Source organism: Phaseolus vulgaris, chromosome 7 (genome assembly GCF_000499845.2).
Source record: "Phaseolus vulgaris cultivar G19833 chromosome 7, P. vulgaris v2.0, whole genome shotgun sequence".
NCBI classification, from domain to species: domain Eukaryota; kingdom Viridiplantae; phylum Streptophyta; class Magnoliopsida; order Fabales; family Fabaceae; genus Phaseolus; species Phaseolus vulgaris.
In genome coordinates, this window is record NC_023753.2 from 23,469,055 (window position 1) to 23,541,143 (window position 72,089).

The 72,089-nt window shown below is 33.0% G+C and overlaps 3 protein-coding genes, 1 long non-coding RNA gene and 3 pseudogenes across 8 annotated transcripts in view; 3 read left to right on the forward strand and 4 right to left on the reverse strand.

Moving 5' to 3' along the window:
• Positions 1-11,591, forward strand: part of LOC137829279 (uncharacterized) — a 16,450-nt pseudogene extending 4,859 nt beyond the window's left edge.
• A 7,682-nt stretch (positions 11,592-19,273) lies between these two features.
• On the forward strand, positions 19,274-26,868 carry LOC137829557 (probable E3 ubiquitin-protein ligase BAH1-like 1). Of its 3 annotated transcripts, XM_068636383.1 has the most exons (7): positions 19,274-19,363; positions 19,505-19,685; positions 20,030-20,274; positions 20,395-20,649; positions 25,397-25,534; positions 26,192-26,250; positions 26,553-26,868. In XM_068636383.1, exons 2-7 carry the CDS (start codon positions 19,547-19,549, stop codon positions 26,656-26,658), a joined length of 942 nt encoding a protein of 313 aa, XP_068492484.1. In that variant the 5' UTR covers positions 19,274-19,363; positions 19,505-19,546; the 3' UTR covers positions 26,659-26,868. The 3 variants fall into 3 exon arrangements, with proteins under 3 accessions (XP_068492484.1, XP_068492485.1, XP_068492483.1); XM_068636384.1 differs by lacking the exon at positions 19,274-19,363 and having other exon boundaries at positions 19,378-19,685; positions 25,397-25,550; XM_068636382.1 differs by lacking the exon at positions 19,274-19,363 and having other exon boundaries at positions 19,378-19,685.
• Positions 26,869-34,361: 7,493 nt separating this feature from the next.
• On the reverse strand, positions 34,362-39,175 carry LOC137830008 (uncharacterized; annotated as a pseudogene).
• On the forward strand, positions 38,318-40,599 carry LOC137829280 (uncharacterized; annotated as a pseudogene).
• Positions 40,600-41,596: 997 nt separating this feature from the next.
• On the reverse strand, positions 41,597-42,687 carry LOC137828679 (nucleolar protein 16). Its single transcript, XM_068635352.1, has 3 exons — positions 42,275-42,687; positions 41,998-42,119; positions 41,597-41,914 (listed from the first exon to the last, which is right to left on the reverse strand). The coding sequence occupies exons 1-3, from the start codon at positions 42,537-42,539 to the stop codon at positions 41,798-41,800; spliced, it is 504 nt and encodes a 167-aa protein (XP_068491453.1). The 5' UTR covers positions 42,540-42,687; the 3' UTR covers positions 41,597-41,797.
• Positions 42,688-50,884: 8,197 nt separating this feature from the next.
• On the reverse strand, positions 50,885-52,347 carry LOC137829757 (uncharacterized). The gene is made up of 2 exons (XR_011084079.1): positions 51,373-52,347; positions 50,885-51,257 (listed from the first exon to the last, which is right to left on the reverse strand). It is a non-coding gene; the product is annotated as an uncharacterized lncRNA (long non-coding RNA).
• Positions 52,348-66,283: 13,936 nt separating this feature from the next.
• The window catches only part of LOC137828685 (ABC transporter C family member 4-like), an 8,747-nt gene continuing 2,941 nt past the window's right edge, over positions 66,284-72,089 (reverse strand). For all 3 annotated transcript variants that reach the window (XM_068635362.1, XM_068635360.1, XM_068635361.1), the window contains exons 3-12: positions 71,816-72,089; positions 71,470-71,556; positions 70,734-71,363; positions 70,412-70,576; positions 69,853-70,147; positions 67,927-68,141; positions 67,174-67,479; positions 66,994-67,057; positions 66,656-66,895; positions 66,284-66,577 (exon numbers count right to left, since the gene is read on the reverse strand). The exon at positions 71,816-72,089 is cut by the window's right edge and continues 47 nt beyond it. In XM_068635362.1, the coding sequence (XP_068491463.1) occupies positions 66,477-66,577; positions 66,656-66,895; positions 66,994-67,057; positions 67,174-67,479; positions 67,927-68,141; positions 69,853-70,147; positions 70,412-70,576; positions 70,734-71,363; positions 71,470-71,556; positions 71,816-72,089 (2,377 nt within the window). In that variant the 3' untranslated portion in view covers positions 66,284-66,476. The remainder of the gene's footprint in view (positions 66,578-66,655; positions 66,896-66,993; positions 67,058-67,173; positions 67,480-67,926; positions 68,142-69,852; positions 70,148-70,411; positions 70,577-70,733; positions 71,364-71,469; positions 71,557-71,815) is intronic.

Consider the following 72,089-nt stretch of genomic DNA (forward strand, 5'->3'; position numbering starts at 1 on the left):
CCTTCCAGAAGCGTTACACTCTGTAGCGGGTGGAAACAATTTTGTCGTCTTCATTCTATCCGTGAAGATGACAAAATTATATTTGAATGTTATAACAAGAAGCCCTCTTCTGATATCAGGGTTCTACTACTGATGACGAGTCACTACAAAAGACTTAGTTGTTGAACCAAGTGGTGTTCAAGTTTTGAAGAATCCAAATCCTTTGAAGGATATTGAAGCCTCTGTTGTGCTTGATGTTGCTGTGCTGGTTTAGTATAGTTCTGGGGTAGTTTGGATATTGTAATCCACCCTTTGATTAAATATAAAGCATAGGCATTCTCAATCTTTGTGAAAGTAAAATGTTTTCAAAACTAAGTTAAAACAACTGATTGTTTTGTCGAAACAACCGATTGTTTATACTTAGGTGTTTTGAGAAAAAGATTGAAAACTGTTTCTAAAATGGTTGAACTGTTAAGTACCAAAACAACCGATTGTTTTTTTGGGACCATAACAGAAAAACTGTTTTATCTTTGACTGAGCTTTAAATGATTTAGCTGCTTACGCTCCAGTCATTAAATGCTTTGACCAATCTTTAAATGCAATTTAAGAGTTTGTTAAGATTTGATAACAAACTACATCTTTGAATAAAGTCAGAAAAACAGATTTGACAATTAATCTTTGACAAGTTTTTGCTAAGAGTTTTTGAGTTTTTCAAAGAGCTGAGATTGCTAAGAGTTTGTGATTGATCAAAGTGTATGGAATAGGATTCTGTCTATATTGATCAAAGAGTTTTCATATTATTTTCAACGAAAATAAAGTTGTATAAAATAATATTTAAGACTTCGAGAACTTTCAGGTAATCATTTCTTCCACACCGAGTACAAATTTCGAAGTTAAATTAAAAAGAAAAACAAATTAATAAAAACTAAAATTAGTGCAAATTCAAAATAACTTAATAACACAATTTTCGCAGTAAATCATTAACAAATGACTGAGGAAGTTTCTGGAAAAGCACATAAAGTTGGGTGTGCTAATATTAGTTCAAATTCATTTTCCGTTTATCATCTTCATTTTCTTCTACATTCATAAGCCAACTGATATCTATTTGTTGCAGTTTAGAAACAACCTTAGTTGCTCTATTCTTTGTCTCAGGCAACTTCTTTTTGTCCATTATACCAGATACCAGATAACCAGATACCAGATCTACCAGATTGTTTACTCTGTTTCTGCTTGATTCTGGGAGATACAAGTGAAACATTGTAGAACTTACACGTGTTCCAAAACTCACCACAGGTGGTTTCTGTTTTTTCATTCTCACCGAATTCTTATTCTTATATTTCTCTACTCTTACTCTTAAGCTTTAAGACATAAAAACTGTTTCTCTTCTACTTTGTGAGTTGCAAATATAGAAGTTGGTAACCATTTGCACTGTAGATTTATCCATGGAATGGAAAAGGTAATTAAAGTTTGGATCTTTTTTCATTCTGACCATAAATATTAATTAAAGGTGCATGCATTTCATAAAAAAAATGTTGTTATAATAATATTTCTCTATTCTTAAGCTTTAAGACATAAAAATGGTTTCTCTTCTACTGTGATTTCCCAATATAGAACTTGGTAAGCATACGCGCTGTAGAGGTATCCATGGAATGGAAAAGGTAATTAAAGTTTGGATCTTTTTTCATTTCGAGCATAAATATTGATTAAAGTTTCCATTTTTAAATATTTTTAGTTCACAGATTTAAGGTATATATATTTCATAAAAAAAATGGGCTTACAATAATCATTTTATTTACCATCTTTTTCATTTATATTTTTGTTCTTTGATTTCTGTTTTAGTCAAATTAGGAAATATAGAATGAGCATATCTGTTTTAGTCAAGTTTTTTTGGCGGTATACATATAGTACGTGTTCTTGCATGTTGTGTATTATTTCAGATATATCCAATGCAAAGATTCCTTTTTTTTGTTAAACATAAAAGTTGTTCTACAATGGTGCAAAAGAAAGTTAGCCAAAGTTCCCATATTTTTTGCTTATAAGGGATGTTAAATCATGTTATCTTTTTTTAAATTGACGTACTTTATATTTCTATTTTTGGACGTTGCTTCGTTCTTCTGTGGTTTAAGAGATGATTGTTTCTAGATAAATGTCGATTCAAATGTATTACTATATTTACTATTTACTATATATATATTATTATATATACAATATGATAAGTATATTCTCTGCAGGTTTTCTCTTTCAAAAGTCAACCAACAATTCATTAATGACAATGCTTAAAGTAGGACATTGTTATTTTGGACTAGAACAAGAATTTGTTTTCAGATCTTAAAAGTTAAGTTCCCCTTTTTCAAAACAACTTCTAGACATGCATTGCATGAGCTTTCTTCATTGAACATTGATACTACCTAAATTTGTAATTGTTTTAATGGTTTTTATTATTTGATTTTTTAATTACGTTACATTTCGATGTTTGTTTGTTTATTATGCAAAATAAAGAAAAATGGTGCAAGTGTTATCCCTTTTCAAAGGTAAATTTTTGGTTGAACATTTTTAAGTATTAAATACCATTATTATATAATTATATATAACTAAATATCATTATTATTATATAAAAATATTACACATTTTTATTTGTTGAATATTTTAATATTTAATTAATAAATGCATTATGTCAAAGTAATAACATATAAGGAAGTCTCGTTCTTGACCATGTACCGTAAAAATTGGCGCCAAAACAAACATCCAAAACAAAGCTAGCGTGAACAATATATTGTACACACTTACTCCTCAAAACAGTACATACTTTTATGGCTGAAAATATTTGTTCTTACTACAATACTCTTGAAAGTTCAGTCATTCAGCTTTCAATAGTTATGGAGCAACTGAAGCAAAATATTAATAGAAGAAATAGGATTGTTAGCCTTTCTCAAACAAATTCTAATGTATCAGGTGTTAAAGATGGTTGCTGCCCCTTCAAGACATGTGTTTGATGAAGACTTTTATGTACAATTCATGTGTATTTCCTTTTGCTTTAAGAATGTCTTAGGTAGTGTTTAGAGGTTGTTTAAGAGTAGGCTTTTTGCTGAGTAACTCACCTCCTAACCCCTGGCCATGTGATAAGAGCAAGCACAAAATTTCTTAAACTGTTTTTCACATGTTTTACAAAAAACACATTTACTGCATAAAAAAAAATATGTTCTTTTCTAAATAAACAGATTCTTTTTTAAACTGATGCTTTGGCTAAGTCTTGTGAAAATTAGATTTTGTGCATCAAGTATTTTGACTAAGTCTTCTACCTTTCAGAACGACTGTGTTTTAATAGTTAAACTTTTTCTGTTATCGTTTTGAAAAATAAATCTGTTCATCTGTAAATGAATGAATTCTTTTTAGTCTGGTGCAATGCTTATCTTAAACGGTTTTTAGTTTTGTCCCTGCACCAGAATGGTTGACTAAGTCTCCTCACATAACAGATTCTCTTACTGGTTTTGAAAATAAATCTGTTCATTTTATTTTCAATCTGTTCTTTTTATAACAGCTTTAACTATTTTTCAAAAATCTGTTATAAGTTGGTTTTCTATAAAAAAAAAATTGTTTATGAGTTTAAACATCGATCATACAATTGAGAAAACAAGTTTTGCATCAGAGAATTAAGGATTGACAAAGAATTAGCATTTGTTCTTGAAAGATTTCCAAAATCAAAAGTGTGCTTGTTCTTGTTTGGTTCCAAAGCTTGGTAAGAGGTGCTGCTACTGTTTAAGCGATCTGTTCTACTGGGTTAAGGCAGATTTCTGCATCCTCTATCAGGTGTATTCCTTTCACATTTCATTTCTTGTAAAAGTGTGGTTGTAAACTCTTCTTGATAGGGTTTCTTGAAGAGTGTGTATACTGAAATAGTGTTTTTCAGCAAGTGTACCAAAGTTCTTGTAGGGTTCAAGAACAGTGGTGTTTGTGGTTTTTTGAATTGTGATTTAGTGAATTTCACCTTGGTTTAGGTGAAGACCGGATGTAGCTCATTGGAGTGAACCAGTATAACTGTCTTGTGTTCATTCTCCTTTAATCTCTGATCTCGAATTACTGCATATATGTTAAACTGTCACGAAATAAATCTGTTCAATTAATAATAAATCTGTTCTTTCTGGGCATGTTTCATACTGTTCTTAATTTCTGGAAAAACTGGTTTTCTTTCTAATATCAGAGTGTGTGTGACTTGCAAATTAATCTGCATAATCTTGAGATTAACTTGGCTGATATAAACGTTTTTAAACATTAACAGTGCCAAAATAAATCTGTTCATTTTCAAATAAATTGATTTATTTTTTGTATACTGTGATAAATACTGATTCTGCGAGAAATTTTTAAAAGGTCAATTCACCCCCCCCCCCCCCCCCCCCCTCTTGAACTTTGACACTATTAAACCCAACATCAGGTATAACAACTACAACGTATATTTAGATTTTTAAGTGTCATATATACATACATCTAGATATAGATATATATTTAAAAATTAGGTTTAGAAAACAAGTTCATAGTCTATTATGATGTAAGAATGAATGAACTCTCAACACAATTTATGATAAAAATATATAAAAAATAAATGGTATGATATAGTTCTTAATAGATTTAGTGTCTGTGTATGATTTGACCTATTGTTTTACATGGGTCTTATTTTCTAGAGAATCAAAATCCAAACACAACATGCATATCTGAATCCAACAATGGTAAGCATAATATTAAGTATATTGTTTACTTCAAAGTACTGTATGTTATTTATTTATGATTTTCTTTGTAATTTCTCTTTTTTTAGTTCTCGATGTTGATAATGGAAAATATGCCAGAAGAAAAAGAAGAAATATATTATATGAACTGTACAACAAAGAAGTTAAAACAACAGTGAAACCTAATTACCTTTATATATCTATATATTTATATTTGAAATAGAATTAACATTATTTTTCAATTGATATTGAATGTGTAAAACCAATTCAAATTAATTTTCAATTGATATCAAATGTGTAAAAGAAATACATAGTAATTTGTCATTCGTTTACCTTATTTATCACTCATTCTGACTTTTTGTTGTAGGTGAAAGTACTCCTAACTCATGTCACAATTTTGGTTCTCCAGCATCACGAATTATGATAACAAATATCCCTGTTTATGAAAAGCTTACTCCCAACAATCAATTAATGCATTCAACAACCAAAGTATTGTCATCAATGGGTAACGTTAGTAATGGAGAACTGTTTCAAGGTTAGTTAAAATGTATTATAAATTATATTCATTACAATTTAGACTAATACTAAATAAAAATTTTAATTTTTATATATATTGTTTTTGGGGAATCATTTTTTTTTGTTTATATTAATCAGATGTTGCCAAATCTACAAGGGCAGAGAAGAAAAAAGTCATTTATGATCAACGAAAAAAAGGTTGATAAAAAAAGAGGTAGTAACAATGACATTTTATTTCATTTAACTCTCGCAGTATGTCATTCAATGAAATTTCTAATTATAGTACTAAAGTCAACTCTTATGCCTCATTTTTTTTGTACGTCAAACTATTGTGAACTCAAGTAACCAATTTTCGTGTCAAACTTCTCAAAATACAAGCATAAATGATTTTGTCTCTGTAACCCCGACTCCTGAATATGAATTCAAAACCATGCATTCAATTACAAAAGTATTGTCATCAATGGCTACAGTTAGTAATGAAGAATTTGGACTTACAGTGCAGGTTCATGGTTAGTTCTTAATGGATCATTCACATGGTTTGATTACAATTATAGTATTATTACAAATATACAGACAATTTTGATTTATTAATTATAGTACTAATTTATGTTTTACTATATTTTTTCTTAATTAACTGAAATAATTAAGTAGTAATAATTATCATATATATATATATATATATATATATGATTCAAACACAATGAAATGTTAAAGTTCTTCAAATCATTGTTGAAAGATTTACTTTAATGTAAAAGAATTTATAAGTTCTTATATAGTGATTGTTAATTGATTTATCTTATTGTATCACTCATTTAAACTTTTTGTCGTAGGTTAAAGTACTCTTAAATCAAGTCAGGATTTTGCTTCTCAGACATCTGGAATTACATGCTCAAATTTCCCTTTTTCTCACAACCTTACTCCTAACAATGACTCAAACATGATGCATTCTACTACCAAAGCAATGTCATTAATGTAAACAATTACTCATGGAGACATTAGCCTCACTCAACGTCCTCATGGTTAGTTTACAATCCATTATTTGTTATAGTTGATTACAATATATAGCAATAACACATTTGAATTTTATTTCTTTATTTTTTTTTGGAAACTATTTTTTTTATTTGTATTTGTGCACATTTTGGGAAAGATGCAAAAGGGTGATCAAGCTAGAGGTAGTAGAAATATAAAATGAAACATTATTCATTTTTGTACATTTATTCCTTCAATAATGACTTATAAAATAATTCATCATTCAAATGAAAATTCATTTAATGAAAGACACCATTTTTTAACCTAAATCATTGTGTTTCTCAATCAGTGACCCCTAAGAATCATTTGAACGTGATGGATACAACTTCTCAATCATTGTCATGTTTACAAACAATCTGTACTACCCCTAAATTTCAAGGTTAGTTTAGGAAACCAATGTAAATTATTTTTCGTTATTCTTTTATGGCAAGTAAATTTCAAAATCATACTGATGGTTTTACTACTTCTTAATTGCTGCTTTTGAACATATTTGGTCCAGGTAATTTAGTTGCAGGGAGTGTAGGGTATGTAGCTAACACACTAAACTTACACAACAAGTCTGGTACATACAGTGTTCAAATCCTTGAATCAGTGATTCAGAGATTGAATTTTGACGAAGATGTGAAAAATGAAGAAAATAATGGTACTAAAAATTGTTAATTTATAATTTCTTTTTAATTTTTTAAAAACCACTTTCTTTTATTATTTTTTGTTTCGGATGACACCACACAAGTTTATAGTTCTGAATTATATTCAAAAACTGAAAATGAAGGTGCATATCTTTAACTCTAACTTCTTCACTTCTTCATGCAAACTAAATCCATTTATCTCATAAAAGTAATAGATCACCTTTCTTAATTTTCTGAAAATAGATATTGTTGAATTTGGACAACCTACTATTCAATGTGAATACTGCTTCGGCGAGGTGTGGTATGAAGAAAGATCTCAGAAATCTAAGACTTATGTTAACGTTGATTTTTCTATTTGTTGTCAAAAGGGAAAAGTACAACTCCCTTTTCTACAAGAACCTCCTAAATTGTTGTTAGAGTTATTAAATGGGCAAGATAGTCGAAGTCAACACTATCTACAAAATATTAAAAGTTACAATAGTATGTTTTCATTTACTTCAATTGGAGGGAATATTCACTCTTCGATAAATGATGGATATGGACCTCCTCAGTTTATTCTACATGGACAAAACTATCATAGGATTGGAAGCTTTCTCCCCGATAGTGGATCATCTCCTAAGTTTGCACAACTTTACATATATGACACTCAAAATGAAGTGTCAAATAGATTATCTCACTTTGGGTATGTGTTATATTCAGTTACTTTATTGATTTATTTTCTATTTACTGAATTAATTAAAAGATAATTTTTAATGATATATTTTTAAAAATTGCATGTAGGTTCGAAAGTGAAACAGGTGAAGTTTGACAAATCCTTGATTGAAGATCTTACCAAGATGATTGATGACAACAATGTTTTGGCAAAAAAATTTAGAAGGGTAAGAGATTTTGTATATAATGATGTAATTCAAATTTTGCATTGAGGTTATTTAGACACTGATGCAAAGATCCAAGAGTGTACAATACCCCTATAACAAATGAGAAAACAACATTAATTGTGGGTGATATGAGCAACATGGATGTGGGGCGAGATATCATAGTGAAAAAAAGTTCAGGACAATTGTTTAGACTCCATGAAACACATACAACCTTTATTCCATTACAATATCCATTAATATTCCCCTTTGGAGGGGATGGCTATCAAGAACAAATTCCAATACGAAATTCTGGAGGTAAGAGCAGAGAATGTAAAAGAAGTCGTATTTCATTAAGAAATGTGGAGTTTGAGAATATAGTCCATTCATGTCGATTGTTTCAATAGTTTTTGGTTGATGCATATACAATGGTTGAAGCTCAAAGATTGTCGTTCATAAGGCTAAACCAAAAAACAATCTGTTGTGATATTTTGTAAGGTGTACAAGAAGCAATTAATCGAGGAGAAATAAATTCTTTTGCAATTGGAAAACGTATAGTTTTACCTGCATCTTTTACAGGAGGAATGAGGTATATGTTCAACAATTGCCAAGATGCTATGGCCATTTGGAAAACATTTGGATATCCTTATTTATTTATCACTATTACCTGCAATGTAAACTGGTCTGAAATACGTGACTTTGTTACTTCAAAAGGATTAACTATTGCTGATAGGCCAGTCATTGTTTGTAGAGTTTTCAAAATGAAATTAGATCAAATGATGATTGACTTAAAAAAAAATGATTATTTTGACAAAGTTAATGCAGGTAATCCACATTAACCCATATTTAACAGTTTCCTTGATATATTATTATGTATTACATTTTGAAGAATTTTTTTCATATTCTCATAGGTATGTACACTGTAGAATTTCAAAAAAGGGGTTTACCTCATGCCCACATATTATTGTGGTTGGATGGAGATAAAAAGTTAAGAACTCCAATAGATATTGATGAAGTCATTTATGCAGAATTACCGGATGCAATTTTATATCCTAAATTGTCAAAGGCAGTGGCAACCTACATGATACATGGCCCTTGCGAGGTAAGTCGAATAAGTTCACCTTGCATGATTAACGGTAGATGTTCAAAATTTAACCCCAAGAAATTTAAAATGTTGACTACTATTGATGAGGATGGATATGCATGTTATAAACGTCAAGATAATGGAACATTCATTCTTAAAAATGGAATTAAGTTGGACAATAGAAATGTTGTGCCATACAGCCCATTGCTACTATTGAGGTACCAAGCCCATGTTAACACATAATATTGCAACAAATCAAATTCAATCAAGTATTTGTTTAAATATGTGAACAAGGGTCCAGAAAGAGACAATTTGAAAATTACTACTGCTGATAAAGACTCTACAGAGACCCCAGTTATTGATGAAATTAAACAGTATTATGATTGTAGATACATATCCCCATGTGAAGCTGTGTGGAGAATATTTGCCTTTGATATTCATCATAGATGGCCTCCAGTTCAACGATTGACTTTTCATCTATTGTACGAGCAACCAATTCTCTTTAAAGATAATGAAGACATTGATGAAATATTGAACTTCAATGAACATAAAAGAACAATTTTTTTAGCTTGGTTTGAAGCTAACAAAATTTATCCACTGGGAAAAAAATTGACTTATTGTGAATACCCTAGATATTTTGTTTGGATGGCAGACAGAAGAGAGTGGAAGCCAAGGAAAATTGGTGTTATTATTGGAAGGTTAACATTTATTCCTGTAGGGTCAGGGGAATTATATTATCTGAGTTTATTGTTGAATTATCAAAAGGGTTGCTGTAACTATGATAGTATCAAAACTATTAATGGTTTCATTCACCAAACATATAAAGAGGCATGCTATGCAATGAGGCTATTGGCAGATGATAAAAAGTTTATTGATGCCATTATAGAGTCCAGTGACCTTGCATCAGGAAATCAGTTGAGAAGACTGTTTGTTACCCTTTTACTGATGAATACTATGTCTAGACAAGATGAAGTGTGGAACAAAACATGGAAGTTGTTATTAGATGACATTTTATACCAAAAAAGAAAGGAGTTTGTCTTACCAAGTATAAATTTTTTATTTCTTGGAAATTTATAATTTATATTTTATAATTACTGTATGACATATAATTTCTGTCGTAGGTCTTAGAATTGAAGATGCTCAAATACAAAACCTTTGTCTTCTACAAGTAGAAGAGTTATTAATTTCAAATGGTAAGTGTTTGAAAGACTTTCCAAGTCTGCCACAACCTATTCATTCAGATTCTTTTATTTATCAAAATAGATTCATTATTGATGAATTGAATTATGACAAAATAGAAATGTTTGAAATGCATTGTTCTCTTTTTCAATCTCTTACTCCGAAGCAAGTGGAAGTCTATGGGAATATAATGACAGCAGTCCTATCAGAGGTTGGTGGTTTTTTTTTCTTATATGGTTATGGAGGAACTGAAAAAACTTTCATGTGGAAAACTTTGTCCACTGCTATTAGATCAAAAGGGTTGATTGCGTTGAATGTAGCTTCTAGCAGTATAGCTTCTTTGTTACTTCCAGGAGGAAAAACAACTCATTCTACCTTCTGCATTCCTTTGTTAATAAATGAAGAGTCAACTTGCAATATTCCTCAAGGAAGTCTTAGGGCCAAATTATTGATCAAAACTAAATTAATTATATGGGATGAAGCCCCAATGATTAATATGTTATGTTTTGAAGCCCTGGATAGAACTTTAAGGGATGTCATGAGAGCTGAAAGTGAAGAAAATGCTCTTAAACCTTTTGGGGGTAAAGTAATTGTATTAGGAGGAGACTTTCGTCAGATATTACCTGTTGTAAAAAATGGATCAAAATATGACATTGTGAAGGCAACAGTAAATTACTCGAAGTTATGGAAACATTGCAAAATCTTAAAACTTACAGAGAATATGAGATTAAAGAGTCATACATCACTGCAAAGTCAAATAGAAATAAAAGAGTTTATTGATTGGATACTTCACATTGGAGATGGAGATATGGAGTTAAATGAGTTGGGACAAGGAATGATTGAAATACCGGAAGAGAATTTAATTTTAGATGTTGAACAACCTTTACTGTAGTTGGTTGAGTTTGTTTATCCCTCCTACATAAACAATGTGACATCTGATGGTTCTTTTGATGATGGTGCAATATTATGTCCTACAACAGAATGTGTGGATCAGGTGAATGAATTCATTTTATCATTAATACCAGGATCTGAAGTTACTTATTTAAGTTCAGACAGTCCTTGCGAATCTGAAGAACAAGAAAATGCTCAAACTGAGTGGTTTACAACTGAATTTTTGAATGATATCAAATGCTCTGGAATTCCTAATCATTGTCTTAAATTAAAAGTTGGAGTTCCAATAATGCTTCTAAGAAATATTGATCAAACCAATGGACTTTGCAATAGAACAAGATTACAGGTAACTCACTTGGGGAAAAATGTTATTGGTGCCAAAGTTATTACTGGGAAAAATATAGTTGATCAAATATTTATTCTGAGAATGAACTTGACTTCTTCCGAAACAGGTTTGCCACTTAAGTTTCAAAGAAGGCAATTTCCAATATCTTTGTGTTTTGCCATGACAATAAATAAAAGTCAAGGTCAAACGCTCAATAAAGTTGGTCGATATCTACCGCGTCCAGTGTTTACACACGGACAATTATATGTTGCTCTTTCCAGAATAAAATCTAAGAAAGGGTTGAAGATATTGATTTTGGATGATAATGGTATTACCACTAATTTAACTACTAACGTGGTTTACAGAGAAATATTAAAAAATGTTTGAAGTATTCTCTTACAGCCTTACATATGAGGTATGAAAATTCTTTAATTAATTGAAAAATATTTTTATTTCTTATATCTTTTTGTAATATATGAACAACAATTTAAGAACTAATATACATTGTCTCTGATAGGTTTGATCATTGCTTTTGTGTGACACAAAAGTTTGTACGAACCTTATTTTATCCAAAAATATATTCATGGTCATCTTGAAAGTATGGTACGTATTCTTTATCAATTGTAGAATGTGTTAGATCCTATTCTAAAATACCTTTGTCAAAGTTTGTTAATTTCATTAATGTTTTTTAGGAATTCCTTATCAGAAGAAACAGTTGTGTAACATTAAAGTTCATAAAGGATGTTTCTCTGAAGCACTTCAAGAGGATGCTTATCTGAAGCACTTCATAAGGATTATTCTTTGAAGCACTTGACGAGGTATTGCTTACTTAAATTATTAATTTACATAATTTATTCTTACTATTACAAATTTCGTGTATCAATTTGTGTACTTAATATCCCAGGATTGTTAATAAATTGTCAAATCAGACTCTTGAAAGGCAATGTGAAACTGTTGATTTATGTAGTGAAATTCTATTCAGGGCTATGGACTGGATTATCATATCTCATTCAAGATATTAAGGACAAATATCAAGATTGATTGAAAAGGAAGTAATTTTAATGATGAATTTTTATGTATTATTAGCACTACTTGGACAGTTTTAGAGTCTATTCGTTACTCTCTACATATTATTTAATTTCTATTCAGAATATATTTTGATGATTTGTAGAATTACTCTTTAAAAAAAATTTGTGTAATGTTTTGGTTTCATCACATGACACAATGTTTCAGGTATGCTTAATATTGGAGTTAAAACAATTTCTTAGACTTCAATACATTTATATATTATATATATAAATTTTTATTATTATGTTATTTTAATCAAATTTTTTTATTTATAACTGATATAATAATTTTTTATTCTGAATATTTTAGGTAAGTTGTTTGTTTCAAGAAACTTTACAGGTATGTATATTACCTTATACTTACTCTTCAAATCACATATACTAATTTGTAGAACTATTTGTCAAACAATTGTTACAGGAATGTAAAATTATTTTGTTTCCTAAAAGTCTATTATTCATGATTTTTTCATAACTTTTATAAAATTATTTTCTCTTATTGTCATCATTTTTGTGTACATTTTAACAGTTTGTTTTATTAGTAATAGCAATGTGTTTTCTTATTTTAAGTTAATTGGCTTATTTTAATGTCTTATTAGCGGTATTTGGACAGTTTTAGTTTCTATTTGTTACTCAGTACATATTATTTAATTTCTATTGAAAACATATTTTGAATTATTAGTAGAATTATTCTTTAATATTTCTTTGTGTAATGTATTGGTTTCATCATTGGACAAAATGTTTCAGTATGCTTAATATTGGAGTTAAAACAATTTGTTACACTTCAAAATATATATATATTATTATGTTACTTTAATCAGTTTTTTATTTATAACTGATATAATAATATAATAAATTATTTTTCTAAAAAATTTAGGTAACATTGTTTGTCTCAAGAAACTTTACATGTATGTCAATTACATTATACTTATTCTTCAAATACATGTACTAAATTGAATAACGAATTGTTATTTAAATGGTTGGAAATTGAATATAATATTGTTACGACAAATTGCATACTATGTCTTACAATTATTTGTTATTTAATCATGCTCTATTTTTATAACTTATAACTTATACCTTAAATGCATTATATAAGTTACTTTGTTGAGTATATATCAACATTATGCTCAACAAGATACAAGGTAAATCATTTCTTATTTTCAAGGCTTTTGTTTATTGATACATGGTTGCATTAAATAAGTGTCAGAATAATTAACTCAATAATTTATTTTATTCTTTTTGAGATAGAGTGTGCCCTTTGTATTTTCCTTATACACTTTTTTTTTTCGAAATTTACTTTACTCTTCCTATGCAGAGTTAATGCAGCAAATAATCATTTCATCCCAATATTAAAAGTGTCAATAACTTTTAGGATTTCCAAATTTAATTTTTTACAGAATAAAATTAATTTGTTTTAAACATTATTTAAATTTTAACTAGGGGTGGCAAAGTGGGCCAACCCGCCCCGCATTGGCTCGCCCCGCACTTGGCCTGCAAAAAATGTGGAGCGGGTTGGCCCGCTCCGCAAAGTTATTGCGAGTTAGAATTCCCGCCCCGCCCTGCATATGAGCTGGCCCGCGGGTTTGCGGGCCAGCCCGAGTTTTTTTTTTTAAATTAAATATTTTTTTTATATTTTGTTCTTAAAAAATTGTCAAATTAAACCTATATATTTGTTACTATCAAATCCAAATTTTTTTTTCTTCCTTTTCAAACATAGTCAAACATCAAAAAATTAAACATTAAGATAAATATCAAATATCACTATTCTTCCACTTCCAAAACATTAAACATACCTAATTCCAAAACATAAAACATTAATTAAAAAACATTAAACATAAACATTATTGACATTCTTCCATTTCAATAACATTGGATGTCGCCTTAGAAGAACTTTCATCCATTTTTTCATAATTATAATTTTCTCCGTCATCTGCACACATTAAAACAATGACATTTTTTTTTTCTTGCGGGTTAGCGGGCCAGCCCACCCCGCCCCGCTGCTGGTCCGCACGGGCCGCGGGTTAATGCGGGGCGGGCTAATGCAAGTTGAAAAGGTTAGCCCGCCCCGCGTTTTTTACCTGCGGGCCGCAGGCTAGCCCGCTTGACCCGCCCCACTTTGCCATCCCTAATTTTAACCTTTGGATTTACATGCTTATTATTATTATTATTATTATTTATGTAAAATAATTATATGTTGTCTGTAATGATTTTTTTTTCTGGGGCGACGTCTTTATCATTTTATTAGATTTCATTTTTTTATGTTATATTTCTCATCATCAAACTTCTTAAAAATGAACAAATTCATTATTCCGAAACATTTATTAAATAAAACAAATTGATTAAATAAAAACAAATAAATAAATATTTAAAGGCTTTATTTATTGATACATGCGTGCTTTCCATATATCTGATATCAATCAACTCGGAAATTTACAGATATTGTGACCTACTTGATTTGTACTTTTTTAGATTCACTCTCACGTACTTGATTTTGTATTTTTTCAGATACACGTGAGTAATGTAGTTTCTCTTACACAGTTTTCAAAATATTCATTTCTCTTCCCTATCAGATTTGGTAGATATAGATAATCATTTCATTTCAACATTAAACATTAATAGTTTAAATTTAAATTTCGCATCCCTAAAATCATTTTTTTTATACAATTAAAATTTAATTCAATTTCAATATTATTTAAATTAAACTTTTTTTATTATAATTAAATATTATAAATTTTATATACATAATATATAATATTATATATATGATATAATTATGTATTCTGTATTATTATATTGAAGTAAGAATGTTATAATTCAGTTTAATTGTTATTTTTTAATATTATTAAATTAATATTAATTAATGTTGTACTTGAAATGAAATAGTGGACAAACCAAAGGTCATAACATTGTGGAGTTTTTTATTATTCACAATCGTACTCTTTTCTACTTAAATCTTCTTTAAAATCTTCTCCTCTACTACTTTCTTTCTGGTGCTTTCTCTATTATTCACTTTCTCTCCTACTTACTTCTTGGTGTTTTTTCCATTACTCATTTAATGGCGCCCAGTGCTGAAGAAATCATTAGACTTCTAACAAGAGGAGTCTTTTGGTGCATGAACAACCATGGTGAAGTATGTATATTTATCTTTTTTTCTAAAATTTCTTCTTTTAAACATTTTCTTCATTTCCTGACTTTTTTTTTCTTTATTTGAAAATCAATAGCTTGGTTATGTAGATCGGGCTTTCTCCATCGAGTTTCAAAAAGAACTTGGACATGAGTGGACCCTAGCAGATTCAGAAGGAAACGTCCACATAGTGCAGTATAACGAAAACTTATTGTCGCCGGAAATATTGAGTGAATGGTTTACTTTGTTTGATTTTTATGGTTTCACAGATGATAACTACATTTTATTCCGTTATGTGGGTCACAACGCTTTCCATATAACTGTTTATATGGATGACGTCTCTGAGAATGGAGTAAATCGTTATTTGGACGAAACTGAAGGGAATGAACCCATAAGCATTGGTCCCTTTGACCATTTTTCCATAAAGTTGTCTCGATTAAGTATCAAACTCAGTTATCTGGTTAGTATACCATTCATTTATTTAAAAATGCCTTGTATTATATTCTACTTCATTTCTATTTACTTATTATTTCGATATTGTTGTAGGATCTTCCTGCTCCATTTTCACAATATATTCGACAAGGGAGATTCAATAAGGTTACTCAGCATGGTCTACTAATGGATGTGGAATGCAAGGTGTTGAAATGAAAGTTTCCTTCTAGACGAATTAAACTTGACAAAGGGTGGAAGAATTTATGTCGTCTTCATTCTTTTCGTGAAGGAGATAAAATTATCTTTGAATGTGATACGAGAAATCCTTCTTCTCATATCAGGGTTTTGTTACCTACTTCTATTCATAGTTTAAGCTATCCTGGATAATTTCTTTTATTATTCTCTTAGGATAATAGTTACCAGTGCTTAAGAAAACTCAGACATATTTATTTTTCTACTTGGACTTTTTGGAAACCTGAACAGTTAGGTGCTCTTTATGTTTATATTACATTCACTATATGTTTCTGTTTAGTAGTATTCATATTCTATTTGTTCATGTATTTCTTGCAATGTGAATACATAAATTATTACAATTTTGTTTCATTATCTGGTATATTTATAATAGGTTGGCATTATTACATATGCTTAACACTATAACAATTGCCAGTATATTAAAGTCATAAAAATCTTTGATCATATTTTTTATTTATATATTTTGTGTTAATATTATAGAATGCTTATATTCATTTTATTCTTTGTATATTGTTTATTATTAATTAGTCATTGAAGTATTAATGGTTGTTGTTTTTATCTAGAGACCTGGTGATGCATATATGTTTATTATTGTTTGATGGTTTTTAAGATCTTTAGTTATTTATATAAATAGTATTTCATTGTATTTATATTTCATCATGCTTTATTTGTATTATATTACATTTTAATTTAATTTATGTGATAAAAGGTGACTTCATAATTTAATATGATTTTGCATACAATATGTTTTTGGAAGAAATACACATTTACTGATAGTTTTTTGCAATAATTGTACTTGATATAATATAATGAATTATTTTTTTAATTGCAATAATTTTTCTAAGAGTTTTTTTTTTGCAGATTAACTTACAGCATGAAGATAGTACGAGGTTGGTGAAGAGGACTTCATTTTCACTATAAATACATTATGAGAATATAATTGTTAATATAATGTATTTTTTCAAATTATTGTACTGTATTGTTATTATATTGTAATGTATTTATCATGGCAAAAATTTATTCATTAGTTTTTACTTATTTATGTTATGTTATATTAAATTCATTAATATACAAAAATGTATGTAAACTTATGCTACTGCACTATATTTAATTTCACTGATAACTTTATAATTTTTATATATATATATATAAATAAAATTATTAATTTTAATATTAATATTTATATATAAAATATTGGAAAAACTCTCGTGCATTGAAGAAATTCGAGAGGTGGTGAAGTGGAAACAAGTTTTTGGGTTTAAAAGAATTCTTCAACTGCTTCCCTCTTGAAAGGCTTCACGGAGAAGATGAGTTTTCTAATAAATATTTGGTAAACCTCTCACTAGATTTTATTTTATTTTCGCAAGAATTTAATATTTTTATAAAATTGTTGCTCTACGTTTTCTTTAAATTATTCCAAATGAGTTAACATTTTTCTAGCATTGACTGAACTCTCACTTTTTTTCTTTGAAAGGGAAATATCACTACCTCTTAATAACATGAGTTAATTAAATTAAATTTATTCATGTTATATATTGAATAGATTGCATTGTTTGTTTAATTGTATGGAGATGTTATGATATAATTAAACCAGACAACATGTCTGTATGATTTTTTTTATGTTACTCCCTTTTTCAATTTTACGGGATTTTGAACTCATACTTAGATTCCTATGATATACATATAGAGCTTGTTGAGTTCTGTGCCATCATGAAGGCACAAAGAAGTTTGAACCCTTTGCTTCAAATTTACTAACAAGTAGACATAAAGGATTATACAAACTTTAAGAGAGGTAGATTAAAAGAAGACATATTCTAACTTTGTGTCATTTTATTGTTCATATGCAAATTTTTTAAACAAATTACCAAATTTCATATAGTTTGTTATGCCTAATACATCAAATAATATTATGTATTATATTATGTATTTCTTGGTTGCATGACACAAATTTTAAATTCAATTTTCTTCAATTTACATATGCACAACTCACTTTGAACAACGAGGTGTTCATAAAAATAATCATTGTTCACTACCAAATTCCTAACCCATGACCTAGATCATTGATCATTGTGCCATAAAAAACAATGACCTATATCATATTTTGCGAAATGAATACACTAGATTCAACCACAAGAACAAGATACTATTTACCACCACTGTTCACTGTCACATTTCTTAACCTTGACCTAGATCCTTGATAAGTGTAACACCTAAAAGCAAAGACCTGGATCACATGCTTTCATAAATAAACTAGATTCAACCCATTGAATGAGACATTATTCCTTACTAGTGTATCATATTTCTGAAATTTGACCCATATGTTGATCAGTGTGTCAATTTTATTCACACTTAATAATTTTAATCATAAATTTTTAGATTATAATCATAAATAAATTTACTATTTTAATTAACATTTATTTAATTGAGTTTTCTTGGATGTTACTTTTGAATGGGCCAAATAATGCAAAATCTCAAGTTACTTTCTCAAATCAAAATAGAAAATAAAATTCGAGAAGAAAAAATAGAGAATTTATTAAATTATTTATTTAAAAATATATATTGAATCATTTAGAGAAATATTATCTAATATAATATTTTATTTATATTGAATCATTTGTTTAAAAATATATCACAAAGTATTATGTGTAATTATATATTTCTTTAATATACCAAACAATGATAATACAATGTCAAAATAAGTATTTTATATTAAGGAGTTGGTTTAGCTTAATTATGTTTAATTAGCGAAGAAAACTAATTCTGTTTTAAATTTTTATCAGATTTTCAGATATAGATTGAAAAGTTAACAAAATAAATGGTATCAAAATTTGGAACAGAATTAAGGTTAAGATTTGAAAAGAGAAAACATGAATGAGTGAAAAGAAGAACAAAAGATAGTTGGTAGTTTGGATATGCAAATAAAAGAAAAAAAAAAGGAGGAGATGAGAGATAAAATAAACTTTCTTCATAAAAGTAAGAAGAATTATTAAAAAATAGCCACTCATTACAATATTGGAAATATAATTAATTATATTATTAAAATAAATTTTAAAAAATAAGTATTTCCTTCTAATAGATTTTTTTTTTGTCATAATAATATTCATAAATAAAATTATGAACAATAAATAAATTTAACTTTTCTATTTTTTTAAAAATAATTTCCTAGTTATTTCTCATCGTTGGTTTTTTTCTTTCTATACCAAAAAACATCACATATAGAATTGGTCTGTTACGGAACACCTTCCTCTGGTACGCGGTCAAACCGTCTATAAAATGGCGGGCAGGTGATTACGGAAACAAGAAGGAGCCACTCGTTGGTTGCGATTCAACATTGGCTTCGTTTTTTCTTTCACTTTTTCTGTTTTCTCTGTTTCTTTCTTTGTTTTGTAATGATTAATTAATTATAATAATTAAAATATTGTCAGAGATTAGCTGATTGATCAATCCATAGATGTTTGTAAGAAAGCATGAAGTTCTGCAAGACCTACCAGCGATACATGCAAGGGCATGACCACAAGCTCCCTGCTGTTGGCTTCAAGAAGCTCAAAAAGATCATGAAAAGGTGCAGGAGAGCCTCCACAACCACCTGTCCTGATCATTGCCCAGGTCATCTTTCATATAATGTTCAACCGTTATTTTGCATGAAATCTATTAGTTATGTGCAACATTGATTATCTCCAGAATATTATTATATTTATAGGCAATGGGGAATAATTTGTGACGGTTTATTTTATAATTTATGATTTTGTTGAGTAACGTCTAAGAAATACGTTCTTAATTTGGATTCAAGAACTGAATTGTGTAGGTGGATGATCATGTATAGAATTTGTGCGTTATAAAATGATAGCAATGTATTTAAGGAAAGACGTCTCTTCGGGGAGAGTTTAAACATTTCCATGTCTTCAACAACCAACAACGTGTATGCTAACTTGATTAATCTAATTATTCAGTGTGCGATGGGACCTTTTTCCCTTCCCTTCTCAATGAGATGTCAGACATAGTAGGATGCTTTAACCAGCGAGCGCAGAAATTGCTGGAAGTGCATCTTGCTTCTGGCTTCAGAAAGTACTTTCTCATGTTGAAAGGAAAAGGGATTAGGAATCATATTGGTCAAATCGAAGAAGGAAAAGATCTAGTCATATATGCACTCATAAATGCCATTGCAATTCGAAAAATATTAAAGAAATATGACAAGGTGCGTCTAGATATCAAGTTTTTTCCCTGTTTCTTTCCCCGGCTAGTTTAAGTTTCTATTTTTGACAATCCATGCTAAGGGGGTGTTTAATTTATATTCTCACTACTACTATGACTGCAGATTCATTATTCCAAGCAAGGCCAATTATTCAAGTCAAAAGTCCAGACCATGCACAAGGAAATTCTTCAGAGTCCTTGGCTTTCTGAGCTTATTGCCTTACACATTAACTTGAGGGAAACAAAAGCCAAGCCAAGGGAGGTATCTGCATTGTTTCAAGGATGTTATCTAAGATTCAAAGATGGAAAACCATCACTTACTTGTGAGCTCTTTGATTCCTTCAAAATGGACATTAACCTAACATGCTCCATATGCTTGGTAAGTTATTTACTTTCATTTGTTCGATGAATTTCTCATTTTATCTGCATTACACCCATATTGTACGATTTCACTCGGATTGCATACGTATATCGAGGTTGTCTATTTGAACATTACTGCCACTCAGATGCAAGTAGGACCTAATCAATTTAAAGGATGTGCATGAATATCTGGACAGAACATAGCTTTTTGTTTCCACCAAACATGATGCTTACTTGCAATCTATCTTACCTTTATATATGAATTCAAATATTTTTAGGTCTGCCAATGGTTTGCAGAATTCAGACTGTTAGTTGTTGTGTTTAGGACTGCTGCCACTTTACAATTATTCATTTATTTATGTTTTGAAGAAGTCAAGACCAGTTTCCTAATTTTTAGGAGTTTGATAGGTTTCAGTTTTTTTTTCTTTTACGTTTGTTCAATTGTGGCCTCTTCAGAGAATTTAATGTCAGTGGTCAGTTATTTTATTGGCTTTACATGTACTTTTTGAATCAATGAAAAGAATATCTCTCTCACTTCTACATATCTTTATTACTATCTGCTGAAACTTATTTTTCCCTTCCATTGTATTATCTTTCAACTTCACATAACCAACAAATTGGTATGTGCTCTCTGCTCAAGGGATTCGTGAAATGGATGTTGAATCGAGTTTCTCATAAGTTACTCCTACTATCTTTGATGGGGAGAACTATGACATTTGGACAGTAAGGATGGAGTCCTACCTAGAAGCTATGGATTTTTGGGAAAGCAAGGAAGAGGATTATGAAATACATTCGCTATCTAAAATCCGTCCATGGCCCAAATAAAGAACCATAGAGAAAAACTATGAAGGCAAAGTCATGCCTATTTGTTGGTGTTTCTCAAACCATAACCCACAAGATGCCAAAGTCAATTTGGGATTACTTGAAGAAAGAGTATGCAAGGGATGAGAGGATTTCAGGTATACAAGTTATGAATTTGATGCATGAATTTGGACTGCAAAAATTGAAAGAGTCCGAGATGATTAAGGGTTTCTCAGACAAACCACTAAGCATTGCTAACAAGGTTAAATTGTTTGGCACCAAGTTTTTTTATTCCAGAGTAGTTGAAAAACTTTTGGTTACAGTGCCCGAGAAATATGAAGCATCAATAATCACATCGTAGAATACAAGGGATTTTTCCAAGATCACTTTGGCAGAAGTAATACATGACTTATGAGGCTAGACCGTACAGTTGAAGGTGCTTTACAAACCAAGAGCCAAGAAGTTGGAACAAATGAAAAGAAAAATTAGAAGAAGAATAAGTTTTCAGGTAACGAGCAATTGAAAATATCACAGTAAAAAAGAAAAAATGCCCACCTTGTTAGCATTGTAGAGTACAATGGGTCACCCAACTTGGTCCGATGCAAAGGCCCGATGCAAAATGCAGAAAGTGTAACCAACTTGGTCATGAATTGGTGATATGTAAAGCAAAACTTCAAGAAGACCCTCAAGTGTTAATCAAGAGAAGGAGGATCAACTCTTTGTTGCTACGTGTTTCTCAAGTAGTGATTCAAGAAGTTTGTTAATTGATAGTGGCTGCACTAACCACATGACTCGTGACAAGGAGTTGTTGAAGGAATTAAAAAGCACAAAAAACTTCAAAAGTTAGAATTGGAAATGGGCAACATAGTGCAGTCAAGGGAAAAGGTATGATTGCAATTGAAAGTTTTCTTGAAACAAAATTTATCTCTGATGTTCTTTATGTTCAAGAAACTAACCAAAATCTATTGAGCTTTGGCCAATTGATGGAGAAGGGTTACAAAGTTTATTTTTTGAAGATAAAACTCTTTGATAAAAGATGCACCAAGTAAAGAAATGTTCAAGGTCAAGACGAGAGTAAAGAGATTCACATTTAATCTATTGGAAGAAGAACATGTTTTTCCTTTCTAAGAAAATATCATAGAGATATGGCACAAAAGGCTTGGTCACTATCATCATCGAGGATTGTTATTGCTTCAAACAAAACAATTAGTGAAGGCTCTACCTAATTTAGAAGATCATCTTCCTCGTTCCCAAGAATGTCAATTTGGAAAACAACATAGGAAACCTTTTCTGGAAACAACTTGGAGGACAACACAAATATTTCAATTGATCCACACTGATTTATGTGGACCATAAAGAACACTATCTCTCAAAAGTAGTCTTTACTTTATTGTCTCCATTGATGATTTTACTTGATTCTTTTTCTTAAATTCAAGTCAGAAGTGGCTAGAGTGTTTAAAAAATCCAAGAATATGGTGAAAAATAAAAGTGGTTGCACCATTTAAGTTTTACAATCAGATAATGGAAAAGAGTACACCTAGAGAGAATTTAATTCATTATGTGAGGATGCTAGCAGAGAAAACCAGGTCATTTCCCTCTACACTCCACAATAAAAATGAAGTTAGTCAGAGAATAAACAAATACATTATGGGAGTCTCGAGATGCATGTTACGAGAGAAAAAAATGACAAAACAATTTTAGGTTGAAGCAGAAAATACTCTAGCTTTATTTTTCTTAATAAACTTCCTTCAAAGGTAATGAAGAATCTGACCCCATTTGAAGTATGGTATGGATATATAAGTCTCTAAACTTTTTAAAGGTGTTTCGTTGTTTGTGCTTCACCTATTTTCCTTAGGTTAAGCGCAATAAACTACACAAGAAGACAATAGAAGGAATCTTTGTAGGTTATAACACAATATCCAAGGCTTACAATTTTTTTTAGTCATAAACAGGTTTATTGTCATAAGTAGGTACTTTGTGGGAAATGAATAATGGAACTGGGAGCACAGAAATCAATCCTCAAATCAAGCCAAATTTTCCTGTCACAAATGTTGAAGAAAAAAGAAGTGAAGATTGAAAAAATGAGATGGTGGATGACATTCCAATTAGAGGCACTAGAATGCTTTCACATGTCTATCAATCTTGTAACGTTTCACTTTTTAAGCCTACAAGTTTTGAAGCAAAGCATGATCAAAACTAGATGGTTGCAGTGGAGGATGAGCTTTACATGATCGACAAAAAACAATACATTGTAACTTGCAGATAAACCTCGAGATAGAAAAGTCATTGGGGTCAAGTGAACGTTTCGAACCAAGCTAAATATGTGCATTGGTTGCTAGGCTAGATACCATTAGGTTGCTACTTGTTGTTGGAACACAAATGGGCTAGAAAGTTAATAGTTGGATGTTAAATTAAATCAACTTTTTTGAATGGTTTCTTACAGGAAGAAATTTATGTTGAGCAACTCGAAGGATTTGAGAAGAAAGGAGAAGAAGGCAAAGTCTATCTTCTAAAGAAGGAACTCTATGGATTAAAGCAAACTCCAAGAGCTTAATACAATAGAATTGATAATCAACGACTGAGTATATTCTTTGTAAAATGCTTCTCTAATACCACTCTTTACATCGAGTTTGATACTAGAAATAGTGCAGCCTTAATTGATGAATTTAAGATGGTATTGATGAAAATTTTTGTGATGCCTTGACCTTGGATTGTTTTCTTGGAATGGAGATCAAGCAAAGTCAAGATGAAGTTTTTGTTTGCCAGCTAAGCAAATTCTCAAGAAGTTTCATATGGGAGATTGCAAGTCAATGAGTACTCCTATGAATGTAAAGGATAAGTTTAGCAAAGAAGATGGAACTGAAAAAGTGGATGAGGCATACTTTAGGAGTTTGATTGGGTGCCTGATGCACCTTACGACAACAAGACCTGACTTCTTGACTGTTATAAATAATTTATCTCGGTTCATGCATTGTGCAAGTGAAACTCAAGGGTACAACTAATTTTGGCATTAAGTTCAAGAAAAGCCAGGATTTCAAGTTGTCAGGCTTCTTTAACAGTGATGACATGAAAAGCACCTCGGGATATTGCTTTAGTCTTGGATATGAAGTTTTTGTATGGAGTTCAAAGAAACAATAAATAGTAGCTCAATCCACTGCTGGAGCAGAGTTTATTGTTTCAACTACTGCTATTAATAAAGCCTTGTGGTTGAGGAAGAAATTGAGTGATCTTAATCTTGAGCAGAAGCTAGACACTACTATCCTTGTTGACAATCAAGCTGCTGCAATAGCTATTTCTCACAATCGAGTATTTCATGAAAAACTAAAGTTTTTTCTTTTTGAAAAGTGCATAGGGTAGGGATGGTATTGCAACTCTTGTCTATTGCAAAATAGAAGAGCAAATGGCTGATATACCTGCAAACAAGTTTTAAATTCTGTAAATGAAACTTAGTGTTTGTCTCTAAAGCTTCACAGTGATCAATTTATTTATGTTTTGAACAAGTCAAAGTCAGTTTGCTAATTTTGAGTTGAGGGGTTGGATAGGTTTCAATTTTTTTCTTTTAAGTTTGTTTAATTGTTGCCTCTTTAGAAAATTTGCTGTTAGTGGCCAATTATTTTATTGGCCTTATATGTACGTTTTGAATCAATTAATATCTCTTATTTTAGGGGTCAATAATATCTCTCGCTTCCGTATATCTCTAGTACTCGCTGCTGAAACTTATTTTTCTCTTCATATATGCTTTTCTTCTGCAACGTCACATGACCAACAGAGAGCTCCACATATTGTTCAATATTTTCCTAGCAAATTGTTATAATGCACTTGACTCTGGTTTAGGATTGCTTTGACAACATCACCTTAGTTTCTTCCATATCAATATACTTTCTCTGCATGAAAGATTCTCTTGTTTGGTTATCCAGTCCTTCAGTGTTTCTCTTGAAAATTTTCATATGACTCTTGATTGACAGGATACAGTGTTTGATCCGGTTTCTCTGACGTGTGGTCACATATTCTGCTACTCCTGCGCTTGCTCAGCTGCATCAGTTACCATTGTTGATGGACTTAAGGCAGCAAAGTCCAGAGCAAAATGTGCTCTATGCCGACAGGTAAGCAACCGGATTGGTAAGCATTAAGCTCTCCCACAACTTGTTATAGGAATGTACTATAGCGAAGATGATTGATCTGATCAACCTCTATTAATTGAAGCATAATAACTTGTAAATTCCCTCATTTGTGACTGAGGTTTTATTTAATCATCACACAATGACCAACAAAATTACAATGTCAAAGCAGTCGTTTTTAATAACCATATCAGCTGCTAATGAGTCCTTTTCACTTTGGTACATTCTTTCTCAAGTGGATACATTTTAACAACGAGTACCTCAATCTATTGGGTCATTTAAGAGGGATACATTGAAGAGATTCGTCTCCAAATAAAAGATTATTCCACTACTTTTAAACCAAAACTTTAAGACAACGGTTTGTTGGTTTTCTTCCTTATATGATTCTAAGTTCTATATTCAAAGTTACACTTGGATTCATAGCTTTATAGTTGTCTTCTTCTACAATGGAAACTTTAGAACCAGAATAATCTAAGTAGCTCTTCTGCGATTCCTCAACTTCTTTATTTTAATATTCTGACTATTGATAAATTGCAACTTAGAGGATTAAGTGTTCACTTGTTTTAGACAATTAAATACTGACCAATTTTTTAACCTGTTAGAATGGCTAGCAACTTACACTTTTTATATTGTTGACGGCAGCAAGGAATTTACGAAGATGCTGTGCACTTGGAAGAATTGAATATTCTGCTAGGTCGAAGGTACGAGGTTATTCTTAAAACCAGAGATTATCTTGTAGTGTTAGAGACTTAGATTTATTATGTCATTCTAGTTTTAGTGTTAATGATTCATATTTTAATTATTGATTAACACTATTTAGAAGAAATTGTTACAAAATTATTGTGAACTGCTATTAATCAACAACTATAATCTTTTAATTATGTAGCAATTAAATATTCAATTAATTTTTTGAAATAAATTGAATTTAGTGTTTATCAAAGTGAAAGAATAAAAGCTCAAGAATACATTTCTCTTAATCTAACAAATTTCAATACTTTTACAGGTGCAAAGACTATTGGGAGGAAAGGCTTCAGATGGAAAGAACAGAGAGGGTTAAGCAAGTAAAGGAGCACTGGGAAACACAGTGTAGGGTGTTCGTAGGCATCTAAGATAAATATAAACAACTCTCCACCTTCTCTTCCATCTCCTTATTCAACTCATTTCCCTGTACCTTCTTATATCACTGATCACATATCCTATTTTTTTTCCTACCTAACTCTGTTCAATGTAAATAAAGGCCTCTCTAGTTTAGGAATTACTACTATGACCATTTATTTGGTGGATCAAAACTAAAGCATTTCTTTGATTTTGTATCTTAACACTTCTAAGAAGTTGTCACAGATAGCCTATGTATTTGACTCTACTCAATGTAAATAATACATTTTATTTTAGGAATTATTATTAATGGCAGTTTACTTACTAAGAAAACTTGTGTGATTCATGTTATTCCTCCCGAAGTTACTGAAATAATTAATAAAAAGATATTTAGCCAAGGAGTATGAAGGCCCTCGGTAAGAACATTCAGTGTCTTCCTATTTGGTTCGAACGAGATCTCGTTTACAACCTCAATTTACTACATTTATTACTAGATATGTCTATTTAATCTCATGATTTATGTGTCTTGTTAATTACCATAGTTTAAATCTCTCAACAATATTATCGAGATTTGCTTATTAAATATATATATTATCTAGATTCTCCTATTAAATATATTTAATAGCTTATCAACTTCTTTTAGACCGACTAATGACCCAAAAGAGAGGTAATTGAAATCGATCTTAAATCATAACACTACAAAAATATTTTAGAATTTTTTTTGAGACTGTTACGTAATGTGTGTGCATGCATGTATGAACACTTAGTTTGTCTTTTTTATATATATATATATATATATATATATATATATATATATATATATATATATATATATTCTTCTTCTATGCTTTACTTGTACTAGAATACCTTTTCTTAATATCTTCCTCTCTTTGATATCGTTACATAGTATCACGAGCCTTCTTTTTTCTTCTCTTTCTCTCAATATGTCTTCATCATCTTCCAATGCCTTACATGAAGAATCGGTCTTGACTGCTTCCTCCTCACATTTGCATACCTTCACAACTCATATTTCTCTAAAACTAGACAACGATAACTACCTTATATGGCAACAAGTCATTTCACAAATTCGTGGTTGAAGCTTCTTCATTTCTTGGATGATTCTCCTCCACCTGTGAAATTCCTTACACTAGAAGATGTGGTCTCTGTCAACCCTGTGTTTATTCTTTATGAACAACAAGATCAACTTCTTGTTACTTGGCTTCTTGCTTCCATGACTACACCAAATCCTTACATAGATGGTGGGTCTTGAATTTGCCTCCCAAATATTGAACAAGTTGTGTGTTTATTATGCTACACAAACTTGTGCTAAGGCGAAGAAACTTAAACTCCAGTTACGAAATCCCTAGGTTATCAAACTCAAGAATCTACGTAGATTCGTGGGAGTTTTGTAAACTTGACTCATAAACTTGTATGAGTTTATTTTATATAAAAAAATATTTCAATAATACAATTAATCATAATACTTAAAACAAAAGTCCGCAATACTAATCAAATAACTACAATTAGTAGTGAATGAAAATTATATAAGTTCAAAGTACCCCAAATAAATAAGTTCATACAAATATTATAAAACATTATATAATTGGGTCCAGAACAAACATTATGTCCTGGAACATTTTTACTTATTTATAGTACATGAGGATGCATTTGAGTTGTCATAGTTGATTTTGATCCACTCCAAGACATACCTTCAAAAATAACATGAATTTAAAAAATAGATTTTTTTAAATAAAAATAGAATTCAATTAAAAAAAATCCCAACATTCTCAATTAAAAAAGGACTATGCAGGTGCACTTCCAATATTCTCTCTACATGTATGGACAAACTTAAAAAAAACTCTGCAGCAGGTGCAGTCCCAAATTCCCAATGTTCTTTTGGCTAAGCAAACCCTAAACCCAATTAGAACATAGACGCACCAGATGAACATGGCACGACACGACCACAATGAACGAAGATCACATATGATGATGCACCATTACAATCAGAACAGAATTGCAAGAAGAGACGACCATGGAAGAAAGAACGTGACCACGAACCCGACCACCAACGCGACCAAGATCGCAACAACGCACCACGAGATGCACAACAACAGGAATGCAAACGAACCCTAACATGAGCAAGTTGAGTTTGTTTGATTTTGGGTTTAGAAATAGGTCATTTTGGGTTTAAATAAAAAAACCCTCTAAACTCGCCAACTTAGTTCCAGACTCGTGGATTCAACCGAGCTCATTGTGATTTTATTGAGTTTGCTCCAAAAATAAGTTTGCTTTCGAGTCAACTCGCTTAGGGTGGGAACATAAAGTCAGACGAGTTTACAAGTTAACTCGCGAGTTTGATAACCATGCAAAATCCTAAGCAAGATCATTCTATAACTACATATCTTTTTTATAACAAGAAGGACCATAGACTTACTGTAGGTTCACATATAATTGTGGATCATATGAAAGCAATTCTCGATGGATTATTTGATGATTATGATGCTTTTATCATCTCTATTATATCTCGGATCAATCCTTACATTGTTGAGGATATAAAGGCTTTGTTTCTTATTCAAGAAGAGCGTTTTGAGAAACATATGTTGGTTGAACAACATCTGTTTCAAGCTAACCTTACTTCTACACAATGAGTTCTACTACTCAATCAAGAAATGGACCACGACACAGTGGTCATCAAACCAGAAAGGGCATGGAAATTTTCAAAAACAATTTTGCTAATAAACAAAATCAAGGTTTCATAAGTAATAACAAGAATCAATGGGTTGCTTCTTTACATACTATCAAAGTTTAGTATCAAATTTGTAACAAGAATGGGTCAAATTGTCGTGGATTGTTGGCACAGGTATGACAATGATACTTCTCATAATGTTTCAACTTATCCTTAATTCTTTTTTATAACCAATGAAGATAGTGAACCATCGTTACTAAGAACTCCTTGTACTATTAGTGATCCACTGTGGTACCCAAATTGTGATACAACACATTATATAACTCATGAAAAAAATGTTACAAAGACTCCATACTATGGCATTGATGTTAAACTAGGTAATGACTCAGGTATGAATATGAAACACATTGGCTTAACCACTTATACTAGTCTTTATATGAATAAATCTTTCATTTACACAGTCTATTACACATCTCTGATATAAGAAAATCTTTTGAGTGTTTCAAATTTTGCTAAGGATAGTAATATATATTTTGAGTTTTATCCTAACCATTTGTTTTGTTAAAACTCAAGATACCAAGAACTCAATCCTTAAAGAAAAATTAATAATGGTTTATATGTTATTCACTCTAAATCACAAGCCATGTCTATCTTTATGTGCTTCAAGCTTTTCTCTGAAAAACAAACCAATCATGTATTAAAATGTTTACAAACTAATAGTGCAAAGGAATTTTTAACTATCACTCTTTATCTTACTGCTAATGAATTAATCACCACTTAATATGTCTACACATGAACAAAATGGGTCTATCAAGCGTAAACATCGTCACATTAGTGACACTACTTGATCTCTTATGGTTGATTCTTCTTTACCTCTATAGTTATGAGATGAATCCTTCATAACCATTGTGCATATTATTAATTCTTTGCCAAGGTCTATTTTAAACAATCTCAATCCTTATGAAAATATGTTTTCCAAGAAACATGATTATAAATGTTGTGAGATATTTGGATGTGCATACTATCCTCTCCTACGTTCTTATAATCAACATAAGTTTGATTTTTGCTCAACTCTTTGTTTATTTCTAGGATATAGCTTAAGACATAAAGGTTACATATGTCTATCTCTATATGGAAAACTATTATCTCAAGACATGTTAATTTTAATGAATATTTGTTTCCTTATTATATGTTGGATAATCCTTTTATTTCTATTGTATCGCAACATATGTTGTCAACATCACACATTGTTTCCCTAACTGTTATTTCTTCACTACATACTACTTTTGCTAATAATTCATCACATAATGCTAATACTGATATTCACAATACTATATCACATGATATTTAAGCCTAAATTTTTTAATACTTCTTTCGGTGATCTTTCTAATCCTACCACATATAAACAAGCCAAGTCAAAACCTAAATGGATCAATGTAATGAAATTTGAATATGAAGCTCTTCTAGGAATCTTACTCTTTTACCTACTAATGCAAATTTAATTGGATGCAAATGAGTTTTCAAGAGAAAATACAATGTTGATGGCAGTCTACAACTCTACAAGGCTCGCTTGGTTGTCAAGGGACCCTCAAACTGAAGGTTGTGATTACACTGATACATTTAGCCGTATTATCAAACCAATTGCAATATGTGTTGTTCTAAAAAAAAGTCTCGTCTTCTTTCAAATTGAAGGTTGTGATTACAGTGATACATATAGTCCTGTTATCAAACCAACTACAATATGTGTTGTTCTAACCAAAGTTGTGTCTTCAAATTGGCCTTTACAATGTCTTTTTGCATACTGAATTATAAAATAAAATGTTATAAGAAACAATCGTTGGGTTTTACCTCTAGTAACTCCAATCTTGTTTGCAAACTCAACAAAGTCATCTATGGCTTAAAGCAGGCCCTGTGTTCATGGTTTTAAAAAGTCATACACACGCCCCTTGCTATGGGTTTTTGCCATCTAAAAGTGGCACTTCTCTTTCACTAGGTTTTGCAATAATGACACCATCTTTTTTGTTATCTACGTTGATGATATCTTGATTATTGGTAGTTCATCCATGCTTGTTTAAAATTTTGTCCAACAGTTAAGTGACAAGTTTTCCTTGAAAGACTTAGGCCACCTATATTGTTGTATGGGAACAAAAGCAGTTGGCTTAATGATGACAATCTTCATTTGTCTCAGGAGAAATATATAAAAGATCTTCTATATCGCCCGCAAATGTTACATTTTAATCCTTAACCAACACCCACAATTTCATCTTCTCGTTTAACTCATGATGGGTCTACCGTTGTTAATGATCCTACTTTCTACTGGTCTATAATTGAATTTCTATAGTATGTCATTATTACACCACCTGAGCTTGCCTTTTGTGTCAATAAAGTGTGTCAATATATGTATCATCAACAAGTTCATCACTAGAAAGCAATGAAAAGAATTCTTTGCTACTTAGCTAGAACTCCTCATCATGGTCTTCAACTTTATTCATGTTTAGATTTCTCCATAGTTGGTTTTGGCAACTCTGACTAGGGTCCATACTTGGACAATCGCAAATCCACTAGAAGCTACTACATATATGTTGGTAGAAACCTTGTGTACTGGTCTTCTTGTAAACAAAATGTAGTTTCTCGATACAGTACGGAGGTTAAATATCATAGTGTAATTGGTGCTCTTGCTTAGATTATCTAGATCTAATATTTGTTCAATGAGCTCAACATCTCTTCTTCTACACCAAAGTTGTACTCAAACAATCTTAATATGGTTCTTCTTTCAGTCAATCTTGTCATGCATCCAAGGAGTATTTAGAACTTGACCCTTTATTTTGTGCAAGATCATGTCCAACAAAAGAGGCTTCTTATGGTTCATCCTTCTTCACACTTTCAAGTAGTAGATTTACTAACTAAACCACTTTCTGATGCTGTTTTTTACAAATTCAAGAGTAAACTTATGGTTGTTTTTAGTCCTCCCATAATTATAAGGGGAGATGTTACGTAATATCCAAGATTAGAAAGAATATTTCGGTGTGGAAAGGGAGGAACTTATCCTTCGCGGGAAGAGTATGTCTTATAAAATCGGTTATTAATACCATACCTGTGTTCTTCTTATCCTTTTTTAAAGCCCCTATAAGAATGTGCAAGGAAATCACAAAATTATTGAGGAACTTCTTATGGGTTGGGGTGCGAAGGAAGGAAAATAGGTTGGTCTAGCTGGAAGAACATCTATAAACCAAAAGAGGAGGATGGCCTTGGCATTAGACGCATTGAATTGTTTAATAAGGCATTGTTGGAAAAATGGTTATGGAGAATGAGATCCACTGAGACTGGCCTTTGGAAGGAGGTCTTAGAATCGAAGTATGGATCGTGGAGGGAGGTAAACTCAGTTACACAGGCTTGTAATAAGTATAAATTTAGATGGTGGGTTGATTTATCCAAACTAAGCCTATCAGATCAAGGTAGTAGTTGGTTCAATTCAAATGTGGTTTGGCAAGTAGGATCAGGGGCCAAGTTCCAATTTTGGGAAGATGACTAGTTAGTCAATTGTTAGCTCAAAGGAAAATATCCCAGAATCTACACTAATTCCTTGCTTAAAAATGAACCTATTGGTAGATTCAGAAGATGGTTTGCAGAGGGGTGGGAGTGGACTTTTTGTTGGAGAAAGGAGTGGTTCGAGTAGGAAAAGCCTTTGGTAGATGAGTTTTTGGCAAGTCTTTCACAGGTTCCCCTACATCCAGATAAGGAGGATTTATGGTTATGGAATGAGCCCCATCATATAATTTCTCGGTAAATCCGCTTATAAAAAGTTAGCAAATCATGGAACCGGGGGTGTATCAGCGTCACTTGTATATCTTTGGAAATTAAAGGTTATGCCATCGACTCAATTTTATGTGTGAAGGGCTTTTTTGAATAGGATAGCAACTAAGTAGAACTTGTACAAAATGGGTGTTATCTTGAGGGATACATTGCGCACCCTATGCGGGAGGGAAGAGGAGTCGACATCACACATTCTAATTTCATGTAAGGTATCTTTTGTAGTTTGGAATATGTGCAATAGGTGGCTTGAGATTAGCTTGGTGTATCACAATGAACTAATTAATCATTTTGAGCAATTTTTCTGCATCTGCTTTAATAAGGAAGGTAATAGTTTTAGGAAAAGCCTATGGGTTTCAATGTTATGGTGTATTTGGAAACATAAAAACATGGCTATTTTCAATCAAGCAAAGATAGATGCTGAGGAAATTCTTACCATGGCACAAATCCAATCATGGGCATGGATGAAACACAAGGTAAGGAAAGCTAAGTTCTCTTTATTTGATTGAATTTTATCTCCCTTTATTTGCATTAACATGGAAATAAAATAATTTGTTTGGTATACAAGCCTCATGTGAAATTCTGTTTGATCATTCACTGTTTGTTTTTTGTGGTTTTGAATTTAATCCCATTGTATAGGTTACTATTGTCAATAATGTTTTGCTTTAATATTATGCGCTAAATTATGCTTTATCTTATGCTATCTAAGGCGGTATAGAAGGCCCAAATTGTATTATGTAGATATTGCAAAATCATCTGGTCTGTTAAGGGTCTACAAGAGCGTAACAACAGCTTAACAAACCAAACTTGTTATATTTACTGCTTAATTATGCAGCAATTGAAGCATAACTTGCAGAGAGTTTTAGAGTTGATGTCACAAGGGTTTACAAGCACCAAACAATAGGACAACCAATGAAGGGTGGAAGCAAACTAATCTTGTGTTTACGTTGTTGTACACTGCATATTTATGAAGTTTTAGCTATTACAAATTGTTGTATTATAGTGTAGGGAGCAATGTTGTTAAAATCGTAACTCGTAGGCGGATCAGAGAGGAAAAAAAAACTCGTAACTCGGGGATCGTAACTCGACTCGGAAGAGTTACTATCTGAGTTACTATACATAAGATAATTAAAAATAGGCTCATAATTCATGAAATGGTCCAAATATATAACATAACTAAATGGCCCAAATACATAACATAATTAAAAGTAGATTCAACATAATGTGTAATACAGATAAACTATCCAATTAAATCATTCACACTAATCATAGAATAATCATCTTGGTCCTCCAAAAGATCTTCATTTTCATTATCATCAATTGGAGGAACTTCCAAATCACCATCAATTGGAGGAACCTCCAAATCATTTGTTGCTCCTCTACTAACATCATCTTCTCCAACTTCAAGTAATATGTCATCATCTAAACCATATAATGTTTCATTTTCCTCCACAGTCCATTCATCATCAGAAGAAAGATCATCAATAGTATATTCTTTTGTTTTTCTAACATCTTTCTTCTTCGTCAATCTTGAATTAGTCATCACAAACACAACATCATTCATAGTCATTTGGTATAAACGATTTCTTTTCTTAGTGTGGACCTAAATAATTATAAAACTAGTTAGCACATCATCTAAAAAATAATTATGAAATCACTTTCAATAATTTAAATTCTTACACTTTCAAAAGCATTCCAATTACGCTCACAGCCAGATGAACTACAAGTCAAACTCAATACTCTAATTGCAAATCTTTGTAGTTCTGGATGTTGATCACCATATGATTCCCACCATTGTGATGGAGTTTTGGTCTTGAGTCCAAGCTGAGCTAGTGGAGTACCATACAATTGGTCTTGAAACTCTCTAATTGAAGATCAATTTTACCCATCACATCAAGGTCTCCCACCAACCTCTCCAAACATTCATACAGTCCACGTTTCACCTCATAATCAACTTTAAAGTAAGGATGATAGTGTAACACGGGATTAAGATAATAGCCTGCAGCATGCAACGACCTATGCAATTGGTTGTCCCATCGATGATCAATGATTTCCCAAAGGGGAGTGTAGCTAAATAAGATAAAAATAAATAAATTAATCTCCAAAACAAGTCTATATATCTAATTGAGAAATCAAATATAGGTAAATTACCTTTTACTAACTCCATTGAAGAGATTTTGTAACTTCTCTTTTGCAATATCCATCTCCTCATAAATAAATCCCATGGCTGGTTTCTCATCTGAATCAACCATGCGCAACACTTTAATCAAGGGAAGAGCATCCCTCAAACAATTTAAAATGTTTTTCCATAATCCCTTGTCCAATATCAAATTTTTCACCAACCCTCCATCTCTAGTTTTTGCAAACTGACTGGATTGTCACTCCGAGGATGTGAACATCTTAATAAGTGATCCTCTATTATAATTCAAGCATCCTAAAGTCAGATAAGAGGTGGCAAAACGAGTATTGGCTGCTCTTATCAAATCTTTTCCTTCACTATATTTGTGCAACAAGGAGATAAGACCAGTTCTTGAGTAAATGTAGGTTGTAATTTTCTTACCAATGGCGATTGTGTCGTGATGGAGTGGTATTTTCTTTTCAAAATCTTCCCACATCAGATCAATGCAATGAGCTGCACAAGGGTTCCAATACAACTTTTTCCTCTTTTGCATTAACAACTCCCCAACTGCTTTATAAATTGCTACAATATCTATTACAACTTGGATTACATTATTTTCCCCCACCTCTTCAACAATATCATCTATCGTTTTGAAGATTTTTTCAGCGATCTTGCATACATTAGATGCATCAATAGATTTCAAAAAGACAGATCCTCTTAGACTATTTACCAAAAAATTAAGTATAGTCCTCCTCTTCCTATCCGTCCATCCATTTGTCATTATGGTACATCCAGTTTTTTTCCAAACAAGTTTATGTTCTTCTACAATCTACTCTTTCTTCTCAACCTCTTGCTTCAAATACTTCACTCTTATTTCATGATATGATGGTGGCTTTAATCTGAGACCATGTCTACCAATTAACTCAACCATCCTCTTAAATTCTTCATTGTTTCCTACATTAAAAGGAATAACATTATTGTAGAAAAACCTAGCCATCTCTTGACATGCATCCTCTTTGTCATTCTTCTTGAAAATTGCATTAATTGTACTTTGAGTTCCCTTTCTTTTAAAGATATTTGATGAGTCCCTAATCTCTTCTCCACTTGATCTTTTTCTAGAACTTTCTTCTGTCTGTCCAATATTACTCTCTTCTATAGAGGTTGATTTCCTTAACAAACTTCGTTGCAGATTAAGAACAGTATCCAACATTGGTTTTCTAACATCTTCCGGCACCGATACACAAGCTCCCACATCCTTTGAAGTCCCTGCTAGATGGTGCTTTAATCTATAAACCCCTTCTGTCAAAACTTTTTCACAGTACTTACATTTTAATTTCCATGTTTTTCCATCAACAGACACACAATGTTTCCATGCTGGATCAGTTCTTCCACTTGCCATTATAAGTTATAACTTATAACCCATGAACACTGGTGGAGCAGAGCAAATCGTGCGTGAACAGTGGCGGAGCAGAGCAGATCGTGCGAGTACTGGCGAAGGCAGTGCAACGGTCGTGGCGGAGGTAGTGCGACGCGCGAGTACTAGTGAAGGCAACCACAATCGACGAAGGTGAATGGCGAAGGAATGATTGGCAAAGGCGACGGCACTAGCGGTGGCGACACGTAGCGCGGACGGCGGTGACGACAAAACGGTGACCACGATCGGCGGCCAAACGGCACGACAAAGGCACATGTTCTTCAAATTAGGGTTGCGTTTTGGGATTAAGGTTTCTGAGACTCGAATTAGGGTTTTCAGGGTTTATTTAAGTTTTTAGGGTTTTTTCTGGCCCGCATCATGGATCACGGAGGCCCATGGATCGCCCGATCCAACCCCTGGATCGTCGGATCGCTCTGATCTGCTGAGAAACTGATCCAGCCACCGATCCAACCTGTTTTCTGCATAAAAGATCGTAAAATCATGAGTTTTACGTTATAAATCGCGATTTTAACAACATCGGGGGAGGATGCCAGAGAAACAATGATGATAGAGGAAGAGCGTGGTGGGGTTTGGATGTGTGGCGGAGCAAAGGATGGTGATGACGGAAACGAGAGAGTGTTAGTATGTCATCTAACATTCGTTTAAAAACAAAAACACACCAAGATAAAATGTAAATTGTTCATGTATATTATGAAAAGGTATTCTGATACAATATGACAGAGAAAGAAGAAAATACATGTACAAAAGACAAAATAAACTCTTCATGCATTATTTTAGCAAAGAATAAAATAATTAAATTAAAAGAGAACATTTCACGGGTGTCCCAATCATAATAGAAAAGTCTCCAACCTCTCCGCCTCTCCATCTAGCTAACAACCACATAATCACTACAAGCATCCAAAACATAGAATTGCTCCTTACCAATGTTGTTAAAATCGCGATTTACATCGTAAAACTCGCGATTTTACGATCTTTTATGCAGAAAACGGGTTGGATCAATGGCTGGATCGGTTTCTCAGCGGATCAGAGCGATCCGACGATCCAGGGGTTGGATCGAGCGATCCATGGGCCTCCGCGATCCATGACGCGGGCAAAACAAAAACCCTAAAAACCCTAATTTGATTCTCAGACATCTAAAAGGGAGCCCGCGAGAAAAATGCCTCCTCTATGAGATCTCGGTGCTACTGCCCAGCCCCACCTTCATTTTTTTTCGAATTACGTCTACTTTTTTTTCCTAAGCTAAGATCTAGAGGGGAGGAGCTCTTCTTGCGTAGTATACCTTTTCCCAGAAATTCCAGGCTCGTATTAATAACCAGTATAACCCCAGACCTTTTGAGCAAGCGCTATAATCCCAAAACGCAACCCTAATTTGAAGAACTTGTGCATATGTCGCGCCGTTTGGCCGTCGATCGTGGTCGCTGTTTCGTCGCAGCCGTCCGCGCTACGTGTCGCCGCCGCCTTTTCCATTCGCGCCTTCGCCATTCGCCTTCGTCGATCGTGGTCGTCTTCGCCAATACTCGTGCGTCGCACTACCTCTGCCACGACCGTTGCACAACCTCCACCAGAAATCGCGAGATCTGCTCTGCTCCGCCACTGTTCACGGGTTATAAGTTATAACTTATAATGGCAAATGGAAGAACTGATCCAGCATGGAAACATTGTGTGTCTGTTGATGGAAAAACATGGAAATTAAAATGTAAGTACTGTGAAAAAGTTTTGACAGAAGGGGTTTACAGATTAAAGCACCTTCTAGCAGGGACTTCAAAGGATGTGAGAGCTTGTGTATCGGTGTCGGAAGATGTTAAAAAATCAATGTTGGATATTGTTCTTAATCTGCAACTGAGTTTGTTAAGGAAATCAACCTCTATAGAAGAGAGTAATATTGGACAGTCAGAAGAAAGTTCTAGGAAAAGATCAAGTGGAGAAGAGATTAGGGACTCATCAAATATCTTTAAAAGAAAGGGAACTCAAAGTACAATTAATGCAATTTTCAAGAAGAATGACAGAGAGGATGCATCTCAAGAGATGGCTAGGTTTTTCTACAATAATGTTATTCCTTTTAATGTAGCAAACAATGAAGAATTTAAAAGGATGGTTGAGTTAATTGGTAGACATGGTCCCGGATTAAAGCCACCATCATATCATGAAATAATAGTGAAGTATTTCAAGCAAGAGGTTGGGAAGACAAAGCAGATTATAGAAGAACATAAACTTGTTTGGAAAAAAACTGGATGTACAATAATGACAAATGGATGGACGAATAGGAAGAGAAGGATTATACTTAATTTTTTGGTAAACAGTCCAAGAGGAACTGTCTTTTTGAAATCTATTGATGCATCTGATGTATGTAAGACCGCTGAAAAATCTTCAAAATGGTAGATGATATTGTTGAAGAGGTGGAACACAATAATGTCATCCAAATTATAACAGATAATGCAGCAAATTATAAAGCAGTTGAGGAGTTGTTAATGCAAAAGAGGAAAAAGTTGTATTGGAACCCTTGTGCAGCTCGCATTGATCTGGAAGATTTTGAAAAGAAAATACCACTCCATCATGACACAATCGCCAATGGTAAGAAAATTACAACCTACATTTACTTAAGAATTGGTCTTATCTCCTTGTTGCACAAATATAGTGAAGGAAAAGATTTGATAAGAGCAGCTAATACTCGTTTTGCCACCTCTTATCTGACTTTAGGATGCTTGAATGATAATAGAGGATCACTTATTAAGATGTTCAAATCCTCGGAGTGGCAATCCAGTCAGTTTGCAAAAACTAGAGATGGAGGGTTGGTGGAAAATTTTATATTAGACAAGGGATTTTGGAAAAACATTTTAAATTGTTTGAGGGGTGCTCTTCCCCTGATTAAAGTGTTGCGCATGGTTGATTCAGATGAGAAACCAGCCATGGGATTTATTTATGAGGAGATGGATATTGCAAAAGAGAAGTTACAAAATCTCTTCAATGGAGTTAGTAAAAGGTAATTTACCTATATTTGATTTCTCAATTAGATATATAGACTTGTTTTGGAGATTAATTTATTTATTTTTATCTTATTTAGCTACACTCCCCTTTGGGAAATCATTGATCATCGATTGGACAACCAATTGCATAGGTTGTTGCATGCTGCAAGCTATTATCTTAATCCATGTTACACTATCATCCTGACTTTAAAGTTGATTATGAGGTGAAACGTGGCTATATGAATGTTTGGAGAGGTTGGTGGGAGACCTTGATGTGATGGGTAAAATTGATCTTCAATTAGAGAGTTTCAAGACCAATTGTATGGTACTCCACTAGCTCAGCTTGGACTCAAGACCAAAACTCCATCACAATGGTGGGAATCATATGGTGATCAACATCCAGAACTATAAAGATTTACAATTAGAGTATTGAGTTTGACTTGTAGTTCATCTGGCTGTGAACGTAATTGGAATGCTTTTGAAAGGGTAAGAATTTAAATTATTCAGAGTGATTTCATAATTATTTTTAGATGATCATATGATGTGTTAACTAGTTTTATAATTATTTAGGTCCACACTAAGAAAAGAAATCGTTTACACCAAATGACTATGAATGATGTGGTGTTTGTGATGACTAATTCAAGATTGACGAAGAAGAAAGATGTTAGAAAAACAAAAAAATATACTATTGATGATCTTTCTTCTGATGATGTATGGACTCTGGAGAAAAATGAAACATTATATGGTTTAGATGAAGATATATTACTTGAAGTTGGAGAAGATGATGCTAGTAGAGGAGCAACAATTGATTTGGAGGTTCCTCCAATTGATGATGATTTGGAAGTTCCTCCAATTGATGATGATTTGGAAGTTCCTCCAATTGATGATAATGAAAATGAAGATTTTTTGGAGCACCAAGATGATTTATCTTATTATGATTAGTGTGAATGATTTAATTGGATAGTTTATTTGTATTAAACATTATGTTAAATCTACTTTTAATTATGTTATGTATTTGGACCATTTCATGAATTATGAGTCTACTTTTAATTATCTTATGTATAGTAAGTCAGATAGTAACTCTTTCGAGTTGAGTTACAATCCTCGAGTTACGAGTTTTTTTTCCTCTTCCATCCTCATTGACGACAACCTCTGCCACCCACAACAGCAAATATCACCACCAACCTAAACGGTCATAAACTGTTAAGACAGGGGAGGAGGTGAAGGAAGAGTCTAAGATAATTAATGTTACATGAGTTTTATATTATTTATATAATTTCTTTAAACACAAATATTATATTCAATTAAATTTTTGCAGTCTTTCTTTAGACCTAAAAACTGTTAAGCCCTCCTCTTGATGGATCATAGAATTAGGTAAAAAGATGTCCAATCCTAAATGATACCAACACACAAATATGTGTGGTCAAAGATTGGCAATTTTTTTGCCACTGGATAGAAGAATGTCTTTGGTCAATAGTTATGAGTTTGAATTTTAAACAAAGAGATCATTTTACATTCAAAGAAATCATTTTAGTTAAGAAAATTCGAGAAAAGAGTTACTTGATTCATTGTACACGTAAATAACTAACATGCTATTTATCTTTTTGACATGAAAATATACGGATAAGCATTTACCTCACTGGTTAACATATTTGAGTAAAACTCAAACGAAAATACATCTTACATATAAATAGTCATTTTTTACAAAAAAAATTCAGTTTTTTTATAATACTAAATTGTCAAAACACGAAAAATATTTTATCCTGATTATAAATTTATCGTACTTTACATAAGTTAAGATGAAACTTTTATATGAATTGGTTCTACATCAACTAAATTAATTGAATACCCTCATTTAATTTTCTTCCTTATTTTTTCACGTAGAAATATTGTTAGAAATTCAACCAAATTCACGTACTCTGCTGTATTGTAGCTTAAATTAATTTAAACACAAGTCTAAATCATATTTAACCACTTCAAGTTGAATTTCACAAAAGATGTGCAGTATAATCTTAGTGGTACAGGTTAGCAGCACAACATAAATCCACATATAATTTATAAATTCTAAAACACTAACAAAATTTCTCAAAGATCACACCTCAGTCGCAAAAATTTGGCGAAAGGGTCGAATGCAACCATTTCATTTGGCCAAAATGAGCGGGTTCTTGTGTTGATACATATGATACCTAATGCATAGCTTCTGCAAAGTTCCAATCGAATGCTGCATCGGATTCAGCTTTTTATCCATCAACATACTCTGCAAACAGAACAACAACCTCAAGACCTGAAACTATAACAAAAAAAGCAAAATTATCGAATAATTACAATATAATATCAAACCTGATAATCATCTCCGTATTTATTGACGAGGCGTCCAATATGATTCCGTTGCATTGCAGTGAGAGGCTGAGGAGGCGCACTCCTCCCGTCTCTTCGCTTCTTTCCTAGAGCTGATTTCAAGTCTACACCAACCAAACAGAACTCTAAATAATCATTCGGATATCAAAATAACAACACAATTCGTGACACTAGCAAGTGCGAAAACGTCAAATAAAAAATGAATTGTTTTATTCAATGCATATATGATGAGGAAAGGAGCGAGAGAGCAATAAGAGACCGTCTTCTTCGAGATCGCTGCCGGAATCGATGGATTGGGAAGCGGGAGAAGGTTCGGAGAGGGAGTTGGGGTCGGAGAGAACGCCGAAGGAGTGGTAGTTGTGGTTAACGGTGCCTTGGTCGTCCCATTGGGGCTCATCGGCGAGGGATTGCAAGAGCTTCGGTGGAACAGAGAAAGAGGGTTTGAAAAGCCTAGGGTTTTTCTTCGGGAGACCCACTTGGACCTTCGTTCTCGATTGCTTGTATTTTCTTCGCGACCTTCCCATTCTCCTTGCTCCGCGTCTCTCACTGCCGCCACAACAAAACCAGGGTTTTAAATTTGCTTAGCGTAGGGCACAAAATGTCCCTTATTTCACCACACCCCAAGCGACGTCGTTTTCTTTCGCTTCTACACTGCCATTACCCACATTCAACGTGCCTTTCAAATTTTAACGACTTAAATAACATACTCGTGCCGTAAAATACGAGTATTTTATTTTATTTTATTTTATTATATTTTTAAATTTTTGGTAATGGTGGTTCAATTATAAATGTCATATCAACCTATGAAACCAAAACAAAATAATATATTTATAAAAGTTAAAATAAAATAGAAAATATTTATAAGAATTAAAAATAATATATCAAGGACTAAATTAAAAAAAATATTTATATAAAGTAATTAAAAAAATATTTTTAAGAACTAAAATTCAGAAATAACGTATTTAAAAATATATAAGGAAAAAAGGTGTTTATAATACAGTATCACAAATTGATTGATAAAGTGAGATAAATAACTTATCTTTTAAAATTGTTAACATCAATATGTTGTGTGTCTCTTTTTTGTTTATGAAAAGATAGTATTAAATACAACATTTTAAATTGTCAGTATTAATTATGCAAGAAAAATTATGAGTGTATATATTATGTAACATACCACAACTTGATATCTTGATGTGTAAAATGATAAAAGTACACCAAATTTCATTTTTTCGTGTGACGCGGTTTGATTTTCTTATTTTTTTTTTCTAACGTGATATCTTTAATTTTCTTTTTCATTGTCTTTGCTTTCCAACTTCTTTTATAGTGGTGGTCTCCTTGCGCTTTGTTGATAAGACATATTTTTCCTCCTCGAATTTGTGGCATTTTGGTGTAGGCACCCCCAATAAATAGTGTAGGCACCCGTATAAATATGTCCATTGATCTCTTTATTTTCTCTTGACCATTCCAACCAGGAAAAGTAATAGCCAAGATTCCAATAACTATAAAAATAAATGGCATTGAAGAGAGAAGATTTAAGATCGATATCTAATGAATCATAAAGACTTTTCGAAATATCCAAACTCCTACTTATTGTTGGAATCCATGAGAAAGTTCAGAGTATTGTGAAATTTTTGGTATTTTGATATCTAACCACTGAAAGCATGTCCAATGTTTATATATACTTCTAGAATCAATTGGAACTATAATGATTACTTACAACTTATTAGAAACAAAAACACAACAAAAAAAACTTACTTTTGAAAGCTTAATGGGTGTGGTCTTCAAGACCCCAATTTACAAAAAAAAAAAAAAACAAAAGCTACAATAACAACAGAGTAATTTATATCTCACTAATTCTTATTGAAGGATTTTTTGTCAAATATGATTATTCCTTAATGACATAAAAGACGGCTTTATTTATCTATTTCTTCATATATGTCTTTTTCCATTGAATGTGAAGATAAATAGAAAAAACACACATAACAAAAGGTATAAACTTATAAATTTAGACTAGAACTAGGTTAAGTTAATATTGTATAGTAATATTCAATTTATGTCTACAATTTTGTTTCATACACTTATGATTATAATGTTTTATGATCAATTCCTAGTTTAAAATATTATTATTAGAATGTTTTGTACAAACTCCTCCAATCTGTAGACAAGCCAAACCAAACCCAAAGTAGAAAAACAATTTATCAAAATACCAAATATAACAAAGTATAGAAATAAGAGATAAATATAGGTATTTGCTGATTCCATCCAATGTAGAAGAGAATGACAGTGAATTTCAATTTTATGGTAGATTTATTTTATAGCTTCTTTGAGATAAAAGGTTAGATTTTCCCATGTGTTTATATTTAAAAAAAATATCACTAACATATTATGAGAATGGTTAATGTTAATTGATTAGATATTGTTTTTTTAGTTTTGATCTCAATTTAATAAAGTAAATATAGGAAGAAAAGAACATCTATCATGTATTTATATTTCCATGTCTTGTGTTGTGAATATGAATGTTACATGTATTGGTAACATAACGAATTGTCAAATAGTGCATAAAAGTCTAACAAAGGAATGGACGGTCAATGTATTACAAAATAGAACAAAGATGAATAAAAGATAACAAAAGATGAACAAAAGAGTAAAAGGAAGGAAGGTAAAATATATGAGAATGAATATCTCTCTTTTTTTGTTATTGAAATCGAAACAAATGGTCTGAATATATACCAGTAGTACACTCATTCTAGGTTGAACTAAAGAGGAAAAGAATCAATAATTAACTACTAGAATCATGACACACAAAGACAAAATAAAGGTTATTCACCTCTATAAAGAGAAACAACTGATAATTAGAAAAGACACCCACTTATTCTCCTCTATAAAGATAAACAATTGATAATTAGAAAAGACACACAATTAATATTAGGATCCTTCTATAACTCTGGTATTTGTATCCTTTAATACCCGCCACAAGTTGGGGAACAAATATTGATGAGACCCAGCTTGGTACAAATATTCTTAAAAGATTGAGGACTTAAAGCTTTGGTATAAATATCAGTCAGTTGCTCTGTGGTGGAAATGGGAAGCAAATGAACGAGACCCTTCTTTAATTTTTCTCGGACCACGTGACAATCTATTTCTATATGTTTTGTACGCTCGTCGTGAAATACTGGATTTGCTGCAATGTATCTTGATGAGTCATTGTCACAGTATAAAAGAGATGGTTGCTCAAAAGGAACTTTGAAATCTTGAAAAAGATAAGTTAGCCATTGAATTTCACATGTAACAGTGGTCATTGCCCTGTATTCAGCTTCACAAGAACTCTTTGATATTGTTCCTTGCTTCTTTGATTTCCAAGATATGAGAGAATTCCCAAGATACACACTAAAACCAGTCATTGATTGTCTTGAATCACTACAGGTGCCCCAATCACTATCACAAAAGGCTTTCAAATGAACAGAGGTAGTGGAAGAGAAAAAAGACCAAGACTTGGAGTCCCCTTGATATATCTGAGAATTCTAATCGCTGCATTATAGTGAGCAATTGTAGGCTTAGCAAGAAACTGAGAAAGTTGTTGTACAAAAAATGTTATGTCAGGTCGGGTATTAGTGAGATACATAAGTCTTCCAATCAATCTTCTGTAGGCTTGAATATCTGTGAAAGGAACACTTCCAGTAGAAGAGAATTTCTCATGATTATCAATAGGAGTGGGTGCAGGTTTGCAGGCTAAAAGACCTGCATTTGTTAATAATTCCAATGCATATTTCCTTTGATTTACCATTATTCTCGTCTTACTTCTTGCAGGTTCTAAACCAAGAAAATATCTTAAATTCCCAAGATCTTTAATCTTGAATGTCTGATTCAAGGCTTGTTTGATTCATGCAATCTCTTCTTTATCATTTCCTGCCAATATTATATCATCCACATATACCAATAATGTTGTAAAAGATCCTTCAGAAGAATTAATGAACAAGGAATGATCATTCATAGATTGAGTATATCCCATAGAAAGCAAAAATGATGACAGTTTGGCAAACCATTCTCTGTTGGCTTGCTTAAGGCCATATAAAACCTTTTTTAGTTTACAAACTTTTCCTGGTGGAATAGAAGTCAATCCAGGAGGAGCAACCATGTATGCATCTTCTTTCAAATCTCCATGTAAAAAGGCATTGTTTATGTCTAATTGTTTCAATTTCCAATTATAAATAGAAGCTAAAGAAAGAAGCAACCTTATGGTGGTCATCTTTGCTACTGGAGAGAAAGTATCAAGGTAGTCAATGCCTTATGTTTGTGTATATCCCTTTACCACTAACCTTGCTTTATACCTTTCAATTGTCCCATCAGCCTTATATTTTATTTTGAATACCCATTTGCAACCTATGGCAGCTTTGTTCTTAGGCAGAATAGCAGTCTCCCAAGTTTGATTTGACTCTAAAGCAGATATCTCACATTGTATAGCTTTTCTCCAACAGTCATGTTTCACAGCTTCAGAATAAGTGTTTGACTCAACATGTGAAGAAAGAGACATAACAAAAGATTTGTAAGAAGGTGATAAATTGCTATAAGACAAAACAGAATTCAAAGGATATTTAACTCTTGAAGATGCACTGGAAACATTAAGATTACAATGATAATCCTTTAAATACTCAGGTGGTCTTTTTATTCTTGTGCTCATTCGAACAGATGAATCTGATTTAGAACTTTGTTCTATATCATAATTTTCATTGAGGTTTTGATCTATATGGGAACAATCTTCTTCTGAAACCTCAATTTCTGACTCACAATTATTATCACTGCTATTTTCAACATTATCACAAGGTGTATTATCACAAGGTGCAAGAATGGCTTGTGATGGCTAACTTAAGACAGATTGATCTTCAACAAACAAAATTTGATCATTAATGTCAGAACTATTAGTTTCATTGTTAGTATCTTGAACCCTTTGGTATGGAAAAACATGTTCATAAAAGACAACATCCCTTGACACAAAAATTTCTCTTTATTGAATATTCAACAAAATATATCTTTTTGTCCCCCTTTGAAAACCAATAAAAACACATTTTGATGCTCTTGGATCAAATTTTCTTCTATTTGTTGACAAAGTGCTAGCATAATATAAAGAACCAAACACCTTTAATCCATTAAAATCTACATCAGTTTTGAAAAGCATTTCATGAGTAGAAGAATAGTTTAAAATAGGTGTGGGAAGCATGTTTATAATATGCGCAACATGTATCATAGAATATGACCTATAAATTTTGGGTAAATGAGATTGTATCATAAGAGCTCTTGCTACATCTAATAAATGACCATGTTTCCTTTCAACTATACTATTTTGTTGTGGAGTATTGACACATGATGTTTGATATATTATTCCTTTACTGACTAAAAAATTAGTCATGACAAACTCAGTTCTATTATCACTTCTTATTATTTTTATTATTGTCTCAAACTATGTTTGAACAAAAATAACAAAATGATCCAAAACCTTAACAACTTCAGATTTTTGTTTCAAAAGAAAAATCCATGTGTACCTCAAATAGTCATCAACTATGGTCAAGAAATATTTATGACCATGAATTGATGGTATTGAGTATGGTCCCCAAATATCTACATGAATCAAATCAAAACATTTTTTTTGATTTAGATGTACTAATAGGAAAAGAAAGTCTTTTTTTGCTTTGCAAAATGACAAACATCACAAACAAAAGATTTGTTATATTTAACATAAGGAAATTTATTCTTGATAACATCAATAAATTTATTTGAAATATGACCTAATCGAAAATGCTAAAGGGTTTCTAGATCACTAGCACTGACTTTAACAATATTGATGATGTGTGTAGATTCAAGGGGTTTAATTTGAAATTTCTTGTAAGATGGGATCCTGAGTATATAAAGTCTATCTTGCATCTCAGCAGAACCAATTATTTTCAAGGAGTTTTTGTCTTGAATGTGACAACCATTAGAATCAAAGGTAAGAACACAAGATAGTCTATCAATCAATTTTGTTACTGAAAGAAGATTAAAAGTGAAACAAGGAATATACAAAACATTGTTTATGACATGATTTTGATTGAGAAAAACACTTCCATAATAATTGGCAATGACTTGATTTCCATTTGGTAATTTGACATAAATAGGATCAATTTGATGATACGAAGTGAACTAAGTTAAGGATGAACAAATGTGATCAGTAACACCACTATCAATAATCCAAGAACTAAAAGAAGAAATAAAGTTATTACCAGTTTGTGTTGTCATGTTGGAAGGAATAGCAGAGACTTGACTAGAAACATTCTCATTGGATTTAACCTGTTGTAAAAGAGTTAACAATGTTTGATACTGCTCAGGAGTAAAACCAATTTGTTGAGACTCCACTTCTAACTTTGAACCTTCATGATTCTGCTCATTATTGTTAAAATTTGTATTGTGAAAGGCTGCATGACTCTGATGATGGTTCTGATTTTTAAATTTGAAATGAGGTGGAAAACCACGCTTTTTATAGTATGTATCAATGGTATGCCTTGTCTTTCCACAATAACTGCAAATTTTGGAAGTATATCCTCCTCCATAGTTTCCTCTTCCATATCCACCTCCCATGCCATAGGTCGTAGCATTGTTATTATAACCTCCTTTGCTAGTAGCAATCATTGCCTTGGATTGATCACCAAAAACTTGCCTCTCTTGTTGTGTAATGAGAGAGTAAACTCTATTCAAGGATGAATTATCTAATGAACTAACATGGTAAGGTGAACAAAGATCTTGTGAGGGATCAACAACTTCACTCATAGATAAATGTAGCAACCAGAGCTCTGATACCATATTACCAAATAGAACAAAGATGAATAAAAGAGAACAAAAGAGTAAAAGCAAGGTAAAAGATATGAGAATGAATATCTCTCTTTTTTTGTTATTGAAATCAAAATAAATGGTCTGAATATATACAAGTAGTACACTCATTCTAGGTTGAACTAAAGAGGAAAAAAATCAATAATTAAATACTAGAATCATGACACACAAAAACAAAATAAAGGTTATTCACCTCTATAAAGAGAAACAACTGATAATTATAAAAGACATTCAATTATTCTTCTCTATAAAGATAAACAACTGATAATTAGAAAAGACACACAATTAATATTAGAATAATCCTTCTATAACTCTGGTATCCGTATCCTTTACACAAAGGTATTAACATAAATTCAGTTTTCCAAATGTGTAGTGAGATAAGCATGATATCTTAAACATAATGGAACTTTTTCAATTTTTTTCTGCTTCTTACCAGACATGTATGTAAAATAAAATGGATTGGAAAAGTTAGTCAAATTATGTCAACCATCCATAAGAGTGGCATTATAGAAACTACTTTTGATTTGTGTCTGAGTTTGGGGGAAAGTTAAATATTTTTCTCCCATTGATGTTTGAATTATGTAGCAGATGTGATGGGAATATAGGAGTTTAGGATTCATAACAAAATAATAAGTTTTATCGTGTTATATGTTTGATTGGCTTTAGGTCTTCCTATGGGAAGTGAGAAAATTAATTTTGAAGGAGATAATGAATGCAAGACAAGAAAATTGTTTTCTAACAATCCTGTTGTGTTATAAGATATTTTTCACAAACTTGAAGAACTTAATGGTACAAATAATAAATCCTGTATTTGAGGTTTTTCAACGTAGAAGATGATACATGAATGATTGAGAATATAATTTGGTTGAAAGCCTTTTATCAAACGTCTAATATTTTTTTGCAAGAAAGGAATTCATCATAATTGCATTTTTTAGGATGTCTATTTGTATTACAGGTATATTATTAATCAACATTTTGATAATAATTTGATTATTTTATTTAATTATGTGTATTGTAATTACATGTGTGGGCTATAAAACATGTATTGAAAATATCATACATAATGTTATGATTCAGACCATGCATTTACTCGACCGCTAAAGTGGATTGATGTGATCATTTGAAAGAGAACATTTTTAGGTTCTTTTTAAGGATAATTTGGCAAGTATTATTTGTAATTAATGATGTTTATTATGTGTAACCATATTAATGAATTGTTTGTTATGTCAATTAAAGACTATTGAAGATTTGACTTTAACGAACTTTAACGAGTGCACAGGTTTCACTTGATGTTGTGAGAGAAAATAAAATAAGAGAGGTTGATGGTCCGACTATATAACATAGAAGTCAGTGTCAGTGGTCTAACTGAACTTGGACACATGTCCACTACAAGAAATAATGATCTTAGCCTCCCAAAAAAAACCCACATAAAGACTAAAAGGGAGACACTAAATGATAATTAGCGTGAGTTTAGTGTCACATTAGAAAATAACTCTAATTCAATGGTTGCTAATACATTAGGGGGGAACATGAGGGGACACAACTATTTGCAAGTTAGTGTCCTTCTAGCCTACATAAAGTAAACTAAATTATTTATTATTTAAACTATAATGTGGGTTTAGCTAACACAAGGTTATTAAAAATATAAAGTTAGTGTCACTTTGGGAAACACTATAATAAATATAAAATTAAATAATTAAACTTAGTGTCGCATATGGGGACACTACGAAATAATAGAAAAATAAATATTTAGAGGCAGCTTAGCCCACACATATATTAAAGTAATAAATAAAATGACCATCTATTTTTATAGATTTTTGTAGAAAAATATTTTATTATTTAATTTGAAAGTATTAAATTAATATCACCTACTAATTAATATCACTTACTAAATAATATCACCTACTAATTTATTAAAATTTATAAAACTATCATAATTATCCAATTTTCAAATTAATATATATATATATATATATGTGATTTCATTTGCAAGAATTGCAATATTTTCCAAGAGTCAATCAAAATTTCAATTACGTACACATGTATTTCAATTATAACACATGGAATTAGGCTTTTCAGGGGATATTGTTTCTGGAAAAATAAATAAAAAAACAACAAAACTATCCATACATATAAAGGCAAAATCCATGGTATAAAATCTAAAACTCAATAGCTAAGCTACTATCAATAGCTTAAATTCAAGATTCATTTGAGGTGATTACAGTTGCAACAAACATCTAAAGTCTCTTGTAAAAGTACCCGGCAACTGCTACTATATACAGGGGAGAGTACTATTTTTCCTATTCTTCACTTGCCCTGGTCTTCATGCATGCAAATATGCAATGTGTGAGACCGGAATTCAGAAGCATATTGATGAAATGAAAGCCCTGGAATATACTTGAACGAAATCTTAATCTTGGAAATTCAACAAGGATCAAAAGAGAAGAACGGAAAGATGCTAAAACAGTGTAAGCAGAGAAAGCCGAACCAAGCTTAACTTACTTGGCAGCAGGAGTGGGTCTAGAGTTGTTATAGTTGGGGGAATTGGCATGCAAGAAATCCTTAAGAACATCCATGACGACCCAAAATCCGCCTCAACAGAAACGGGAGGGTTGGCAAAACGCCCCATTCCAGGAATGACCCCAAAGAGATAATCAATCTTACTCTGCGCAAACTTCAAGCGATGCGCAGTGCTGACCACCACAACCCTCTCCACAGCTCCGATAAGGCCAACATTCCTGAGCTTGATGAGAACTGTGAGAGCAACCCAGTGTGCGAACATTAAACATTCCAGTAGAATCAGCCTGCTTCATGGCATCCATGAGTTCCTCCTCTGTGGCCTCCTCCACAATCCCCTCCTAATTCCTCAGAGCATGGACCGCCCTGTCGATGGAAACGAGGTCGCCGATCTGAATCGCAGAAGTAAAAGTAGTGTTGGCTTAACAACCTTAAAGTCATTCCACCCATTATTGTAGTACAAAATACAAAGGGTTCGCATTCGCAGCCTGAGCGCACACAGGTCTCGGAACCTTCTCCACAAGCCCCAAATCCTTGCACATCTTGAATCCCTTGTAGAACGCATAAATGTTTCCCAGATTGCCCCCGGGAACAATCACCCAATCCGGAACCTCCCAGCTGAACTGGTGTAGAATCTCAATCGTCACGGTTTTGTGCCCCTCCAGCCGCAAACTGTTGAACGAATTCGCCAAATAAATCGACAATTTCGCAGTACCAGAGCTCCGTTCGAAACTGGCTGGATTAGCTGCGTGGTCGAGATCTTACAAGCTATAATGGAAGAAGCTAGGGAGAAAAATGCACAAAAGGGAAGAATACACACGGGAAGAATGTTGTTATGATGAGAGAGAGGCAAGGAAAGGTTATGATATAAACTGATATGTATTAGTGTGTTGATAAAAGAAACATAGGGTAACATATGAGTACCTTAAACACCCCCTTAAACTCATGGTTGGATTAGCCATAATCATGAGTTTATCCTGTACATAAAGAAACAATATGCTAGACATAGGCTTGGTAAGGGGATCAACAATTTGAAAGCGTGCAGGAAGATGAAGAAGTTGAATTTTCTGATTACGAACTTGATCACGATCAAAGTGTAAGTCCAGTTCAAAGTGTTTCGTTTTAGAGTGCATAACAGGATTTGCACTGAGCATAATAGCACCGAGATTATCAGAATACAACTTTGGTTTTGAAACTTGAATGTGCAGCTAAGAAAAAAGAGACTGAATCCACACAATTTCAGCAAGGAGAGCTACAACTGCCCAATATCCTGCTTTCGTACTACTTCTGGAAACCGTTTTCTATTTGTGGGATGACCATGAAACAAGATTAGAGCCCATGTAAATATAATAGCCAGTGGTGGATTTGCGGTCATCAACGTCAGCACCCCAATCTGCATTCGCAAAGCCAATAAGAGAGGTCGTCGAGTTGTGGCGAAGGAGCAATCCATGTGTAATGGTGCCAGCTAGATAACAAAGAATTCTCTTCACAACTTGCTAGTGGTGAAGTTTTGAATCATGCATAAATTGACAAACACGATTAACAGAGTAAGAGAGTTCAGGCCTAGTTATAAGAAGATATTGAAGTGTACCAACAACTAACCTATACAGTGAAGGATCATTGAATGATTTGGAAGAATTTTGTTGGAGACGCGAAGAGGATGTCATAGGCATGGGTTGGGGTTTAGCATGGAACATATTTTTTTCTGTAACAGCTCACATATGTATTGGTCCTGAGAGATATGCATGTCACCAGTAGATGTTCGAGAAACTTGAATTCCTAAAAAATGATAAAGACTACCTAAATCTTTTAATGCAAAAAAAAGAACTCAAAGTGGTAATGAGGTTAGTAATTTCAGTAGGTGAAGATGCAGTGATGATTATATCATCAACATAAACCAGCACAAACATAGTATAAGACGAAGTAAATTTAGTAAATATAGAGGTATCACTTATTGTAGGATAAAAACCAAGATCACGTAAAGTTGTGCTAAGTTTAGAAAACCAGGACCTGGGTGCTTGCTTGAGGCCATAATAACCTTGTGTAATTGACATACAAGAGTGGGATCATGGGAGATAAAACCTGGTGGTTGTTGCATATACATACGTTCATTGAGATCACCATGGAGGAAAGCATTATCAATGTCCACTTGACGAATAGGTCAGTTATTTGTAACAACATGCGAAAGAACAATGCGAATCGTGGTGGGTTTGACTACAGGACTGAAGGTCTCACTGTAGTCAAGTCCCTCAGTTTGATTGAAGCCTTTGGCAACAAGGCGTGCCTTGCAACGTTGAAAAGAGCCATCTGCGTGCAATTTGGTTTTAAAAATCCATTTACAACCTACCAGAGAGGCATTGGATGGGAGAGAAGTGAGAGTCCACGTCTTGTTTTTGAGGAGAGGTTGATACTCATCAGTCATTGCTTGGGACCATACGAGAGAAGCCATAGCTCCCTTGACAAAAGAAGGAGGAGAAGGAATAGTAGAAACAACAATATAAATTTTGGGTTTAATGATGCCTACCTTGGCACAAGTGGTCATGGGATGAGTGTTAGTAGGAGCAGGAATAGAAGGAAGACATTCAATATTACCAGTTGTAGAAGCACCAATGTCAGTAGTAGAATTGCTATCAGAAACAACATGCTCATTAACAGAATTAGTATTTGTATGAACAACAGTCAAAGTGGGTGAAATATCATGTGTGTGCTTATGAGAAACAGTAGGCATAGCAAAACTATTTGAGTTCTCATTATATGGAAAAGTAGTTTCATCAAAACGAACATGACGAGAAACAATAGTCTTACCAGTGGGCATGAGACATATATAGCCTCTATTAGTTGGACTATATCCAAGAAAGAGAGAACACTATGATCTAAAATCAAACTTACGACTATTATAAGGGCGTAAATTTGGATAACAAGCACAACGAAACACTTTGAAAACATTATAATCAGATTTGCGTTTAAACAAACTAGCATAAGGATTATCACCATTCAACACAGGGGTGGGAAGAGCATTGATAATGTGGGGAAAACATGAGATTTAGTACGAAGAACATTGATGAGCATATATTTATTCACACTCACAAGCCTTATTCATAGATTATTGGACTATAATAATAAATAAATCCATTGTTTTAATTAATATTCTTATAATTGTGTTTATTTGGGCCTTAACTATTATTATTGTTAATTTCGTATTTTTAGAGTAAATTATCCGGAGGAAGCATCTACCTTTGTGAATGGGCCAAATATGCAAAAGTTCAAGTTGCTTCTTGAACCTAAATAGGAAACAAATTCTGAGGAGAAGAAAGAGAAAATAAAATATACAATATCTCAGAAACAGAATTGGAAGCAAATCTTCTGCAAAATACAAGAATTCTGGAAAGATGGAAACTTGGAAACGGTTAACAAAATATAAACTACAATATTCTCTCAAGATCCTTGGAGCAGAAAAGCCTATATAAAAGGACAAAAGCATCAAGGAGAAAATGGGGGAGCTTCGTAGGGTTTTCTTAGTTTATTTTCTTCATAGTAATTCTTTTGTTTTGCCTCCGCATGGAAGGCTAAACCTTTTTGGTTGATTCTTTTGTAATTTCCCATTGAGTTCTAGAGTTTTGTTCAATAAAAGTTTCAGTTTTTAATTCTCTATAACAGTTGTTTTTATTGTCTAATCTCTTGGAAAACTAGTTTTTGTGAGAGGTTGTACTTGAACGCATGATTGAGAGTCTTCCTTGTCTTAAACTTTGGTTTCTTAGTTAGTTCGCATCGTTCTAATGGCGCATGATTCAAGAAAGAGGAGGTAAGCATTCCCATGGAGTATACGCATGGAACAAAGTGGGTATTGATTAAACCAGTAGACACATGTTTTACTGGTGAGTTTCAGTTGAATTAGATCGGCGCATGTTCAATCTGGTTTAACTCTATTGGAGGATTGAGAAAAGATTAATCTTTAGAGAACCTGTGAAGAATTCAATGGTGGAAGAACTGGGATCAACCGCTTTTTATTTGTTATTTCAATCTCTTTTATATTTTCTGCATAACTATCTTAACCCCTTTTTATTATTGTTATTGTTAACCTTTATTGCTTGCAGAAAGATTCTAAACACTGATTTACTGATTTTACTATTGGATTCATTGGGAGACGACTTGGGGTCTTCTGACCACAAGTATACTATCATCTCTCTAGTATTGGACAAGTCTACGCTAGAATTATATTAATTTGACAGCAAAACGACAGTTATCAAATTTGGCGCCGTTGCCGGGGAATTCAATTTGATTTTGGTTATTAGGTTTTTCTTTTTATCTGCATAATTTTTTTTATTTTCCTAATTTTATTTTCTGCATATTTAAATTTATTTTTCTTCTTATTAGTTTTTATTTATTTAGTATACCCTAAAAAACGAAAAAAGTAAAAAAACTAATATTCAACATTTCTTTTTTCTTTTTTTTTATAAACTAAAAAAATTAAAAAAAAACGAAAAATTAAAAATTAAAAAATATAATATTCAGGATATCTTTTTATTTTTTATTTTATTTTATCTCTTATATCTCCTATCTTTATTTTGTTTAGATTTGTTTTATATTTTCTTTCTTTATATCTTGTATCTTTATTTTGTTTTTATTTTATTTTATCTCCTATATCTTTTATCTTTATTTTGTTTTGATTTTATTTTATCTCCTATATCTCTTGTCTTTATTTTGTTTTGATTTTTTTATTTTATTTTATTCTTTTATATCTTTTATCTTTATCTTATTTTGTATTGTCTTTATTTTATATTTTTTTTTCTTCTTTTTTCTGCCATTTTTTTATTTATGTTTTTGGTTTAATTTTTATTATTATTATTATATCTTATTTATTTATTTATTTTTGCATTATTTTTTTTCTCTAACTATTTTTTTAAAGCATTAAGTGTAGCATTTGCATTAGTTTTTATTTTTATAGGATTTTGCATTTAGGGTAGATACTCTTTAAGTTTTTAAACTGAAAGCAATTTAGGGAAGACTCTGGCTAGGAAAGACTTGGTTTTTAAGTTTGTCTGCTTGTGACTCACCTCTCTCTCCTGGGAGTTTACTTGGTTTGCTTTTCAATTAAAAAAAAAAAGAGTTTGCCCTGAGGCGTAGGTATTGGTGTTTGTTACATATCCATGTTTTCAATTCCAAAATGGAAGAGAAATTAGCTAAAGAAATTTACAATTATGATAGTCATTATGAGCCATATTTGCAGCAATCTTCACAGTTTTATAAGCAGCCTTTGCAGCAATGTGAATCCTACTTTCAACCGCCTCAACATTATAATTCATATTATCAGCAATATGAACAACCTCTGCAGCAATGTGAACCTCAACAAAAACCATATTGTCAACAGTCTTATGAGCAACCTCAACAAAAACCATATTATTAGCAAAACTATTTTGATGAAAGGCAACCATCTTTTCAACCATTTGTGCAAACTGATAATAGTCCTCGTAATCTTGAAGAACCAACTTTAGAGGAGTTGATGAGGAAAATGACAGACATTAACACAAAATTTCAAGAATGGGCGGCTGAAAAATATCCAATTCAAAAGGAAGAACCAAGGCAAATGAAGGAGATCAACATGAAATATGATCAAAAATGGGCGGCTAGCAAAATTGCAATTCAAAAGGAAGAACCAACTTTAGAGGAGTTGGTGAGGCGAATGGAGGAGATGAACATGAAATATGATCAAGAATGGGAGGCTAAAAAAATTCTAATGCAAAAGGAGGTTGGTGTTGTAGCAAGAAGAGAGAAAATTGTTCAAATGATTGGAGAGATTGCAGATTATGTTCAAGAGATGAAATCACCTCATGATCCAGATATAACTCTTGATCCAGGCACTGATGGAATGTCTAACCTTGAAGCACCTACCTCTGCCATAGACACTCTCGAAAAGAAGTGGGGCATATCAACTGTTTTTAAAGTTAATCCGAATGATTTGCATGAAGCTGAGCTGGTTGAACCTAATATTGCTACACCATTGAATGCTACTGTCCAACCTCTACTGATGGAGGAGAAATCATTGTTAAATCATGAGGGATTAAAAGTTGTGACATGTGAAGATCATTTAGTGCATCACATAAACACTGAGGATGAAAATGTGTCTGAGTTTCTAAGAGATTTTAACTTCTCCAATCCAATTAAATGTACAGATGATGAGATATATGATTTCTTAGAATGCACTAACTCTTGTGATACAGGTCTTGATAGAGAAGTTGTTGATGTTGCTATACTTGCCGAATCTACTGAAAAAGATTGCACACTAGCAGATGGCTCTGACATAGTTTTGGAGGTAATACAAGAAGAGGATATACTTGCCGAATCTACTGAAAAAGATTGCACACTAGCAGATGGCTCTGACATAGTTTTGGAGGTAATACAAGAAGAGGAAGAGCAGATGTTACCCATCATTCAAGTAGACACTGCTAGTGGAGAAGAAGATGATATTATTCTTCCATCCTTAAAGCTTCAAAGAGTACAACCTCCACTATTTAAGGTGAAGCCCATATCGCTCATTCCATCATCTCCACTTGCTACACCTTCTACCATAATTGGAACGTTTGAAAGCAACCTTTACCAGCCACCACCACCTCCTAACTTACATTTCATTCCATCTCCCACCCCAACTAGACCGTCTACCCTAGCTAGACTGTCTAGCCTTAGATCACCACCCTTAGACGATTCCCAAACAGTTAACCATATTAGATTGTCTACATTGAATAAATTTACATCTTCCACATATACTCTGGACAATACCATCATCCATCCATGGAAGAAACTGTACCATTTCACACGCCCTCCAGACCTACCCTAGTTTCATCAACTATTTCAAGGCTTCTACATCATAATAGGTTTGTTACATAGTTTACTAGGGTACTGCATGCTTTGGTCCAACGCTCCAGCTGATAGTGTTTCTACACCACTGTGGATGAAGAGTCTTGGCTTGTACTGTAGAGGGGATGGTTGAAACAGTGGCAACTACCACTTCCCTCAAGCTGAATGAGGGAGTACTTCTTCTCACACTTTTATCGTACACATTTATTTATTGATTTTACATTGCGGAAAATGTGTGATAGTGTGGGGGACGAGAATCATAGTTTAGGATTTATCTTTTGTATTTTTTGTTTTTCTTTTATTTATTTGAATTTCTTTTTTCCGTTAAAATAAATAAGTTTTTTAGGATGTCTAATGGTTGACATGTTTTATAATTCTTAAAAATCTTGGTTTCTTGATCTTTGCTGTTTGGATTTTCTTAAAAATTGATAAATAAGTTGGTTATGAGAAATTTTGGGTTGAATCTTTTGATAGAATGTCCCTAGTGAGTTTTGAGCCTTAATTGATATATCATTTAATACTTCTTTTTAGTGTGTTTTCACTCATGTTTGCTTATACTCTAGAACTTAGCTTGATTCTTTGTTTTACAACTGTGATTTACGTGCATGAACTGATATGATAGAGGCATTCTTTGTTTAAATTAACCCACTAGCCATATTAGCCTACCTTTATGATAATCCATTTGTTAGCCCCTTGAGCCTATAGCCTTTTTCTTATTTTTAACCCTCATTACAAGCCTCAAAACAGAAAAACCATGTTTGTCCCTACCTTAGAAGATAAAGGAGCTTTGAAATTATTTGGGAATAGGTTTCTGAATAATAAGTGTGGGGGTGTATCTCATTTTCATAGTTTACCTCTTCAATTTTAAAGAAGAAAAAAAGAAAAAAAATGGATAGAAAAAAAGGTATACAACAAGAAAAAGAAAAACAAAGCAAAATAAAGAAAATAAGAGTGGATCCTCTAATACACTGGATTGACTGTCTACTATATGAAAAAAAATTATATCTTGAAATAAAAAGAGGAGTTGAATTGTCATAATACTTACACTTGTTTTTAGACCTATTCCCCATTGCTCCTTTGTTATTCTATGGTTTTTAAGCCTAATTTCCCCATTTTACCTACCTTTACCTTAGCCTCATTACATCCTTTATGAAGTCCTCTTAATCTTTGATTGCATTTTTTTGGATTGTTGTGAATATTAGAGTCTTGCTAAGCATATGGTAGTGTTTGTCTGCATGGGTGCTGAGTGTAAATACAAACCCTAAACACTTGAGAGTAGGAGAGTGTCCAGTGAAGTTTTGTCAATTTTGATTCAACCTTCGATTTCAATTGCCTGCTTGTATATTAAAATATAGGAATTTCCATTCACATTCTTGATTCCTTGATTTCTTGAAATTATATCATGTCTTTCATTATGAATTCTTAGAATTTTCTATTTGTTATTTGCACTGTTCTTTTTAAACCTTAGAGTGTTTTGCCCGGGAGTGCAAAAGGATAAGTGTGAGGGTATTTAATGAGCATATATTTATTCACACTCACTAGCCTTATTCATAGATTATTGGACTATAATAATAAATAAATCCATTGTTTTAATTAATATTCTTATAATTGTGTTTATTTGGGCCTTAACTATTATTATTGTTAATTTTGTGTTTTTAGAGTAAATTATCCGGAGGAAGCTTCTACCTTTGTGAATGGGCAAAATATGCAAAAGTCCAAGTTGCTTTTTGAACCAAAACAGGAAACAAATTTTGAGGAGAAGAAAGAGAAAATAAAATATACAATATCTCAGAAACAGAATTGGAAGCAAATCTTCTGCAAAATACAAGAATTCTGGAAAGATGGAAACTTGGAAACGGTTAACAAAATATAAACTACAATATTCTCTCAAGATCCTTGGAGCGGAAAGGCCTATAAAAGGACACAAGCATCAAAGAGAAAAGGGGGGAGCTTCATAGGGTTTTCTTAGTTTATTTTCTTCATAGTAATTCTTTTGTTTTGCCTCCGCATGGAAGCCTAAACCTTTTTGGTTGATTCTTTTGTAATTTCCCATTGAGTTCTGAGGTTTTGTTCAATAAAAGTTTCAATTTTTAATTCTCTATAACAGTTGTTTTTATTGTCTAATCTCCTGGAAAACTAGTTTTTGTGAGAGGTTGTACTTGAACGCATGATTGAGAGTCTTCCTTGTCTTAAACTTTGGTTTCTTAATTAGTTCGCATCGTTCTAATTAATTTCTTGGGCGCATGATTCAAGAGAGAGGAGGTAAGCATTCCCATGGAGTATACACATGGAACAAAGTGGGTATTGATTAAACCAGTAGACGCATGTTTTACTGGTGAGTTTCAGTTGAATTAGATCGGCGCATGTTCAATCTGGTTTAACTCGGTTGGAGGATTGAGAAAAGATTAATCTTTAGAGAACCTGTGAAGAATTCAATGGTGGAAGAACTGGGATCAACCGCTTTTTATTTGTTATTTCAATCTCTTTTATATTTTCTGCATAACTATCTTAACCCCCTTTTTATTATTTTTATTGTTAACCTTTATTGCTTGCAGAAAGATTTTAAACACTGATTTACTGATTTTACTATTGGATTCGTTGGGAGATGACTTGGGGTCATTTGACCACAATTATACTATCATCTCTCTGGTGTTAGACAAGTCTACATTAGAATCATATTAATTTGACAGCAAAACAACAACTATCAAACGTATATCCATGTATATTTTGTGTAAGCATCAAGAAAAGAGATGTAATACCTTGCACCATTTGAAGCAAGTATAGGAGCAGGTCCCCTTACATCAACAAACACAAGTTCCAACGGACGAGAGTAAATGGTAGCAGAAGAAGTAAAAGGAAGCTGTTTATTTTTACCAAGCATACAAGCAAAGCAAAATTTGATATCAGAGGAACAACGTATATTACAATTCTGTAAAATTTGTTTTAATGTGCCAGAATGACAGTGACCAAAGCGTTCATGCCAAACATTGGTTGTGAGTTTATTATCTACAAATGAAGTATGAAAAACAGTGGACATATGAGGAGTGTGCATGGTTGGAAAAGTGTAGAGACCATCCTTAAGAATGCCGCGAAGAAGAACTTTGTTCGTAGCCTGATCAACAATGGTTATCATGGAATTGAAAATACACATGATTGTCACGAGCAAACTGAGAAACACTAAGTAAGTTCTTGGTTATTAGCGGAACATGTAATAGAGTGCGCAACAGTAAGGGTTTATCCGTGAGGGAAGAACAAAAAATTGCAGATCCAGTATTAGCAATAAACAAACCTGAGCCATTACCCATTTTAACAGTTTTAGTGCCTTGGTAAGGTTGCTTGGTTGACTAGACAATGGGATCTTTCGTTACATGATGTGTAGCACCACTGTCTGGGTACCAAAGCGGATTCTCTGTAGTGGAATGAATGCCCAGAAGAGACGTATCGTTGGGTTCAGTGTCTGAGATCGAAAACTGAGAAAAATTAGCACGAGGAGGTGGATTGGGTTTGTGGTCATACCATTGCCAGCACTGGAGAGCAGCATAACCATATTTGCCACAAACTTGACACGTTGGTTTGGAAGAGGTCCAAGAACCACGGGCTTGAGAACAGGAGATGCGAGAACCACGTGCGAAACTTTGAGAGCGAGAAAACCCACGACCACCACGATTGCTATGGAACTTGAGATCGACTTTGTCATTGGTGGGATTCGAAGGCGTCCAAGTTGTGAGAGCGGCAATTGCAGGAAAACTGAGAGGACCGATTTGATGATGGCGGTCATGACGTTCTTCTTGTACCAGAAGCAGAGCTTCAATCTCTTTAACTTTTGTAAGGATCAGTTCTAGACAGAATGGAAGCAACAAAGGGATCAAAATCAGGAGGAAGACCATCAAGAATCGTTTCAATGTGATCTTCAACAAATATAGGGGCACCAAATGCAGCCAGCGCATCCACCATACGTTTGATATCCAAAACGTATGCGGAGATAGAACGATCTTTCTTTGGATTCTTTAAAAGGAGTTTCAATTTCTTGATCTGGGCTCGAGTATGAGAAGAAAAATACGTGTTTAGCATCTTCCAGGTCTGTGTTGCAGAGGTAAGACCCACCATTTGGATTAAAATTAGAGTGGTCATGGACGCCAAAAGCCATGCAACCAACAAATTATCTTGTTGCTTGTAAGAGATGAATGCAAGATTGTGACTGAGGGTGCCATCAGCAGCAGAAAGACAGTGCGGAGGAACGTTACTTCCGTCAAGAAATGAGGAAAGCGACAACCCATCAACAGTGGCCAGAACCTGTTGTTTCCACAACAGAAAATTTTTGTCATCCAGTTTGAGCGGAATAGGAGTAGTAAGGTGATGTAGGGAGACGAATGAGGAATTCTTGGTGGAGAGAACCTGGGTGGACGAAGATGATGATGTAGAAGAAGAAAAAAAAAAAGAAGGAGCAGAAGCCAAGAAAGAAAAACGAAAAAAAAAACTCTCTAGCTCATGATACCATGTTATTATGATGAGAGAGAGGCAAGGAAAGGTTCTTATATAAACTGATATGTATTACTGTGTGTTGATAAAAAAGCAATTTATACACAGGGTAACACATGGGTACCCTTAACAGAGAAGAATGCATGGGAGAAGAACTTTAAACTCAATGCAGGAATCCTAAATTTAGCACACATGAGAATGAAGAACGAGAGATGAAGAATTTTGAGAACGGAGATGAAAAACGAGAGATGAAAATGAAATCGCGCACAAGAGAACAAAGATGGAAAATGAGAGATGAACATCCGCACAAGAGAACACAAAATTAGTTGATTCGTTTTATCGCACCGCGCCTTTTTTTAAATAAAATTCACATTAAATAAGTTATTGTTCCTTATACCTATAGAAATGTGCACTTTAATATTGTGTTGGTTATGCGACACTAATCCAAATAAAATATAATTTTAAAATTTTAAAAAATTATAGTGTAGGCTAAATCTACACTTTTATTTTTTATTTTAACAAATACATAACTTGTGTTCCTTTTGGGGATACTAATTTATTATTATATTTGTTTTTGTATGATTTTAGCGGGGGTTTAGAATTTCTTGGCTCACACTGTAATTAATATTTACTTTTGTGTCTCAGTTGTGTAGGGCTTGGGGACGCTACTAGTGTTCCTTACTTCGCCGTCGCTTTTTTTTGCAGCTACTTACAAGTTTTCTTATAGTGGTCATTAAAAAAGCTCATGTTTTACATGTCCAAAATTTAGTGGTCAATTATATATTTGGTTAAGTAAGCTTAGAGTTTGGTTAACTAGTATTGGAGAACCAAATGGGTTAGGGTTGACATGACAATAATGCAAAGGTCTTGCGTGTATGTGCCAAAAAAGAATGGTGAAAGTAGAAAACTTTATGTTTATAATAAATAAATAAAATATGGTTAACAAGGTTGAGCTCTTGGTTAAATCAATTGAGAGGTTTCTTTTAGAAAGTCACTATTGTTCCTGCTAGGGAGATGGGACCTAGAGAACTGTTGAAGTCTTCTTCTCCTTCCTTCGGTCGGGCAGGTGGCTGAGTGATGAATTGGGATCCTTCTCTTCCTTCTGCTTATCTTTCGGCACTCGGGACTCGGTCGTCGGGTGAACACCGGATGGTGGGGGTACCTGCGAAGGCACTCCGACGCTCAAGTCAGTAAAGCGGGTGGTTAGCTCTCAGGTAGGTGAACAGTAATAATGACATACCTTACTCCTTGAAATGCGTGCTATTTATATTATTCTAGTGGGCCTACCTTGTTGGGCCCGTTTATCGAGGTGGATACCGCTTAGGGTTGCATTACCTAATCCTTGATGATGGATTAGCTTCACTGATCTCGGTTTGAGCGTTAATTGTAATGGGGTTCGGCCATCGGCCAAATCCTCATGGTGAGGGCCGGCCATCGGCCAAATACTCGTGTCCTTCGGCCGTCTCAGTTGAGTCTTCAACGGTCTCGGTTGCTCGGCTAAGTCTTCAAGGGGTCTCGGCCATCCGGCCAAGTCTCCAAAGGTTTCGGCCACCGGCCGGTCGGCCAAGTCTTCTAAGGTTTTGGCTAGGTTCCCTTGGTCTCGGTCAGGCTGACACGGCATCGGGCAGTCGGGTGGTTCCCGACCTCTCCTCGTACCGGTACAACTATGATACTACAAATTATATAAAATTGGAACAATATAAGATCATAACTAGGCATGGCTAATGACCCAAGGAAGTCAATAAAGCAAATGTCATGTTTTACACGTCCAAGATTTAGTGCTCGATCATGTAACTAGATTTGGTTAAGTAAGCTTAGAGCCATATAGGTTCGAGAATGGTTCAAGAAGAAAACTTCATGTTTATCAAAAATATAAAATATTGGTTAACAAGGTTGAAGATTTTGGTTAACTTAGTAGAGAGGTTGGTTAAACCAATTTTCTATGATATTGGAAATTGTTAGATGGGAACAATATCAGAGCATAGTTAGGCATGGCTAAGAATTTTCAGATGTCAGTAAAGCAAAGGTCATGTTTTACATGCCCAAAATTTATGGCTCAATCTTGTAATTAGATTTGATGTAGTAAGGTCAGAGTTTGGTTAAACTGGTATTGGGGAGCCACATAGGTTGGGATTGACACATGGTACTAATGCAAAGGTCATGCTTGTATGTGTCCAGGAAGAATGGTGAAAGTAGAAAACTTCATGTTTATCAGAAATAGAATACATTGGTTAACATTGTTGAAGATTGTGATTAAATCAGTATACTGGTTGGTTAAGCTTATGACACTACGAATTGTATCATATGAGAACGATATAAGAACATGACTAGACATGGCTAAGGACCCATAAAGGTTAGTAAAGCAAATGTTATGTTTTAAGCGTCCAAATTTTAGTTCTTAATCATGTAATAACATTTGGTTAAGTAAGCTCAGTCATTGGTTAAACTGGGATTAGAGAGTCACATGAGTTGAATTGACATATGACAATAATGCAAAGGTCGTGTATGTGTGTGCCAAAGAATAATGATTCAATTATAAACAATTATGTTTATCAAAAATAGAAAATATTTGTTAACAAGGTTGAAGATTTTTGTTAACTCAATAGAGAGGTTGGTGAAACTAGTTCACTATGATACTACTAATGGTTTCAGATGAGAACAATATAAAAGCATGATTGGACATGACCAAGGATCCTTAGAAGTTAGTAAAACAAAGGTCGTGTTTTACACATCCAAAATTTAGTGTTCAATCATGTAATTAGATTTGGTATAGTAAGGTTAAATCTTAGTTAAACTAAGTATTATTGGAGAGTCATGGGTTGAGGTTGACACATGAAAGTAATCCAAAGGTCATGCTTGTATGTGCCAGTGAAAGTTGAAAACTTCATGTTTACTAGAAATATAATACATTGTTTAACAAGGTTTGATATTTTGGTTAAATCAATAGATAGATTGGTTAAATCAGTTCCTTATACAAACTGTATAAGATGGAAACAGTATTAGATCGTGACTAAGCATGGCTAAGAACCCATAAAAGTCAGTAAAACAATGATCATGTTTTACACATCCAAAATTTAGTTCTCAATCATGTAATCACATTTGCTTAAGTAAACTCAGAGCTTGATTTTAAGAACTCAATTTCTGAAAAGCACAAAAATGTCATATTCTCCTTACGTTAAGGTACGATACTCACATGTATGATAAACTTATAAAATGAATTCATTTTATTTGTAATAATATAACAACATACAGTCTTAACCCAATCACACTGTCTTAGAGATATATTAATTCCTTAATATATCTCTTTTTAATCTAGCTTTATGTAGAGAATGTTGAGTAATACACCAATGAAGAAATACTATAGGTATTTATCGTGTAGTGGACCTTTGAAATTTGAGTGTTATAAATGATCATTCTATTTTCACATTATCACTGAATATTTATATAATAGTTGTACTTATGTATGTAAACTATGCTTTAAACCATGTTTCTCATTACACTCCCGCTTTATTTGTGTATTTATTATTATAGACACTGCTACAATGGTTGTATACAACATTAGATCTACTTTAGGCAACTCCACTTGTCATAATATAAATTATTCGAGACGGTAATTGTGTATCAACACTTTGTTTTCTACGTCCACGGCAAATGCCTTCTGTTCTTTCACATAGATAGGAATATCAATCAAAATTAATAGGCTTCGGCTATGTATGGTTTTCTGCTATTGTCTTGTAGCAGTGACCATTGAAAGTTTCTTATAGGCCACTTGAGCGATTGGCATACTCTTGAACTAAAGCCACAAAGAGTGATGGCCTTTGGAGCAAGTTGGCTGGTGAGTCAAATTCTTTTGCCTTCCCTATTAATGCAAAAATAAGCATAACTTAGCCTACAAATAGTGTAGATAAGAGAAGAAACATGAGAATATGTATCATACCTGCATCTACAACTAGAATTCTATCACAGTCCATTACTGTTGGTATTCTATGAGCAATGCTGATGATGGTACGTGCTGCAAAGTCCTCTCGGATGATCTTTTGAATCACAGCATCGGTTTGAGAATCAACAGAAGCTGTTGCCTCATCCATAAACAACAATCTACTTTGCTTAAGCATAACCCTTCCCAAACAAAGCAACTGCCTCTGCCCCACACTCCAGTTATCTCCATTATCAACCACTATAAAGTCAAGTAGCATTGTCATTAGTAAGGGGAAAAAATGGTATGCAAGTGAAAAAGAAATAGCTTAATGAAACTGGCGTAGGAATGTTTAAAACCTGAAGAGTCAAGCTTCTCAGGCTTGGAAGCCACTGTTTCTTTTAGTTGACAACGTTCCAAACTCTGCAACAGTAAATAAGAAGTGATGAGAGTAGGCTAACGATGGCACAAACTTTATCTATTAAATCAATTAAGCAAAGCATAAAATTAAATGGGTTTGAGGGTATTTTTATTTTTACCTTCCATATCTCTTCGTCTGTATATTGTCCAGTCGGATCAATGTTACTTCTAACTGTTCCTTCAAAAAGAACAGGCTCTTGAGGGATGATACCAAACCGTGATCTAAGATCATGAAGTCCCAAGATAGATATGTCAATGCCGTCAATGATTATTTTTCCTCCTGTAGGTTCCACCAGCCTGAAGAAAACTTGAATCAAAGTTGATTTTCCACTTCCTGTTCGACCAACAACACCAACTTTTTCTCCTCCATTGATGCTTAAGGTAATGCCTTTAAGAACCAAAGGGGTGTTTGGACGATATCTGACCTGTTTCCCACAAGTTTAAGTGATTACCTTAAGGAAATAATTTGTTGCTCAAAGCATATTACAATAACAATATCAGATTATTCAAGAATTGTTCAACATCATTTGGCTCAAAGCATACATAGATAATGCAAAATACATCACTGTGACTATTGTCAAGGATAGTTGCAATGTTACATAGACTTTTACACCAATAACTTGTTTTGCAAATATCTATTAAGCTTTAAATATACGAACGCCTCTATTTTTTACATTCTAGGCTTTAGCAGATTCATAGAAGTATCAGTAAAGTTCACTCTGGATAAACTTTTAAATGAGACAAAATAAATACCTTTATAATCATTATGTCATTTCCAGATACTTTTAGTTAAACTTATCATTGCAACTGTAATGCATAAATAATTTTACCACATGAAATAATCAGAATGAATTTGGTTTTATTGTAGATACCTGCAAGTCTTTGATATCAACATTGCCTTGACCGGGCCAATTTGCAGGAGGCACGCGATCCTTATTTCTCCATGTTGCTTCCGATGGAATATTTGTGAACTGTTTGATCCTCTCAACAGATACCAATTTGTTTTCAATGAAACAGCTCATGTATATGGCCCAGAACATCACGGAGTTTAATGATAACCCATATGAGAGCGACAAACCAACATTCTCTGCATCAATCACAACAACCCAATCACTTGTTTATCACAATACAAATTTGACTGCAGTATAAATACCATTGCTTTGCTTTTCAACATATTCTAGTCCAACACGTAACGTACGACATGTAATGTAACTACGAAACACAATGCATGTAACAATAGTTGAATAATAATTCAAAGGAGAGACTTGTTGGAAGGGTATGCTGTGATTGCTAAATAGACTAAATAATTTGAACTTAGCAAGGTATGGAAGTGGGATAGGGTGACGGCCAAATTCTTTTTGTTGGGTAACAGGTGGAATTCGTTTTCTTTAAAAAAAGTGTTTGTTTTTCTTATGTTCCACCGGTTAAAAAGCTTGACAAAAAGGGCTCAACTAGGAGTTTTCATTAGATACACTAGCATGTCTAAAGCTTATAGAATTTTCCAATCCAACCACAATGAAAAAAATCTTTTAAGTAGAGATGTAAAGATCAGCAACAGAATTGGAAGGAACTACTAAGAAAGCAACTTCCAGAATCCACAACTCTTTGATGATGAAGTTGATGAAATTTATCACAGGACAAGATCTCTATTGATATTTATCAAAAATGTAATGTGGCTGTTTTGAACCTGCTGAATTTATAGAAGTTGAAAATGATGAAAATTGGATTAATGATATGAAGGGAAAACTAAAGATGATTGAAAAAAAAATGACACATAGGAGCTAGTGGATGAACTCAACACACAATCCATAGGAGTGAAATGGGTTTATAGAACTAAACTAAATGCAAATGGTTCTATAAATTAACACAATGTTAGATTGGTGGTGAAAGGTTATGCTTAAGTGTTTGTAGTAAATTTTTGAGAAACATTTGTTCTTGTTGCATGCCTTGATACAATCAGAATGGTGCTTGCTTTGGATGCACACAAAGGTTGAAAAATTTATCATTTAGATGTAAAATCAGCATTTTTAAATGGTTATTTGTAAGAGGAGATATTTGTGAAGGCAACCAAACGGATTTCAAATCAAGGGACAAGAAGACAAGGTTTACAAGCTAAAGAACGCCTTCTATGGTCTTAAATAGGCTCCAAAGACTTGGCACTAATGAAAAATTAATGATGGAGTTCAAAGGTGAAATGCTCCAAATTTTTGAGATGACAAATCCTGATTTAATGTACTCGTTTTGAAATGGAGGTAAAGGAAGAAAAAGATAAAGTCAAATCGTATATATTTTAACAAAAGTTAAATTTAAAGCTTTAAGAAATAAATTAGATGTCTTCAATTATTGAGGCAAAGAGGAGTTTTAAATTCAAAGGAGCACCATCTTGAAATCATCTTGTCTCTATATTTTGTCTTACCTTTTAGACACTTTGCACAAATAGAATATTCTGCTAGAGACGTGCTCGAAGGGTATGTTGTGATTGCTAAATAGACTAAATAATTTGAGCTTAAAATACAAATTTAGCAGGTATGGAAGTGGGATAGGGTGACGGCCAAATTCTTTTTCTTTAAAAAAAGTTGTAACTTCTGGTGTTTTCTTCATATATTTAGTTGGATGTGTTTCTGTCGTATGCGGACAGTGATGTTGTTATTTTCCTTATTTTACGTATAACCAATCCACTACACGGTTTCCAAGTAAACGGAAAGCAACAACACTTTCATCTACTCCCTCTATGTAACTCCACGTTTGCTCTAGAATCTAACCTTGTGTACGAATCATTTTATAGTGAGTTTGTTTACCTGGCTTTATGATGTTGCTGGGTAACATGATCATGAACATGGCGGAGAAGCAAAAAACTATGCTTCCAAGCAATTCTAAGCGGAAACCCAACCACGCATTGGAACTGAAGTTGTGGAAATCCATTCGCAAATTGGAATTCACCCGTTTAATGTTTTCTACGCAAAACTCCTGCTGCTTTCTGAATGCGCGGATTGTCATGACCCCCGAAATGCTTTCAGAGAAATGGTGAATGACAGGCGCTTTTGTAATTGAATCCAGACGAGTTAACTCACGAGATGAAGCAAGAAAATATCCCTGCAAAACCAAAAATGGAAAAATCAAACACATCAATTGTTAACATATATTCCATGACATGTGTTTAGCTCTGAGAAATACTCAATTACTTTAATAGTTGCATTGAGAACTCATTCATAGCAAGCACATTTACTTTTGTTTCCAGGCACAAAGTTTAGAATATCCACATTGATTGATATCTAACATGCATTCGACGCTTCATTCTTTAAATAGTAAAATGACAGCAATACTTTGGACGAACAGAAAGAAACACCATACACATACCCGGTACCAAACGTTTAACCAAGCAAGAGGAATTAACAAGAAGGCTGTTGGCCAAGAATTTTGACACGTGATTATGAAGATGCTGATCACTGTGATGTACATGGCTACCACAAAATTCAGGAACAAGGGGATAAAGACATCAACATTGGTCTGATCAGTGGATGCCTGTCAAAGTTTAAGAAAATACAACTCGTTATACATATGTGAACGTGACAGTAATATGATATAATAATGTCTGCAAATTATTTTATGCATAAACTAATTTTAATTCACTGAGAAGTTAATTTTTTTCTTTAGAATGCTTGAGGCTTCGAATTCTTACTCTGCTTAGAATTCTCCCGGATGGAGTAGTGTCAAAGAAAGACATGGGAGCATGCAGGATGCTGTGGAGAATTTGAGAGAAGAAAATCTGTGCTGTCTTTAACCCGAGGACCATGACAGAGTAGGATCTTAGCACAATCAAAAAAACTGAAACTACAGCAATAATTGCGTAGATAGAAATAAACACAGAAGGATTGAAGAACTGAGCACGCTCTTCTGATGTTTCATAAGCCAGCCAATAATCACTCGCCATCATAGATGCTTGCCACAACACAGAAAGAAAGATTACTCCTCCAATGCCCCACCAACCAAAAGCCTCAGTGCAGTAGAGTTTATAGATACGAAAGCTAACTTTCCCAGTTTCTCTTTCCTCTTCTTTGATGAGTTTAGAACCTTCATTCTCTGACTTGGGCTGGTCAAGCGAATTGCTTTCACCGTTGGCCTGTCCATTATTAGAAGCTGTATTTGGTGATTTCATTGGTTGGTTCATATTTTCCTCAGACACGTCCGCACCTTGCTCCACTAGTTCCATAGATGCCTCATGTGCTGCAACAAGAGCACTAAAATCCATTCCAGAAGCAAGTAGATCACTGTACTTCCCTGATTGTACTATCGTTCCATCCCTCATCACCTTTTGACCCAGCAAACATGTGTATTAGAACTTTAGAATCGCACTCACTAAGTTAAATTGGAAATTGAATGGGACAAAACATTAAAGGATTACAAAAAAGACTTACCACTATAAGATCCACATTATGTAGGAAGTCTACTTGGTGTGTTACAAGAATAATGGTCTTGCCTTTAAGAGACCCCCTCACACATTCCTGTATAAAATTATATTATTGTAAATATGGCGTCATTTTCAGTATATTGTCTCAAAAACATTTGGCTAGGAGCTAATTTCAAACCACCAAAAATCAATAACAACAAACTGAATAGCACATTTTTTTTTTATTATACGATTCACAAAATTGACTTGTAGCAGCAACAAACTAGCACTTGGCAATGGTCCAGAAAACATGAATTAGTCTAAGTTATAGAATGCTGGGAGTAGGAAACAGTAACAGATATTAGATTAATCACCTTGAATATTTCAGTGCCAGTATGTGCATCCACAGCACTGAACACATCATCAAGCAGATATATATCAGAATCTTGATATACAGCCCTGGCAAGCTGTATGCGCTGCTTCTGACCCCCACTTAGGTTGATGCCACGCTCTCCAATCTCTGTCTGGTCACCGTACTCCATCATTTCCAAATCTTTCTCCAAGCTACAAACTCTGATCACTTCATTGTACTTCTGCCTGTTCATTGGTAAGCCAAAGAGAATGTTTTCCTCGATGGTCCCATTTTGA

Bases quoted from the DNA above. Each gene is read 5' to 3' on its own strand.
- LOC137829557 (XM_068636383.1), top strand. From the start codon at position 19,547: ATGAAGTTCTGCAAGACCTACCAGCGATACATGCAAGGGCATGACCAC. The intron at 20,650-25,396 runs GTAAGTTATTTA...CTTGATTGACAG, and splicing joins TAACATGCTCCATATGCTTG to GATACAGTGTTTGATCCGGT. The intron at 25,535-26,191 runs GTAAGCAACCGG...TGTTGACGGCAG, and splicing joins AATGTGCTCTATGCCGACAG to CAAGGAATTTACGAAGATGC.
- LOC137828679 (XM_068635352.1), bottom strand. From the start codon at position 42,539: ATGGGAAGGTCGCGAAGAAAATACAAGCAATCGAGAACGAAGGTCCAA. The intron at 42,120-42,274 runs GTCTCTTATTGC...TGGTTGGTGTAG, and splicing joins CAGCGATCTCGAAGAAGACG to ACTTGAAATCAGCTCTAGGA. The intron at 41,915-41,997 runs GTTTGATATTAT...TTCTGTTTGCAG, and splicing joins AATACGGAGATGATTATCAG to AGTATGTTGATGGATAAAAA.